This window comes from Acanthopagrus latus, chromosome 12 (assembly GCF_904848185.1).
Source record: "Acanthopagrus latus isolate v.2019 chromosome 12, fAcaLat1.1, whole genome shotgun sequence".
Lineage (NCBI taxonomy): Eukaryota > Metazoa > Chordata > Actinopteri > Spariformes > Sparidae > Acanthopagrus > Acanthopagrus latus.
Genome location: NC_051050.1, coordinates 11,947,284 through 12,006,428, shown reverse-complemented (window position 1 = coordinate 12,006,428; position 59,145 = coordinate 11,947,284). Strand labels below are relative to the sequence as shown.

Sequence of the window (59,145 nt, the reverse complement as noted above, 5' to 3'; positions counted from 1 at the left end):
CAGGGCCGTTGCAAAGAAAATCAAAAACCCATCAGACTTGTTTGTGGGAGACGATTGTATTGCTTAACAGGAAGGGTGGTATTCAGATTTGTGAGATTATGACTTATCAAAAGTACAGCTTTGCAAAGAAGTGGCTGTGAAAAACAAATACAATCAAGCAGCAGAAGCATCTTCTAGTTGTTTTTTGCAGGATGCTTGGCTCGACTATTGTTTCGTCGTGCTCAAAGTTCTTCATGGATTACAATTTTTAACACCCGTATGAGGAACCCTTTTAGAGGATTTGTAATAATCAGAATTTCTCAGAAGTAACCACGCAAACCACTCAATGAAACCGTCACTGCCTCTTCGTGAGGAAGCGCTGCTATTCATAAATGTGTTATTTTCACAATGAGTTAACTCAAACCCCCCTCGCATGGCAGGCAGTTTCTTACAGCAGGACCAACCTTCAGTGAAATGGCAGCGAGAACTTGATCAATAGTTAAACAATAACATCAAGAAGAAGCTTACGAGAGTAAAAGCTTTACTGAGGCATGGATGTAAAAATGCTAAAACACAGACCAGAGCTGCAAACAATCAATCGATTAATCAATTAATCAATCAAGAGGTCAACTACTGAATTAATCATCAATTTATCCCATAACCAGTAAATCGATCTAAATCATTTCTCCATACTCTCTTGTTTCTTTACTCCTCAGTGACAGTAAACCGAAAATCTTTGGGCTGTGGACAGAACAAGACATTTGAATCAGTCTTGTTGAAGTTTGGAAAACAGACCGATCGACTGTTTACACCATTTTGTGACATTTTATAGAGCAGACGACTCATCTAATAATCGTGAAAGTGATTGAGTAAAAGTCTTTGAGTATCTGATATTAAGTGAACTTAGGCATCAAAAGTTATTTTCTGGAGGTAAGTGTAATTAAGTACCAAATATACAAATAAAAGTAAAACATTACATAAATCTACACTTTGTCCAATTTGTCCGGTTTGGCTCATTATCCAATATTCAGTGTTTTCTAATTGTTGGAATCTGTGTTTTTTTGTTGTTGTTTTTGTTTAAGCAGATTGCCAATTAAACACATTCATTCAAAAATGCACTACTACAGCTCTGACTACTAGTAACCACAGTGTTCAAGTAAATGTAGTGGAGTAAAAGTATCTGCCTCCAAACTGTAGTTAAAGTATAGAGTAGCAAAAAAAAAAGTACAGTACAAGGACCTCAAAACTGTACTTAAGTACAATACTTGAGTAAATGTACTAAGTTACATTCCATTACTGTTTTTTACGTCACTGGTGTGACTGGCTGAGCTGTGCAACACGTTCACGCTGCTGCAGCTCCAACAGGCTTTCTTCTCTAATCTGGAACTTTCTCCGTTTCTCTGTTTGACTGGCTGTGACCCGCGAGCACATGTCTGAGGTGTCCTGAAGAGGCCACTTAAAAGGAACTAAAGACAAGATCTGAGACAACCGGGGGGGTTTCAACTAAACCCCCAGATACTCCCTTCACACATCTCCTCCTCACTGTACTGTGCTATTCAACACTGATCCCCCCCTCCTCCTCCTCCCTCCTCCCTCCCTTGGACACCCTGAGAGCTCTGTGCTCCGCTCTCCCTGAAGCCCTGCCTCAAGTCTACTATCCTTCTTGCTGGCTGTCTTTTGCATGACAATTATTCTCCCAAGTCCATGTCCCAGGACAATGCTTGTATAGCTGGGGTTTGATGTCTTTTAAGCTATTGACCACGTTCTTGTGGTCTCCCCAGATCCTGGACCTACACGGCTTGTAGAAGGGCAGATAACTCTTCTTATTAAAGTTAAAAGCTGACTTTCTCTTCAAGAAGTGTTCCCTGAATTCAACTCCTTCTAACAACCTGTGACCAAGGGCTTCCAAGAGATAAAATCAACTAAAGGATTTTTGTAAGATGCATTTATTTTTATCATATTGATTTTGTTGCAAAGATGACATCATTATTGAATTAAATTGTTCACCCCTCACTTTATTTTGAAGGGCAGCAAGGCCAGTAAAAAAGGTAACATTTGTTCTATGGGCTGCAAAAAGGGTAGAAATGATACTGACTGATACCAAGGCTGGGGCAGATACTCCAGATCTACTTGATAATTGCACCTGCAGACAACACCGCGGTCCTCAAACCAGTTCTGGACCTCCAGGCCTCATCAGACTGGATGCCGAGGTACTGGTCCTGAGTGAGGCCCGGGGCCCTGCAGACCGGAGTGAAACCTCTCCAGCCTGCTGTTTGTCTCAGAGGACGAGCGGAGGAAGGGGGGAGGAGGTGGGTGTGGGGCGGAATCAAAGGGTTGAGACTTATTGTTTCAATCTGAAAAGGAGCTAATGGTCGACCATCGCAACTCGGGATCTGAAATCCACGGGGTGCCCCGGGGCCAGCTCGTACAATGGCACCCCCTCTCCCTTCCCGCAGTGTTGTCTTCCTGCCGCAATCTGCGGCCAACGACTCGCGCTGGGGGAGCGCATCTGTACACCGCTCCGGCCATCCAGGCCATTCAATGGCCACCGATCAAGGGTGAAAGGGAGAGGTTCACCTGAATGCTGCTGCTCGTTTTATGTCCCAGCTCCCAGTTTAGCCAAAATCTCAAGAGTGTCCAGCCCCAAGGTTCGCCATGACAGCAACCTCTGACTAAACCCATCTCCACGACTGTGAAAGAAATGAATCTTTTGAAAGTTTTGAAAAAGTGCAACAAACATGGAACGCCTAATTTCCAATACAAAAGACAATTTCTAATGCAATTAAGATCGTCTAAGAAACAAATATTTATTTGGATAAACGACGGAGAAACTGGGACGTGGTCCTTCATGCGCAAATCCTCCAAAACAAGCTTTCACCACAAGCTTAACCCTTTTTCAACTCTGCCATCGTCTTTCTCATGTGTAGCCTCCATCCTTCCTGCATTCTTGCTTTCTAACTGTCGCTGTCTCTCAGTGTTTTCTATCACGACGCAGCCTTTTTTCCCTATCTGCAGTGTTTGTGTTTGTGACGAGCTGTCGCCTTCGTTCGTCTCCAAATCAAATGTGCTCCGATTAATTAGGCGATGTTAATTTGTTCTATCACAGCCATTCACACAGTGCCACTTTATTTTATTTAGTTTACATGTTAGTGGTCTGAACGAACTCGGCCTCAAAGGCGGGGATTTTAATATCAAAGCCATCTCCTTACGGGGGAATAATTTAAACAAACCGGGCATTATGATTAATGTATGAGGTGCGCAAGTTATAGTGTGAGGCTGCAATATGTATTTACAGGAGCGGCGGCCCGTGCCTGTTTAGCAATGTAAATATGCTCCTCCGGGTGGATCCAAACTGTTGGATATGCTGTTAGTTCTCCACGGTGGTGATTCTGGATCGCGCGTAATTTGTTTTCATTCAACTAGTTTTTTAAAAGAAGAAAAAAAAGCAGGGATCTGAGTAGTTCTAGGGGCCGAAATGGCTCAGAGTTGATGTCAGAACACGCCCACTACTTTGGTGAGGAATCAAGGTCATTCACAAATTCAACCATCAGCTGTGCGCAATTGTCTGCGCCAGCCAATGGGCGAGGAGAGAAGGCGATCCGCGACACCCGCAGCTGTGATTAGGAAAACCTGTGGAGCCGAGGCCGGACGGGGGCATTTGAGCTTGAAGGTGAGGGAGAGTGTTGGTGTTAACAGACTGGACTTCATGGAGTAGGCCGCAGGCGTATTTGGTGGTTATGTTGCACCAAAAGAACGGCAAGGCCTACGTTTTTGCGCAGTTCCCCTCAAAGCGGACCTTCCTCCGGAGAGCTTCCCTCCCATCCCTCTTTGGTTCGTGCGTAAACTTGAGACGGATGAGCAGCCCCAGCAGTCGCCACTAACTTTTTTTTTTTTCTTCTCTTGGACTTTTAAATCTCGGACCCCCCCGCTTGTCAGGCCTCACGGCACTCACACCGTTTGGAAGATGTCCGACAGATCGCAGAGTCCGGAGTGCCAGAGCCGGCCGTATGACTTCAGCCGGACCAACCTTTGCACCCAGAGTTTGGGCCACGACAGTCTGGGCAGCGCCGCGTCATTCCAGCTTCCTCACGGCGTCCTGCCAGACCCGAGCCTCTTCTACAACAAAACCGCGTACAGTGGCATCACGCCGGCATCCGCGCAGACCTTCTTCCCTTTCCCATCGGTCGCCTGTGACTACAGGGGCTCCGACGCGCAGGCTGGAGAGTTTGGGCAACCCAAGCACTGGTATCCCTTCGCTGCGCCCGAGTACACCGGCCAGGTACCCGGCGTAACAGCAGCGACCCAGCCCATCAACCTGAGCCCCCCTATAGCCGAGACCCGGGAGCAAATCAAGCTACCCGAAATAAAGACTGAGAAGGACACTGGCGATGACTACTCAACGGAGATCAAGATTCAGCAGTACCCGACTCCCCCGACCTCCGCCGCCATGCCCCACGGAGTCTTCTACCCCACGGCCTGGAACCCGTCCTTCTGGCCCGGGATCACCCACATCACCCCACCCGGCAGCAGCAACCAAAATCCCTCAACATCATCCGCGTCCTCGCCCTCCATGTCCCCATCGCCCCCAAGCAACGGCCTTCCGGGGAACGCGTTTTTCAGCGTGAACCCGAGCCAGGCTGCCCCCGGGCCGCAGACGCAGAACCCGGCCTCCTCCACGCGGAGCAGCGGGTCGTCCAGCGGCGGGTGCAGCGACTCCGAGGAGGTAAGAACAGCCACCGAATCAGGCCTCCACATTCAGAACCCAGCCAAGGAGACACGATGCAGCGTGGAGGGCCAATCTGAGGAACGTACTGAACGCCAGTTTCCATCTAAAAATGTGTATTTGCTGTGTTCAACAGGAGAACCTTTCCACAGAGGAACTGGAGCAGTTCGCCAAGGAACTAAAACACAAGCGCATAACCTTGGGTTTCACTCAAGCTGATGTTGGCCTTGCCCTGGGTAACCTTTATGGTAAGCTTGCATTCATCTTGCTTCAGAGTTCTTCTGGGTCCCATGACACCATATTCAAACCTGAGAAGCTGTCATTCTTGATTCAATAACTCCAACCTGGAAGATACTCCTTTTAAAGGTGTTAAGATGTTCTATGTGGACTTTTTGTTTTTTGTTTTGATCCATCACTTATTTTGATATTTGGTTGAGCAAGTCACAACTTTCTGATCTATTCTGTGCATTTCACAGCTTGGAGTAAAACAAACTCCTTGAATGTCGCTCTGTTGTTTCTGAAGTCAACCATCTTCCATTCATTACTGGTAGATGTTGAAGTCTTTTGTGGTTTTCTGTGCAGGTAAAATGTTCAGCCAGACAACCATCTGCCGCTTCGAGGCTCTGCAGCTGAGCTTCAAGAACATGTGCAAGCTGAAGCCCCTTCTCCAGAGATGGCTGAACGAGGCAGAGACGTCGGAAAATCCCCAGGACGTAAGTCTGCGACTCTTGACATCTGCCGACTAGTTTGCAAGACAACAGATGATCAGCAAGCTTTGCCGGATTGTTTGGTAGCAAACTTCCTGCTGAGCTGACTTGAACCAAGGCCTTCTGCTCTTCTGAAGTGGAACATGCCATCTAGTGGCCATGATCAAGCTGTTTAGTGCTCATAAATCACCCAGTTTGAGTCTTTACTTTGATTCTTGACCATCTATAATGGTATAGTGGTAGATTTTGGGATGTGTTACATCATGATGTGGCGTAAGTGTTGTCTTTTCCTGGTTTCAAAGGCTGCATTTAAGCAAACTGTATTTTTTCTGAACTCGCCTGACTTCTATTTGTTCCGATACTTGCCTTTACAACTGGTCATTACATCCACATTACTGATTGTTCTTTTGGTACCAATAGTGATATTGAGGCATCAGGTCAAAAATATTGTGACATTTGATTCATCGCCCAGTTTTAAGGTCAGGAAAGCGGATTCTGGTTTCAGACCTGTGATTGAGACTTGACAATCAAATATCTTTCTCCAGATTTGCCTTCCCTACTTTTCTGTGCTTTATAGAGGAGATTTGAAAGTATCACAACATTTATTGTGTATCTTATTTTAGCCTGATTGTGATCTAAAGCATGTGTCTGATTTCCACAGATGTACAAGATTGAGCGGGTATTTGTCGACACCAGAAAAAGAAAGAGGAGGACCAGTCTGGAGGGAGCCGTGCGCTCGGCTCTGGAGTCTTACTTTATCAAGTGCCCCAAGCCCAACACCCAGGAGATCACGCACATCTCAGATGACCTGGGTCTGGAGAGAGATGTAAGTACAAACTCTTGAATTGGTTCATTTTTTAAAAAAAAAGAATAGGTTGTCATGTTTTAAAAGACAAACACCATTCTTGACAGGTCGTGCGCGTTTGGTTCTGCAACCGGAGACAGAAAGGAAAGCGCCTGGCCCTCCCTCTAGACGAGGAGTGCGATGGCCAGTACTACGAGCAGAGCCCATCCCCGCTGAACATGGCCCCCTCTCCCATTCCCAGTCAGGGCTTCCCTGCTTCCGGGTATCCCAGCGCCCCTCCTCCTACACTCTACATGCCCCAGCTGCATCGGCCCGACGTCCTGAAACAGTCCCTGCACCCCGGACTGATTAGTCACCTGACTGGATAAACATGCTCAATTTACTCTCGGACAGAACCACAGATTGCCTCTCGGTCCAACCCCAGCTCAGGCTGAAGACGAGCCTCTGCGTCCAGGAACCAGATCGACCGATCACAGCAGTGCAAGGTTGGAAGTGTTGGAGCTGTTCTGGTTGCGACAGGGGGGAAATGGGTCAAAGTGGTTTCTTGTTCCTGTTTAGATGGTGAAATGTAATGAACTCCCAAGAGGGTTACATCCTCTTGCAACTTTTGACCTAAACAAAGAGGAACATGTAAACTGAATGTTGCTGAATGTGCCTTTTGTGTTCTTGGATAGTGCATAGTAAGTTATTCCATAGGCTTTAATAATTGCAGAGGTAGAACAATGTGCTGCTACAGTGTAAATAGTCCGTTTGTGAATGTGAGCAGGGTATTCCTTCCACTTACACTCAATCTTGGGGAGGTTTTCTGTGGCGCAGACGAGAAAAGATCTAGTCCATCAAGAGGGATCTCAGTGAGTTTCTTTTAAACAGAATTCATCGTCGTCAGTTTTGTCAATGTTTGTGCAATACTTCTGTATCCCATCTGGACAGAGCAGCTCATCATTAAGTCCAGGTGTATTTTTCAATTTTGGTATTGCACAAAGTTGCTTTTGTAATGTTGAATTTTTTTTAAATGTCCCATTTGTATACAGGACCCCAGATTTTTGCCCTGTGGTTGTTTGTCATTGACGTGTTTTTAGCAAATATTCTTATGTTCAGTGGGAGATGGTGAGATTCAAAGTATTTTGAGGGAGTGTGACGATTGATTTGTTACTCTTAGCTGCTAATTCTGCCAATTGCACGATGTCAGTGTTTTTCTTGGTGTCTCATGTGAATGATGGGGAGTTGTGCTTGACCTGATTTGGATCAATTATGCTGTCAAGTTGAGGCTACAACAGCCAAAAACGATGTCAATACCTCATTTTATTTTTTATGTAAAGGGTTTTTAGTGTTCATGAAATGTTGAATAACACTTGATACTAAAAGTTTGGGTGAAGAATTTCTCATCTGGTGGTGTCTCATTTTGACTCAAGTCTACTATATAGAGATGAAGACATTAAAGGGTAACTCCACTAATGATACATAATGTGTGCTTACAGGTCTTGGAAGTACTACTGCCTAAGTGGAAAAATGTAGGGTAAAACCTTTCTTAGCCCAAAAGGAGTTGCATTCTGGGTAATTTAGGTGCCAGGTTTTGAACAGCAACTTATACGTGTAGAACACGGCTCTCCTGTACACTGTTGGACAAATGTTTGAAGTGAATACAGCAGAACCAGAGATGCCACCTTTTCATTGCACTGATTTTATCAGATTACATGCAGCTTCATCTGGAGCCACAAATAGCATGATACTGCTTTTTTCACATATGTGAATACATATACAGTGACTCTCCCCAAGACCTGCAAACACACTTTTATGTGTAAAATTGGTGGATAGTGACTCCTCTACTACACCTTGTAAGAAATAGCAGTCCTTTTTTTTTTTTTTTTTTTTTTTTTTTAATATGACCCCGAAACAATGAGCGAGACTGTATGCATTGTCAGCAAAACACTGGAACAATACCAGCCATCAGTGTAAGCAGTCATATAATCTTGCCTTTTGAACAATTTTATTGAACTTTTCAATCAATGTGAGTGCAAATTTTAAACTATTAGACTCCAAGCAGTAGTTTTTAATGTGACACATTTCCTTAAAGGCGCAATATGTGAGAACCTCTGCAGAATGTTCAAGACTTCACTGCAGTTATCACCAAAATGTTGCAAGTGCACGAGTGTAAAGTTGTGACATCTCTGTGTGAAGTTGCTATGTTCAGTGAGCTAACCCGCTAGCTCCCAGCCCATTGGGGCGCAATACACCCATGCTGGTACACCGGCACCACCCACACCCCGGTGCTCTGAGTTCCTCGTCTGGACCACAAGCAGCGCAGCTAACTGAGCTCACTAGCTAACAGCAGCTGCAGCAGTCAGTGGTTAATCTGGTGACATTCTGCCTCCTATGTTGTGAGCATGAATTATATAAGTAGCCAGTTCTTACATATTGCACCATAACAGGTTGTTAATGGATGAAACTTGAAATTACTGGTATGCTGGCTAAACTAAATCTATCTCTATTAAGTAAAACTGACTTTTTATGTTGAAACATGTGTTGAGATATATGTGCAAACTTTTGAAGTTGCTTTGTTTTGCCAGTAAATTGTTATGCTGTCTAGTGGCAGGTTGACCTGCTATATTCTATTGCTTTTGATTTACAACCAGATGTGGTGGTTACAAACAACTTTTGCTCGTGAAAAGGAACCTTATCACGCTGACTCACTGCCTAGCCTCTGTTTTTAATACATTTGAGGAAGTTGATCTTTTTTCTAAGATCAGAAGTACAGTATATTTGTGGCTTTCCTGCAGTGAGACTCTAACAGTTCATCTAACTTCTTTAGCAAACAATTGTTTTTTTTTTATTGGTAAAGAACATGAACACAATTCACAATTTAACAGCCCAAGCTCTGCGATGATAGTCAGTAAACATTTTCAAAACCAAAAACGTTGCAAAGAAATTGACATCAAATCAAAAGTCTGCTATTGTATATCAAAACATAAAACAGAGTTCATAACTTTTGAATGGTGCAGCATTATGGAATTCTAAGAATGCTAACATTTATAGGATAGGCTATATTTTTAGACCATTGCTTCATTACATTCAGCACATCTGTTGTAGCAGGGTGGAGTTGCATCAGGCTCAGGCTTTCATCTCTTGCTGAAGTTTTCATGTTTTTCTGGAATCCTGTGCCTTTAGTTTAAAGGACAACATCATAAGAAAACATTTACCGTAGAACCAAAGGCAGCATTTCTTCTATTGCATCTTAGTTATCAGTAACTTTTGTGCTTTGACATGCAGTTAACTAATTTTACAGTAAAAGTTTTTGGGGCTGTTGAGTCATATAAGTGCTCTCAAAATAGACTGATATAAAGTGCTAGGGATTTTCGTCACTCAGTCATTAGTTAAAAGCATGACGGTTGTGCTGGTCATGTGCATTTACAGTATAAATGTCTTCCCAAAGTGTCCTTTGAGAAGGCTGAATCATTCTCAAGGATGTGATTATTTAGATTTTTTTCTATATTCAAATTTCTCTCCTCTTGAAAGGATTTTCACCTTTTTCTTTTTGTTCTTTTCCTTCTGTGTTTCAGGGTCTTTGTGCAGGTAAAAGATCTTGAAAGTTAAAAAGGCCAAAGTCCAAACCAACCCAAGCCCCTCTCCCACAGAAAACACTGCTTGTGAAACGCCTCTTCAATAGTCCCGCCTATAATTCTGTTACTCTGTGACATCATAGTACCTCACCATGTAAAAAAATATGCACAACTGAATGCCCAATGGCTAGTTTACCACTTAATTAAATTAGAGTCAATTAAGCACAGCCGCTTAGTTGTTTTTGATGGTGCTGGTTCATGCATGTGCAAACTGACCAATCAGAGCAAGTGTTTTTTTGGGGAGGGAGTGGCTTAAAGAGAAAAGAGGTAAAACAGAGCAGAATGAGATGGGCATGTAAACCCTTTCAAGTAGTTTCCCAAAATAAATGTTTGAACCTGAAAATGAGCATGATAAGTCCTGATGCAATAAAATGACGTCATAATGTGTTCCAACTTATCACAGTATGATAAAGTTGGATGAAATATCAGGGAAAAATGAACCACAACTATGCAAGCTTAAGTGTTATTGACCCATGCCTCTAGGTCTGTGTAAACTTTCTGCTGAGGTAAACTGTTGTACTGTGAGCAGATCTTACACAGTCTCTCTCTCCAGTCCGTGTACAACTTCACTTTCCACTGACGTTTCCAGGTGAAATATTCACTGTAGCGTTTCTTGTCCTCTGCCAGCTGTTGTAGATACTCGCCCAAGTCTTTTATGGATGCAAACTCGTCAACGTGGATGAAAGAATTAGGAGGAAGCACGGCTTTGTAATCACCTAATGGCGCTCCCATGACGACAGGAACTACCCCGCCTTGGTAAGCATTCCTCCACAGCTTCTCTGTGATGTAATCTTTGCTGAGTGAGTTCTCAAAAGCCAAATAGAAGTAGCAGCCAGAGATTGTAGGTAAGAGTGCTCTAGAGGGGAGGGGATTCTTTGTCCAGCGACCGTAAACTTTCACAGGAACTACGGCACTGAGCTCTTTGTACACTTGGCTTCTCTTGTGCTGGTTCCTGTAGTTGCTGACAACCCAACAGGCCAGAGAACTCTTATTCAGAGGGACATCGTCCACCAGATGTTCATCAGCTGCCTTTGATAGTATCTCACCATAAGGTATAGTGATATCGGCGTCCCTCCTGTAGGTTACAGTCATGTTGAAGATGTTTGCATACTTCCCCAAGTTTCCATTGTTGACAGGAGCCTCGAGGGACATCCAGGCCCACCTTTGGCCTTGCGGCCGTGGGAGGTCAAAGGGCAGCTTGTGGATGCCCTGAACCAGCTCTCTGTTGTGAAACACCACCACATCAGCTGAAGGGAACAAGGAGCGCTGGTCCACCAGTCTACAGCGAGGGATACGGTAGAGGTCCCAGCACACGTCACCCTGCAGGCTGAATGACCTGCCGAAGGGCCAGTACCAAAGCAGGATGGTCACATCTCTGCTGCTGCTCCTGTTAGAGAAGCTAGAGGGCTCTGTGGCCTGGAATCGTGTCTGCCATCCATTGAGAAGACACAGCGATAAAACACAGAGAAGGGAGATGACCAGACGTGTCTTCATTGAGCTGAGTACACTCTTTTTAGTGTTATGACACCCCTGTCACAAAAGGGAGTGAAGAAGTAGAATTATGAAGAAGTAGTGACAGTGTGGGATTTAGAGCCATCTCATGGTCTGGTTGAAGATTGTAACTGACTGAACATCGTTCCTCAAACCCGCTTCTAAAGTCATAATTTGGTTTATCTGTTCTGGGTTACTGTAGAAACATAGCACCGCAACGTGGGCATGACTGTATTTTTTAGAACTGGTAGCCTCAGGGTTAAAGCACTGCAGATTGTTGTTGTGTTGATGTTATTCCTCTACCTGTCTTCCCTCATCTCATGTCGTCTCTCTACTGTCAGCCAGAGGCATAGAATAACCCCTGGAAATGTTTGGGCAGGAATGAATGGTCAGCAGCAGTTTAATGTTTTATGGTAATGTGGGTATAGTTTGGAATGGTCCTTCAACAATAAATAACATCAACAGGTCATTATACTGCTGACATTTCAATTGGTAAAAAAAAACAAAAAAACATGCAGCCTTGCATCACACATGTCAACCATCATGTCTAAACAATACAATAAATCATTATATAGTTCTTAAAGATGGTTCATGGGGATTGAACCAATTTAGAATTTAGCACGACTTTGCAATGCCAGAAATTAAAGGTTAAATTCTGTTAAAACTCCTCAGCATTTGACATGATATGACTCAGGTTTTCTTTTTTTCATGGAGAATGACCTAAAGTCACATTTTAATGTGACACTAAAGAGATGACATTGCAAAAAGGATTCACGATTACATCATTCTATAATTATTCTTAATTGTTTGGTTGTGTTTAGTTTGGGGCCGTAACAGTATCCATACTCATTTTCTCTAAACTGTGAGGGAAAACAGTAGAAAGTCACCCATGAGACAAATATGGGCTTTATATTGATACATAAAAAAGAAAAACCCCACATGTTTTCATCTAAATTGTAAAAGTTCGTACAGGAGACACAGACAGCTAGAAAACAACCCGCGCTTACTTCATACTGATATTCGTAAACAGAAAAGATAAGACAACATTTCAAAGGGGGATTCTTAGGGTGTGGTGTTTGTTACAGTGATGCAGACGGATGACAACAGCATTTGCAGATTTGTCCTCTAGCATCTGTGCACAACATGAAACCTGCCTGTAAATGAACATCATCTCTAGTAACAGAGGTGAATTAACCAAACTATAGCAAAATTTCACTATGTCAGACTGTAATATCCCAAATTCCTGCACACTGAACATGACAAATGTAATAATAAACTCACCATCAGGTACTCCAACTCAGGCTGTGACACCCAGTCTGAAGAGTCTTCCACCAACGTCTCAGATCATACACCACGACATGTTTCTGCTCAACCAAGACGCAAGATAATTCTTATGAAACTTCCTTTTTTCTAGACGGACAAAAGGACATGAAAGCATGATTAATAAGACATATTTGCATCTATTAAATTAACATGTAATGATATAATAATAGAAAAAAGGTCCTATGTGGTTTCAATTGTCTCTCTTTCCTCGTGGAAGGGGATATGATTAAATGTAAAATAGTAAAGATGAACAGAAAACAGGATTGCGAAACAGACCCGAAACTACGAAGTTTCATTTTGCGTAACATAAGGAAATAGGCCTCAGAGTGACCCAGTACATACAAGAAACTGATGAAGACACTCAGAGAATGTGATAAACACGAAGGACAAAGAGCTGTGCAACAAAACCACAAGTAATTACGGCAAAAAAAGAAAGAGGAAAAGAAAAAAAGAAAACATAAGCACATATAGCAACAGAACAAGATGTCCCATTCAAATGAGAACTTCCTACTAGTTAGGGTTGTAAATAGCAAAAAAATTATAAAATAAAATCCTTGTATGCGTAAACTTACTAGGCTGATTCTGATTCTTTAGGATTTATTTGTATGAGATATTTTGTCTAAACTGATTTTGTTGTTTCGTTGTTTTTCCTCCCTTGAATCGAGGGTCTAAGAACGGGTTAAGGATGTCCCTCACTGCACCAATTTGTATTTTTGAGCTATATAGATTCAAAATTGATTTGATTTGATTCCATGAATTCACCCCTTGCATTGAAATGGATTTGTCCCCTCTATTCTCTAGTTAGCAGAACCAGGCTCCTAAATTGCAGAATATCACACCTCACAAAACAGAAGCACCACAGCTCAAACCACATCAATATATAGAAAGTATAAAATAAGACTTCACCAAACACACCTGTCACCTGATAACATAAAACACACCGCTGAAAAACCAAGAGCTGACTTTGTTTCCCTTGTTTTGACACCTCAGTCTTTACTTTAAAGTCATTTATTACGCGATGAGAAAATATAAGTTCTGGAGGACTGACATACGCCCATATAGTTTTTTCTTTTCTCTTTCACGCTAACACACACACATTCCTTTGTGATGCACCTGACGCACATCAAGACCACATACACAGAAACGGGTCTCCTCAGACCTGAAGGGGTCCTCCTTTGCATTTGGGGTCAAATGTCAACATATTCCAGATTTTAACTCATGCATTAAAATGAAATATATATAATATAAAAATAAGAAATTTCTTCCAAGGCTTTCCCCGATTACATCAGATTCATTCTCTATGTAGTTATTTTAAAGACTTTCAGTAAAGCTTTGATAAAAGTGAAATCGTCATGAGTTGACACAAGAGCCTCCAGATATGACGGATTCGATTAAAACATTTTATTTTCCAAGTGTGCCTCCGCAGTCGAAACTTCATCTCAACAGGATGTGGTGAAAGACTGGCACTGTGGTACTGTTCTGCTCCCTCCCCTGGCTGTTGTAGACCGTTACAAGGTGCCAAGGTCATGCAAATCTACTCTCAGCCCTGAATATATTCATTTGCTCACAGCAGACAAAGGGCAAAGTCTCCCCTTTGACATTGTTTGCACCTCTTGCAAGAGGTAAGATCAAACAACACATTGCAGGTCAGACCACATGTAAACAGAGATACTTGAAACAGATCTTTCTCCACTTACTTGATCACAAGTTGACTTCTTTGTTCTCCCCTCTCAGTCACCACAGATACCATTTATGGCCAGTGCTGGCTGGAACCTGAAGATGAGCTTGAAGAGCTTAAAAACCAGAAACTCAGCCCCATTTAAGGAAGCCGAGGTGTGGCTCTGTGAAAGAGTCTTGCATATGATTTGTGCTCAGCATCGTGTTAGATGCTCCCACCCCATCTTGTCCTTCCACGTCCTCTTCAATTACGGCTTTCTAGTCAATGTGATGCTGCTGCTCTTTCTGTCCTTGGCAGCACTCCGCGAGTACAACGGATCACAATCAAGAGGTGTCTGCTGCATGTGTGCACTGATGGGAAAAGAGGAAGCGCGGAGCATTTTGCGCAGAATTGAGATGGGGGTTACTCAAGGGTGATCACACAGCAGCGAGTCACTGGGTGTTGTTATGTTGCGGATAATTGCACAGAGGTGATTAATGGCTTCTATAGTTAGACAGAAATGCATGGTGGTTTTTAAGATGTTTGGGAGGAGGAAATTTGACTTGACTAGAAAGAGCTGCAGATGCACTTGATGTGCTCTCTTTTATTCTTTTAATGCTGTAAAATTGGACTTAATTGCACTAAAACAAACCCACCCATCAGAAAGCTGTTGTTTTGTCTATAGAACGAGAAAACACTGTGATCAATTTGTGCCAATCGGTGCAGAGGCAACAGCTTTGTACAATTCAATTACTAGTATAAATGTTGTAGGCGTGTGCAAAACCACAGTCGGATGTTGAAAATACATGTTTCTTTGCATTTAATTTTCCATTTGATGTTGTGGAAACGCTAAGCTTTTGGTCTGTTAATTTAGGTCAAGGCAAAAAATCATGGTTAGGAGAAGATCATGTTTCGTCAAAAATATTCTATTTTGCAGCCACTTACATGGCTACAAAATGTGATGTGCCATTAAAAAATATCCGGTGGTGTCCCGTTTACAAATGTTGAAAGGCCATCTCAAACTGCCAGATATGACACATATTGCAGAAATATTGATATGAAAAGAAAAAAGTAAGGTATCGGTGGTTTGCAGGAACTGTTTTGCTAGCAGAAAAATGAAATACATGACTCATCCCCAGTAAGTGGAAAACAAAATCATTTCCGAAAGATAAAAGACCCGTCATGAGTCATAAAGGACACCTCATTTGCTCTGTTACTGTTAAAGAAACTTCTTAAGTTGCTGTTCTTTTTTTTTTAATTCCGTAAAAACATCACTGTTGATGATGCATCATCTGTCTTTAACACTGTTCTTCCTCTTTCTCTGTATATTTTAGTCCATTGACATGTGGCTGTCCTGCTCTGTTGGTTTGCAGATCCTCTGACATCTTCTGAACACCTGGTATACAAAAAGACCACATGAGGGGAGTGTTGCACAGATTAAGTCTGACTGTACAGTCACACTGAAACTCTGTATCTGTTGTTGACAAGGCTGGATTAACTCTTCAAGTGTGGTTTGTTCAGGAATCTCCAATCTAAGGAAATGAATCTTTCTATGTACACTAAGCATCTTTGTCACGAAACCTTCCTGTGTGACAGATGAAGTGCTGACTGTTGTTGTCACTTACAAAACATATTTAATTATGACTAGGTGTCGGCAAAATGTGTGCACAAGGCTAAAATTTAGCCCAGTAGTCCCTTACTCGCGGGTCAAATGTACTAAAATATGACTGTCCAGGATTCAAACAAATGTTAATGCAGCCGAGTTCACAGGAGCTGAGGGGCTAGTCCCTTGGCCTGATGTTAACCTCCCCCCCACCCCGCTTTTTTTTTGTTTTCTACTGCCATGCTTATGTTTATTTTTATGGACTATTCTCAAATCTTTGCTTTTTTAAATATGAAAGATACAAAAAGATTTCCTCTTGATGTTTCTAAAATCCATTCAGGAAATCTTTTCTCTCTGAGATAAAAAAAAAAACAACAACAAAAAATTGACGTCACTTACTCTTGTCTTCATATTGCAGAGTCATTCGTTTGTTGTCTTGTTGTCTTGTTAAGCTCATTGCCTTTCATTTCACCTACATCCTGTGGTGTGCGTGTAACAAATAAAAAAGATTCTTCAATCATTTAAAACATGCTCTGATGTTATTTGAAGCTGCTCAAACAAAAGTGAAGTGCCATATTTCTTGTGTCACACAGTACAGCAAAACACATTTCATCATTTTGTGAACACTCTGTATTTGTTTCTGGATTTTTCTGGACAAACTGAGGTGGAGAAAAGCAACAGATGCCTGTCATGTCATCATGACTGTAAAGTGAGTGAGGAGGCCTCTTAGGACTGTGAGTGGCAGATTTTCATATTAGATCATCTGTTGGCTTTACTCACAAACAGTACAACAAAGAAACAGTTACCAGGGCTGTCAGAACACCTAGCATTAAACAATGAATTCAATTACCACGATTAACCTTGTACAATATGTCACTGCAATTTGTGGATTCCACATCACAGAGTCATGGATGACTGACAATCACACCCTCGTGTTGCCTCTCATGCGCTCTCGCCCATGAAGAGCAACAGATCTGTCTGGCTTCATCTCACTGCTCTCTACTCGCAGCTTCCTCTCTTTTATTATGTCAGCTTACTTCCCCGGGGGGTGTTTCTCCCTCCTCTCTCCAATTATATAAACCTCGGTGAAACCTAAGTGAATACCTGCTGCATGAGAGCGCTTTCTGGCCACCATGAATGCTGATCGACAACTTGCGGTTGGCTGGCGGATGAGACAAAACAAACACATCGAACTGAGAGGAGGACACCAAAATACAATGACGTCATTGACACGATACAGAGAGACAAAGGTGGATCTGTTTTCTCATTAAGCTACAGAGATATATCCACCACAAACACCAGCATGTCTACAAATTTATTCTGGATACTTTAATTTGAAGATCTTTCTGACATGAGTAGGTCAAAAGTATGTGGACACACACTCTTTCTGATTTTTTTTTTGTTTGTTTTTTTGTTAGGCCTCTTTGCTCCAGCTGAGGAAGATCTTACTGGTATCATCGCACAATGTGAAAAAATTGTGATTCCAACACACCCATATATAAGGACATGGATTTCAGAGTTTGCCGTGAAAAACAACAACAACAACAGGAAGTTCTTTAATTGACAGACTTCCTGTACAATGTGTCGCTCTGCCTGTCATGCTGGGGTTAAGAATATTAACATTTGCATAAACCTATTTATATAATCATGTCACTGGAGACATCTGCTGAGCCAAATCAAACCTTCCGGCGGGGGCCCAGCCTGGGCAGCCTTGCCTTAGCTTTGGAAAAATATCTCTGCAGGCAGTTTCAAAAAAATCATTTATAAAGCTGTAAATCATATGAGTGGAGGCTTTATAGCAGCTTATGACTATGCCCTGAATGAGACATTTCCACAATTACATACGGAATATTTGAAATGCTCTGATGTCTAATTACTTTTATGTAGAGTACAAAGTCATTAAATTAAGTAATTGAAGGAAATACATTTGGTCTTGTAAGGGTCAGCAGAACAAAATGTTTGCATATTATTTATGTGCAAACCATGGATATGTTTAAATCTGCCATATGTATGAAGTCAACATGTCTGCAATACCTGCCATCATGTTCACATAACTTGTATATGAGCCAACTGTCATGTTGTTGTCATGAGGTGAAGGGAATGGTGGATGCAGTGACAACTAACCCTAACCGCAAAATTGGAGCCACAACCACAGGTGACATCGAGCTGTGACAGAACTAGGGAAACCCCGAACATGAATTTAACCTAATCCTAACCAGATGAATTATGCACCTGAACCTAACCACAACATGCGCACGGGATTGTCACAACATGAAAAATGTAAAACTGCTTCTTATATAATAAACTACGCTGTACAAATTCTCTGGCTCTATTTTTTTTTTTATTTGTCTCTAAGCTGATCATTGTGCGACATCAGCTTTTTCAGCAATCAAAAACTACCTGCACTTCACTATATAAATAAACTCTTAACCACAGGAAACACGCTTCACCATCTGGAGACATGGCAACCTAATACTGCACCTGCACATACGCTGAACATGTATCGGTTGGTAGTAGGAAAGAGACTGACACAGAGCGCACACAAGGGCAGTGAGACAGATCCAGAATTGCTGGTCTGACTGGTAAGGCCGGAGGGGGTGTGGGCTGCCTCTCAGGGCTCGAGGTGTGGTGACAGACGAACCAAAAAAACACAGGCAGAGCGGAGAAGAGAAAAGAGGCAGCAGAGGCAGAGGTGAGGCACTGGAGTTTTCAAAGAGTGAAGAAAAAGCAGTGTTCTTGCATCAGGTGCTGACTGTGACTACCAGTGTGAGTATAGGCATTAGATACCGGTTTCAGTTGTGTGAGTCAAAGACTGAGATCGTAATCACAGACTTCTGGAAAATCTCTGACTTGTCTTTGCACTGACTGCGACAGAATCGAACCATTTTGTGGATCCAGCCGAGACAGGTGGACACTGCAAGGCAGAGAGAAAGAAACAGAGATGGCTGAGGGCCCGAAGATTGAACTCTTCGTCAAGGTGGGTCTCTATAACAATTGTGATCTGTTGTGTTAAAAAAAATCCACACTCCAGATGTGTATAACACAGGAGAAATGCAGGATATTTTAAAAACGATAGCTCATAGTGTGTGTAATCATTCCCAACCAATCAAAAGATTATTTTTTGTTATTGCCGCAGCAAACACACCCAACATTCAGTTAGCTTGCAGTTATTTCAACTAATATATAACTAAATCAGTAGTTTCCTATTTTAATCTTATCTGGCCACCTCCAAGTGTGGTTTTTTTTTAGTATTTTGAGCAATTTCTGATTGGTCTCAGTGTAGACAGCAACAGAAACTGAATATAGGCCTGTCCAGTTCGAAAACCTGTGCCCTGCCCTTTAAAAAATGCCACACACCAGTAACTCTATGTAATCAAGATGTAGCAGAAAATATACGATACAGCAAGAGGCACCAAACAGTATTTAAGCGTGGGTGTAAAGTAGTGGAGCAACCGTCCATTGAAATTCCTCAGTGGTTTTGACTGTCGGAGCAGAGCAGGCTTGACAAGAATACCTGCACAGGTATTCATGGATTAACCACATATATTACTGATGCCAGAGTCAGCATCAACAGTATACCATTTCGAGGGCTTTTTTTTGGCCTATTTTGTTTTTTAATGTTTTAATATAGGAATGAAAAGAGTCTGTGTTTATAAGCTAATGTCTGTTTGTCTTTCAGGCTAGCGGTGATGCTGAGAGTGTGGGCAACTGCCCTTTCTGTCAGAGAATCTTCATGATTCTTTGGTTAAAGGGGGCCAACTTCACCGTCAACACTGTAGACATGAAGAGGTGAGAGCACAATTTGTTTCTTTTTCCACTGAGTTAATGGTCTTGTCTTTGAGACTGACAGTGGTTATAAGAGGCAGGTCCTAAAAGTTCAATGGCCCAAAGGCTCCTTTCTCGCACAGAAAACAGCTCCTGAAACACCTCATCGGTAATCTCGCCTAATTCAAACTGGAAACATGGAGAGCGGTGCTGGCTCAGCAATGTGTGAGCTGACCAATCAAAACAGACGGGGTATTCAGTGGGGGGGCAACCTTAAAGAGACAGCAACTAAGTGTCTCAGACAGAACTGATGTGTCTTTTGAGCACTAAAGCACATAAACCTATTCTAGTAGTAACCCAAAATGAAATTATGAGCTTCAAAATGAGCATAATATGCCTCCTTTAACATGAGCTACTTACGGTTTAATGTGATGAAATACCCTTTCAGATATGGTGGCAGAAAAACTAAACATTTCAGTATTTGAACTATATTTCATTAGTGTTCAGTTGCCATTAGAAACTATTTGGAAAAGAACAGGAACCTTAAAAAAATATCTTGGCAATAGAGCTATAAAAGGCATTAGGAAGTGTTTGGACTCAAAGCAACTGCTACTCATTATGCCTTATTGGTTATTCTTGGTCAGGTATCTGTTCACATGTGTATTAAATTTGTTTTCTGCTTCATTTGCAGACTAACTACATTAGATCTAAAGTCCAGATATAGCCACACTGTTTCACTGAGGCTGGTAATAATCTGTAGCTTACACTCATATAACTATTACTCTGTCAACATCCACATGCCAGCATGCTGTTTAGACAATACAATGCTGACCATGTTTACTGGTCATAACTCTTAATTTATGTAACATTTGCTAGTAAGCACTAAACCATCTGTCTACACACCAAATGAACAAATAAACTCCATAGTTCTGATATAAAAGATGCTGTAGCATATCTACGCTCAGCTCTTTATAAGCTGCCATTTTTGTTTTCAGACAAACACGCAAATCATGCTCGAATGCAGTCATATAAGATGCAGGCGGACAGTGCAGAGAAGTCACAATGAAAACGGTGTGAGTTCATAACACTGAGCCTTGTCGCTCCTTGTAGGGCACCTGATGTGTTGAAGGATTTGGCTCCGGGCTCTCAGCCTCCCTTCCTCCTCTACAACAAGGAAGTCAGAACAGACACGAACAAGATTGAGGAGTTCCTGGAGGAGGCCCTCGCCCCACCGGAGTAAGTAGAGGGCATCCCACAGACACTTAAAGACACAGGCTGAATGTTAAATATAGTATTTCCGTCAAGCATTTTTCATATTTCACTTTTTTATGCCAACAATGGCAGCTATCCCAAATTGTGCTGTCGATACAAAGAGTCCAACGGTGCTGGGGAAGACATCTTTCGACGGTTCTCAGCATACATAAAGAATCCCAATCCTGGACTGAATGACAGTAAGGGAGCTAAATTGTACATTTCCTACTGAATTGAGAGTCCTTTCTGTTCTATATGTCGCGACACGATGGAGCCTGTCACACCTTTTTGTCTTTCAGTGCTGGAGAAGAATTTTCTTCATACACTGGTGAAGCTGGACAGATACCTATTGACGCCTCTTCCTCACGAGCTGGACCAGAACCCGAATATCACGGAGTCCACGCGCCGCTACCTGGATGGCGACACCCTCACCTTGGCAGACTGCAACTTGCTTCCCAAACTCAACATTGTCAAGGTGAGCAGAGTTCAGAATACTCGGTGTAGTTTCTGCTCATTATGGGTCAGGTATTCTGGTTCTGGTGTCTCTTTGCCAATAAAGCAATCTTAATACCCCTCTCCCCCCCAGGTGGTGTGTAAGAAGTATCGTGACTTTGCCATCCCTCCACAGCTGAAAGGCCTGACTCGTTACCTGGATAATGCCTACAAACAAGATGAGTTTCGTTACACCTGCCCACAAGACCTAGAGGTCCTGTATGCCTACGAGTGTGTGGCGAAGTACCTGAACAAGCAGAGTAGGAGATGAAGCAGCAAAATGCTTGAAAACCATAGCCTACGTGACTGTCTTTGGTCAAAACAATATATGTCTGTCTGGATAATGAACTTTTTTGCAATGTCATGTTAAAAAAGGAAAGTATGGTTGTTTACATGAATTGGATTCGTATATTCCAAAAATTGCCAACTGTCACTTCAAAGCTGCTTAAAAGTTGTATTTGTTGACACTGTATATAATGTATTGTATGCTGTGGTTGTACTGCTTGGTTTTCGTACTCAGCCGCTGCAATAGTGAGAAAAAGCACTGTAAATCTCAGATAATATCTATATTGTGTCACGTAGGGCCCGCACGTATTGTGTCTGAGCATTTAGTTGATTGCAATTTATTAATCACATTCTGACAAAAAATCAGATGCATCTTTAAATCAAATATCATTTTTATGTGTTCAGAAAGTTATTGTTGTGAATATATGTATTAAAAAAAAAACAAATGGAGTTTGCTGTGGATAAGTCAGACTTTAAAATGGTGAAGGTACCTTTATTTTAGGGACTTGTTTCTCTTAAAATTGGTCGACACCACTTTAAATCACTTTTCCCAGTCTGTCCTCGTAACTGTACAGGTATGTATCCAAGGAGAGACTCAGACAGTCATGTTTAACTTTGACATACATTTAATTTAACAGGAGGAAGATGGAAAATATTTTGATATTAAATGCTATGTGAAAACATTTTGCTGGTGTTGATTGTATGAATTTTGGGTGAGCTTGTACTGGTCTGTATGATTAAAGGGAAAATAAGAACATGTAGAGTTGTAGTTGTAGCTGTAGTTTTACTTCACAACCATTCAGTTCGTCCTATTAAAAGGTTTGACATCAGTAAGCATCATCAGTGATTAAAATTTATTTTCATTGATTATAAGACAGTTTTCGTCATGACCTAATAAACTTGTTCATTTGCTTAGTACAAGAACTGTGACTCGCTACCATCATCTCCATGTTTGACTCATTATCATAATCATTACCCCTGTTAGTCTTTTTTTTATTTTTTTTTTATCAGGTATACCCATATAACACTTTTATTGGATTATCATCACTGAAGCCTTAAAGATATCAGCTATTAAATGGTACCTGGTCAAGGTGACAGTAACTTCTACTAATTTTACATAATGTTTTTTTTATTTTAATTAACTGTAAAACAATTCATCATGGTTTCTAATATCTCAATCAACAACGTTACTATTAAAGTAAAAGTAATAAGTACAATATTTGCCTAAAATTTAGTATAAGTATAAAGTAGCATAAAATAGAGATATCAAGTGGTGGGCGATGCCTTCCTTTTGAGCTGTCAACAGGAAGACTAGGAGTGTTTGCTCCGTTCCTGATTGGACAGGGCTCTGAACGGTACCAAGGCAACAGAACCTATCAAAATCTCTATTGGTGGACAAAGATACGTGGGCGGGGCTAAGCAAGTGACAGCACAGAGAAAACTTTGTTAGCTACCTGCTAACTCCATCGTCTGTTTGGAAATGTTACGAGCTTGAAGCAACACCGCGGAAACCCCCGAAAAGTAAGGCTGCTGTTTTCTGTACAAAGAGAATGTATTAATGCTTGGATGTGAAGTTGACTTTGGCCGTAACTAATAGCAAGGCGGGTAACGTCAGACAGTCAGCTGCTAGCTAGTGTTGTTTTAGCTAACCTCAAGCTATAGCTAACGCTGAGGCTATTAAACAGCAACTTGAAGTCATTGTCAGCAGCCAGTTGCTTTGTTGCAATTACATTAGTTTGTCGTTTCCTTGTTAACACCAAGTCAGCTGATGAGGATGAGTAGCGAAAGATGCTGATATTTCACAAATCCACCTTCCCCTTTTCATAGTTTCCCTTTCTCCCAACAACTGGTGAGCCCTCTACGAAAAAATGTAAGCTCCTCGCATATACCGCTAGTTAACTGTCTCTGTAGCGATATCAGCCAAATGACACCACCTGGTTCACAGTCATAGCGTTTATCAGCATTCTTGCTTTACAGGATGAATTGCAAAGGAGACGATGATGGAGAGTCCTGCAAACTGGCCGATGCAGTAAGCGTCGCTATTTCTCTTAAAACATGTCTAAGCAGCTGGCACATCAGAGTTGACTTTATTTTGAAGCCGACAGTTTCATGGGCAGTCAGTAGGTATCTGTGCTAACCTAACTTGTGTTTTTAGGTTCTGATGAACAGCAAAAGTCGCATCAGTGAGCGAGTGCAACAGTTTGTGGAGGACAGGATGCAGACCACCATGGTACGACATTTAAATTCATTTCAACAAGCAAGGAGAGCACTGCCCCGCTTACAGTGTAATTGGATGGGTAAAACTGGTTTTGGGCTCCTTTTTGTTCCATTTTCCACTGATGAAAATAGTGCATTAAATCCGCCCCTCCAGCCTCGATTACTATGATTGAGACCAATAGGTCACTGAGTTTACTACACTCATCTCCACACATGATAACTGATGACTGTCAAAACCAAGTTTCCTTTTATTTTATTATCACTATGTTTAAACTTCTTGGTAAATGTCAGTAAAAAATTTTTTTAAAAAAAATCACATATTTAATTCTTATTTGTTCCTTAAATTATTTCTCAAGCCTACACAATTTGTTAAAATCAACCTGCAGTGAGCAGCTCCTTTGTTTCTTTAATCTCTTTGCAGTATAAACACACCTCATACTTAACCTGCTTAGAAATAGTGTGTGGGATTTAACTGGGACACAACTTTGGACTTTGAAGGATAATGTTACTAAACAGGCAGCAATATAGTCTGCAGCTACACTGCGATGCCTTCTCACCTTACATACTATAGTTGTAATGCTACTGTCTGTCATCTAGCTCACAGGTGTACTGATTGGAGCTGCAGTCGCTGTCTCTCTGATTGGGATTGTGGTGCTCTTCCTTTACAGGAGATTCAAGCTTTCCCGTAAGTTCTCCATCCTCAAATTCATTCTTGTTTTCATTCAAGCTTACTTCAGAATGTGGTCTTAACATGGCCTTATGTGCATTTTGGATACTTTGTTTCTCTGACAAGGTGAACAGCAGCCTGGTGTGCCTCACTATCGCTTCAGGAAAAGAGATAAAGTGCTCTTCTATGGAAGGAAAATAATGCGAAAGGTTTTCTCTTTTTCTCTCACAATCATATGCATTTTAATTTGCAGTTTACAGTTTACACATTTTTTTACAGTCTGATCATTTTATCTGAATAATATAAATTAGGTAAATGAAAATGAATGTCAGTCTGCTTGATAATATTAATCATTTAATCAAGCAATTTCAAAACACTTTTTCTTCTCCACCTGTCTCCATTAATTGTGTCTACATTTGTGTCTATACAGAAAATATTTATAAGATAACAAATTTTAAACCTTGAAATCTTGAAAATGTTTTTGTTTCTAAGGTCCAGACGCTGTCTTCCATTCCTCCTCCCACCTCTACCTCAGTATCAAAGCAACCACAGCGTATACGGAAAAGAACCAAAGTTCTAAGCATAGCTCGCAAGTATGCTCCATTAAAACATTTTTTAATTCTGTGTGCAAGTTATACAGTTCATCGGATTTGTTTTGAACCTGGTTGAGAATCTTGATTACAGGAATTTGTAGACTATTTTCTATTTTGCTCCTGTCAACAGAATCCTTAGGATCCGTAAAGATCCTCCCACCCTGCAGCCCAAGGAACCTCCGCCCTCCCTGCTGGAGGCTGACCTAACAGAATTTGATGTGCAGAGTTCAAACCTGCCCTCTGAGGTCCTTTATATGCTGAAGAATGTCAGGTAGATAGATATCCAACTTTTACATCCCCCGTTGTTTCTCCCATTTTTTTCATGATGCGTGTGTTCTGCAACTTGTTCTAGGGTCTTGGGTCATTTTGACAAGCCCCTGTTTCTAGAGCTGTGCCGCCACATGGTGTTGATTGAGCTGCAGGAAGGTGAAGGCCTGTTCAGGCCAGGAGATGATGACGATAGCATCTACGTGGTCCAAGATGGACAACTCGAGCTCTGTATCCAGGAGAATGTACGTAGATTGCATGTTGATTTTCAGTTAATCATCTTTTTGGAAAAAACCCTCAACTTGGTTTTGTCTTATAGTGGTTCTTGTTTATAGAGGACTGAAACCAAGATCAAAAATTCCATTAAATGCACCGAAAATAATAGAAATTATGTATAAATTATTCTACTTATTTACTTTCCCAATTTTGTTAGATTTTATTTATTAATTTTCTGATTTATTGAGTTATTTTTGTACGGCCACAACAACATAAAAAAATGACATCAACCGGTGTCAGACTCACCGAAGGGATTTGTAGCGGCTTCGACCAGGACTCTGATCTAGATCATATTTTATTGAGAAAATGTTTTGTGGTTTTCCCTCAGATGTTCCTCAGGTGGGGCTGCACAGTGGCCCAGTGGCTAGCACTGCTGCCTCACAGCTAGAAGATCGCCGGTTCGCGTCCCGGTTGGGATGCCTGGGATGCCTGGGATCTTTCTGTGTGGAGTTTGTATGTTCTCCCTGTTCTCCCGGGTACTCCGGCTTCCTTGGTGCAGGATGAAGCGATAAAAACGGGCTGGCCTCGCGAAAGTGTCCGCAAGCACGAAGTGTTTACAAGCAAAAAAAAACAATCCTGTTGCTGGAAAAAGGCATAACATCAACCAATCACAAAATTATGTTATAAATTACGTGATTTGGTTGCTGAGGGACGGGGACAGAGACACAGACAGCGATAGAGATGGCGAGTTGTGAGAGTTGAGAGATTTGTGACATTTAGCGTGTTTGGAGTGTGTAATTAGTGTGTCATAGTGTTTAGTGTAGTGTGTTTAGTGTGTTGTGTAGTCTTTTTTTGTTTTATGAGTCAAAACAATGAGGAGACTTCTGAATGTGGAACAGGCAGGAGAGCTGAGAAGCCCTGAGTTTGAGGCATTGCCTGCATTTAAATGTAAACAGTTACTTATAACTTTGTAAATTTCAAAAACGTATGCACAATTTTAGCAAACAACAATTTGTATTTGCATTCTAAGTAATAAAATTGGTTCATTAAACATATTTGTGGTTTTCACAATCAAAAATCTAAAAAATCTTTTTTCTACTCGGATTTTATGATTTTTTTGTGATTTTAGGTCCATTGTGTTAATACAGTGTATCAAAATGAAAAAATAATTGTAGATTCACACATGTGAGGTTGTGCTGAAAATAATGACACCAAACAAGGCAAGGTAAATAATTTTTAAGGTGAAATATAATGGTAAAATCAAAAATAGTCAAAAACGGCCAATTATACCCTGGACTCCTACGGGTTAATGTAGTTTTTAGTTTCAGTCCTCCATAACAGTGCACTTTGACATTTTATGATGAATCAACCCTTCATATCAAACACAATCATTTGATTCATTGTTAGTTTACAAATATATCAAACAGAAACACAAAATTGTGTCTACACTGATAAACAATGTTAATATCAAGACATCAAGTTTTATTGCTACATGATCCCAACTCTGGAACAGGACATCAGTGATGGCACCTTGGCTCATTAATGCTTGTGAAACTTCATTTTAATAAAATGGGAAGCACGGGCCTATACACACTTCTAAACAGAAGAGGGCAGCATTGCAACATTAATCTTGATGCAGTCTGCTGAGGAAGAATAATCATGGCCTTCCAAACCCTTCTATGTCTTTAAATGTGTTTTCTTGTCTGCTGCTGGTTTTTGGCAGTATGTACAATCTTTGAGTGTGATTCCAAAGTTGACTTCACAGTTGAGGTTGAATGAAGACTGCTGGTGGCTTCATTTCTTCTATTCGTGTTTTCCTGTTTTTTAGGATGGCACAGAACCAGTGGTGAAGGACGTGCACCCAGGGGACAGTGTCCACAGTCTGCTCAGTATTCTGGACATCATCACTGTGAGCTTTTATTTCTTCTCCATCTGCACATCAGGCTAGCTCTGCTTTTGTCCTCATTTGCCCTTTGATCTGTTTTTGTCTCATTTCTCTGTCTGCTCTCCATTGTTCCACACAATCCTGGCTCGTACAGAAGCATTTTTTTGTTAAGCTCAATTTGTTTATCCATTAACCTCATATCCCTGTGTGTCAAGTGATTACTAATTTGTTATTTTGTCAAGTGGCATGTTCTGTTTTGTTTAAATTTCCTGTGCTGCCACACTCACACTGTTTTGTTTGTTATTCTGTTCAAGTTAAACTTCTTCACTTTAAGTTGCATATTTTAGGGTTTCTATAATGGTGAGGAGGAATGCATCTGCATCTTGAGTTTCATGATTCATGAAAATCTTTTTTCATCACTAATGTTGCTTTTATTCAGAAGATTATTGAGAGTGACTTTAAACACTGTAATATCATCAAGAAATCAAAGCTTAGAATAACAATTTATTTAATAAAATCATGATGCCTTGAAGAAATGTACATGTATAAACATGTATATGAAGTTTTAGTGACTACTGACTACTCCTCTGTCTTTGCTCTGTCCTTTCTAACTGTTTCTTCCGGTCTTTGCCAGGGTTATCCAGCTCCATATAAGACTGTACTGGCACGGGCTGCAACTCGCTCCACCATCTTACGTTTACCTGCATCAGCCTTTGAGTCTGTGTTTAAGAAATACCCAGAGACACTTGTTCGTGTCATCCAGGTAACAGACTGTCTCTCAGTAAATATACAGTATGTAGTGTTCCATTGTCTGGAACACCTCATTATGAAAGAAAATGTAATCATTTTTTATCTAATTTGGGTGTAACCACAATCTGATGTAGAATATGTTTTGCTCTGTTTACCTCGGTGTTTGTTTTTGTGTGTGTTGCAGATAATCATGGTGCGCCTCCAAAGAGTCACCTTCTTGGCGTTACATAACTATCTGGGCCTAACCACTGAGCTCTTCAATCCGGTAGGAGGGAAATTAATTAGCGCACGCATATTTGTGTGTGTGCTTACACACTCATGCAGAGCACTGCTGGTGATGCACTTGTACACAAACAAGGAGAAAAAGGCACATACACACTCGGTCTCACACATGCAAGCTAATTTCACACAACATTAAGCACAGTATCATAACTCGCTCCTTCATATACTTCAGTGAAAATGAGTAAAAAGGATTTTCAGTCCCTCCACAGAAGAGAGGGAGGGCAGTAACCTTTAACCTCTGCCTTTATAACAACTGGAATAACATTTCTGAATGTTTTAACGATATTTGTATTGATTGTTGTAGTCGTGATAAGTCTCTAAATGATCCCAGCTAACAAGTAACTCCAATACTTCACTGTTATTTCTACTTTCTGGAGTTTATCATTTTTGCACAGCCCATCTAACTAATGTGTTCATTTTCCTGAGCTTCAAAACTATAATGAATAAAACATTTTCATCACTAATTGAACGTTGTTTTCTTGCCTCACTGACAGGAGAGTCAGGCGGTGCCCTTGTCCAATATAAACAGTGTGATGGGAGAGGTGAATTCTGGGAAGACGCCTCGTCGTTTGCACTTCCAGGACGAGTTACCCGCTGGGACCACGGAAAGCCCCACAGAGACAGGTCACTCACTCACATACATTATTCTAAACACACACAAGTATAAGATGGTACCCTGTGTTTTGTTGAGACTGATCCAGTTCTGGCGCTTCACTTTACAATAAACAGATGGCATGAAGGACAGCCCTCCGAATAGCTACAGGAAGCAGCGATCCATCTCGATGCCCACCGACTGTGCAGGTGGGTCTTGGACATAAGCGATCACCAAATGGCATATGTCTGTATTAATTTCCTGCACAGACTTATCGCAGTCACTGATCTGAAAGCAAGGACACACACATAGAGACCCGGACACAGACATGCCTAAAACTCATTATCCTCCTCTTTTTGTCCCGAGTTGCAGGTAATGACCTGAACATGGCTTGTGAACGAGCTCGAGTCACTATAGATGAGGCTCCATCCAGTCCTGTCACTCATAGAGTAAGACCCTCCTGCCATATCACCTCTTATGCAACACCATATCCCAGTTTCCAATGCACCTTCTGCTTCTATTCTCGTCTTGCTCTTCCTCCTCAGTCACCCTCTTATATTTGTCTTTTTAGCCCAGTCAGAAGAAGAGTGTGACTATGCAGCACACGCCCTCTGAAGTGTTTCACTACACAGACTGCGGGGGGCACTCTGATGCCATCAGTCTCAGCAAGAGCAGCACAATCCTCCAGGCTGCTAAGAGAGACCTGCTGGGAATCATCCAGCTGCAGGTGAGGGGTTCATCACAGAAAATTAGCATCGGCTAGCGTAAATTATTTTAGGGGTTACGTCATCTTTCAAAACAAATACTAATATTGCACTAATATTGTGCAACATGGGAAAATTCTGTTGCCTGTTTCTTTCAGAGAGCTTGGTGTCTTGATTTGATAATATAAATAAGCAGTTATATTGAATAATTTTTAGTCAAGTCTATTTTTATTTCTGTTGCAGGATCCCAGTCTACTTGAGGGCAGAGTGACCCTCCATCAAGTCAAAGCTGGTTCTGTGGTGGCTCGTCAAGGAGACCAGGTGAAAAACAAGCTACAAATCAGTTACAATATTCTGTCTGTCTCTTGACACTGAAGATTTAATGGAGAGGTGCTTGTTTTCACTCGTCTTTTTCAAGCCATGGAGGGGTGCAGAGGCACGACTAGGTTCACTGGTAGAGCACTTTAGTCATTTATGTGTTAAATGTGCTCTGTGGTGGCTTCCAAGAGCACCTTAACTGCATTCTATTTATTGTACTTTAGCAGACAAGTTTTGTTTGACTGCTGCTCCTGTCCTCCAAGTGATAGTTTGTTTCATAGGATGGGGACAGTATCATCATCCAATCAAAGTAAAGCATTTTAGCAACTACCATGACTGCTTACTCTACCTGTATGTGTCTATAGGATCTGTTGTTTCTATGCTTTCTGTTCGCTGTCTTTGTGAGCAGCCACGCAATGCTTTCTGTTAGCATAGTGTTGTGTTTCAAGAGACAATGTTAAAGTTGAGATCTAGGCTATTTTATGCAAATCAGGGATGTCCAGGGCGACATGCCCCGTCTGGAAACTGCTAAAAACTATAAAGACAGATTTGGCAGATGCTGGGCTTATTACATGCTGAAAATGTCCTCAGAATTACATTTCTGCAAACTATTTTATCTTTATATATGGAGCATTTCCAAAAGAGCCGCCATGTTAGTCCGGTTTTAAATCCTAGAGCAGACAGTCAATGAGTGGTCCATGAGCCAGTGTTGGTTGTTGGAGAGTAAGTGTTGGTTGTTGGAGGGTGTAGCCCTATGTTGGTCAAGCATGCAAAGTTAAACTAATGCTGCTATGATAACTGTGATATTCATGTCCACTAGCAAGCCTGTATCTTAGAATTCATATTCAGACTGTCAAATGTGTACCCTTCTTTTCTTCTTTTGGTGCTTCAGGAGGTGAGCATCCAGTTTGTGATTTCCGGCCTCCTCCACGTTTACCAGAGGATGATTGACCGAGAAGAAGAGACACGTCTGTTTTTGACGCACCCCGGAGAGCTTGTCGGTCAACTCGCTGTCCTTACCGGAGAGCCCCTCATATTCACTGTCCGTGCCCAGCGAGACTGCAGCTTCCTCTCCATTTCCAAAACCCACTTCTATGAGTCAGTCACATGGACACACATGAACAAACCTATAAATGTAGAAATATGCACTTAAATCATACTGTGTAGTGTTTTGCACTGCCTTAGAAAGACAGTAAAGATACAGTGGAGCTTGATGGCTTTGTATCCAAACTGTAGATATAAAAGATATACAATCTGTAAAACCTTAACCTAACCTAACCCTAACTGTTTATGCAGATTATTATGATTTGTTACATTTAGCATTAATAATGTTTTTTTTGTCCATTCCTCAGGATAATGCGCGTGGAGCCAAAGGTTGTGCTGAATGTGGCTCACACAGTGGTGAAGAGGATGTCGACTTTCGTCCGACAGATTGATTTTGCTCTCGACTGGATGGCTGTGGAAGCTGGCAGGGCGGTCTACAGGTACTGATAACCATCATTAAACAAGGCCAGCTTTACTGAATTCATGTCAACAATGGAGGCAACTTCATTCTTAAATTTGCTTCTGGTTCACAAGCTTATTGCTTATTTGCATGAGTTGAAGTTATTTGTATATTTTTCAGGCAGGGAGAGAAGTCAGACAGTACTTTTATTGTTCTGAGTGGCCGACTGCGCTCTGTCATCATGAAGGAGGATGGCAAGAAGGAGCTGATAGGAGAGTACGGACGTGGGGACCTGATTGGAGTGGTAAGGATCATCATGGTTGGGGAAAAAGACAGATGGTGGATAGAATGGTGAAAACTCTGAATGTGTGAACTGTCAAAATTGTTTTCACTTCTGGTATCCTCATAAATATTAATGACAGCACACCAGGATAAACCGTAATGAGTTTTTCTTTAAATTATGTCTTCAATATGCAGAAGGAAAACAGTTTCAGTCATTAACAGTAGTTAGTCATCACATTCACAGCATATTCGCTGTCAGTATGTATGATTGAGGAAACAGTGGCTTCCAGAATGCATGAAGACCAGTATCACTGCCAGTAAATAAATCTCAACCAAGACCTTTTTATGAATATTTAGAGAGAAAAGGTAACTAACCTTCACTGCAGCCAAGCTGAAATTGGCGAAACGCTTCGTCTTTATGATATTAATGCACTATATCCAAACAACAAACTTGTCTATTAAACCCATCCATTTTTACACTTTACTGTCACAGTTCACATGTACTCCTATTAATTTATGCATACATACATCATGACAGACACTTCGTCTTAGACTCTTTTTGAGAAAACTTCAAACACACAAGAAATTTATATTCAGTTATATCAATACATTTACCGGCAATATGGAAAGTGTTTGCATACATTTGTTGTGTTGTCCTTCGTGGATTAACATGTAAAAAGGGATATCTAATGCCAGGAAGTTTATTTTTCTTCCCCATTTTGATCAACAACGTAAAGCAAAGTCACTTTGTTACACTTCACCCACTTTTCCTATTGGGCTGTTTTCTGCCACCATGCTTCTAATAATACCCAGGTTGATGGATGCTATGGTTACTGTTACCTGGAGGAGGGAAGCTGTTGGTGACGGTGGGAATAAAATTGTTACAGTTCACATTCAGAGACATATTTAGTGTGTCTCTGTTGACGTCAGCTCAGAAGGAGAGATCTTATTTATATTAAATTCATGGAAATAACAATAGAAAAAAGTAAAGTTGGGTACATAGTTTTTTTTAAGTAAATCCTGAAGTGATAATGTGAATATTTATTTGGCAGTACATTACGTTATTTGTTGTATTGTTCAGAAATGATTAAACATGTTTGCTTTTACTTTTTAATGACCTTTGTGTTTGCCAACATAGTAAAATAGTGTGCTTTGTCCTTTTTGTCCTTTCTGTGCAGGTGGAGGCTCTGACCCATCAGAACAGAGCCACCACAGTGCACGCTGTACGAGACTCTGAGCTGGCCAAGTTACCAGAGGGGGCTCTCAGCTCCATCAAAAGGAAGTTCCCACAGGTAGGGTGAAGAGATGTCAAAACACAATTAGTTATTTGTGGACTCACAGCGTGTGTGTTGTGATTTTCAAAAGACAGTTTTAAAATACTAAGTTGATTTAATGTGGCCGCTGATAATGAGTGTTAAAATGATTGATCAGATGGACATAAAATGGGTAAAGGGTTCCAAAAATGATTTGCCTTTCTCTTTTACGCTCAACCATGAGGTCAGAAGATGAGGTACAGACTGCAACAAGCCAGTTTTTCATCCAAACTTTGAAGTTGACAGAAAATATAAAAAAAGCCAAATAACAAGATGGCATGTGGTATAACATTACAATAACAGCAGCAATATCTCATTTATTTTAACATGTGGATGATGAAAAAACATTTGGAAAATGAAGTGACTACTACTGACAGAAACAAATTCCTTGTGTTGATATTCCTAACATATCATGCTTGGGTCGAGATGAAAAGGAAACAGAATTGTGCTGTCTCTCCATCTCTGCTGTCTTGACAAACACTCCCGAGATGCTGTTGCCTCAAGTGTCCGTGCAGAGAAGTTGCACTGCCGCGATAAGCCATTTCCAATTTGCACAGCTCTGTCTAAAATACTCCCACACTTCAGTTGATTGTGAGCAGAGTTTTTTAGCTGCAGCTTGTCCTCAGCTGTAAGGCCGGTTCATACGTGTGTTGAATCCACACTTTTCGCTTCATAGGGAGACCATGACCCAAAATCTACCATAATCAATGTCACTTACCTCCATGAGGCACCCGAGCCCTACTCATAAGTAACACAGAGCCCCTTTTTAAAATGTTTGTGCTTCTCAGGTTGTTACCAGGTTGATCCACCTACTGGGACAGAAGATCCTCCAGCAGGTCAACGGTCCTCTGACAGGTATGTGCAGCATCCCCCTGCTGTTCATGGCTGCCTCATTTGTGTTGGTGTTTATCTCCATTCACTGTGAAAAAATGATATTTCCTAATATGTATGCATGTCTCCAGCTCGCAGTTTGGCTCTCCACACCTCTGGCAGTAAGTGGGATGCAGGGAACCAAGCGTCTAACCTCTCCACTGTGACAGTCCTGCCTGTATCGGAAGAGGTACCTCTCACTACCTTCACCATGGAGCTGCAGCATGCACTCATGGCAATAGGTAAGACAAAAAAATACATATGTATGTAGATGTCTAGATCCTGTTTAAAATCTGGCTACCGTACTGCTACTACTTACGCACAATCTAGCCTAGTTGTGTGTACAATACTTCTGACAAGTGCATTTAAGGCAGTCAGAGGCACACTGTCCTAGCATGTGTGAGTGTGTGGTTTATTGTAATATTTTGATTGAGAACTCCTAACCCCATCCAGAACTGTCAAGGAAGCTACGTTAAGTTCTGCGCCGTGACATATCGACTGTAATCGCTGTGTCTCTTTTACATGCAGGTCCCACTCTTCTGCTGACCAGTGATATCATTAAACAGCGACTTGGAGCTGCAGCACTAGACAGGTTTGTTTTGTGGCAGCTTGAGAATTTGCGCTACTGCCCCCCAAATAAAATTCAATTGTCTTGAGCTTCTCGTCTGTCATTCTACCAGTTGGGCTGTTAAAATTTTTTAGTTTGGGCTTTCCGTGTTTCTGACTCACTCATCAAATTCGGTTCAAGTATGCTGTCTTGGCGCAACAGAGGAAATGGATCTACTGTGTGCTGCCAGCTAGACAATGCCGCCTGTCATTAATGGACTCCTCTCCTCCTCAGTGTCCATGAATACCGTCTGTCCAGCTGGCTGGGCCAACAGGAAGACATCCATCGCATAGTTCTTTACCAGACCGACTACACACTGACCCCGTGGACTCAGCGGTGCATCCGTCAGGCCGACTGCATCATAATCGTAGGACTGGGCGAGCAGGATCCTGCTGTTGGGGAGGTGAGAGTAGAAACAGTTGCCAAGAGTGAAGGTATCCAGTTTTTGTTGATGGGTTTACAATCAATTTACAATTATGTGAAACAAAGCAAATCTTCCATCACCGTGTGATACATCCACTCCAGTTTATTTTGGCATTTTTACATTTCATATTTTCAGAATCACTTACCGACTATATTGATTAGCCACACCGCTTGCCAAATATTTTTGGACAAATAAATTAATTTTGTGCTCCGTCTTTGGGCTGGGTTAATGGTCCATGTTACAGCTGACCAGTTCTGATTAAACTGTTAGGATTTCTCCTCAGAGAAATCACCACCCCAATTATTATTAACTGAGCTCTGGAGGTGTGTCACCAGGCAGAGGTCTTGGTAAAGTCTGATTTGATGCTGATCGTTATGCTCTTGATACATGGCTACACCAAGTGCTTTAACCAACTTAATGGTCGCAGCGGCTGCGAAAGGTTTGTATTTTACCCTTGGGCATGCAGGAGAAATGAGCAAAGGGTGGATGGATGTTGTGAAAGAGGGGGTGAGTGAGAGAGGAAGCGTTCGCACAGCTGATGGAAGGAAAGATAATTGCTTTCAAAGGGGAAAAATGAGCACCGAGAAAAGTAAGATATGTATCCCCGTTTAACAGGCGATGGTGGGAGAAATGGATCAATATTTGCACAGAGTGAGTCATTGCTCTGGGTTGATTTTATCTTTGAGGGCACACACACAATACACATAATGGTGTATTTAAAAAAAATGGTCCCTGATTTGACCCCGAAGACAAACCTGAAGTTATTCCCAAACACAACCAAGAAACTGCAATCACACTCCTGTACACATGCTGAATCTGTGCTCACTTAAACCTTGTGTACTCTCCACTTGTCACAAGTTTGCAGTATTTTTCTGGGCAAGTGCTCAAAAATCTGCGCAGGCATCAACAGGAGCTACTCTGTAGAAAGAGAGGGTGTATAAAATGTTCAGACACATCTGTGTTTGATGGCTTCCCTCTAGCTGGAGCGTATGTTGGAAGGAAGTGCAGTGCGTGCCCAGAAACAGCTGGTGCTGCTGCACAGAGAAGATGGCCCCCCACCCAAAGGAACTGTGGATTGGCTCAACATGCGCAGCTGGATCTCCAGACACCTCCACCTCTCTTGTCCCAGAAGGGTCTTCTCAAAGAGGAGCCTGCCCAAACTGGTAGGACTGGGAAACACAACTGGAGTGTCAGTTTATTCTAATCTCTCATCTGCAGATCGAGGCATGTCCCTTTATCCCCTTCAGGCTGTTCCCTCTTATTTCCCCTCTTTCATTTTGTATTTCCTCATAATGTTTAATTTCTCATCCACTCATGTTTTTATCCTCCTCATTCTACTACCATTACAGTCATTTACCCCTCTTTTATTTCCAGTTGGAGCTGTATCAGCGTGTGTTTGAGAAGCCAGCAGACCGCCACTCAGACTTCTCCCGCTTGGCTCGTGTCCTCACGGGCAATGCTATTGCCATTATCCTGGGAGGAGGAGGGGCCAGGTAACGCCACCCCAGTGTCTTCACCCCAAACTGTTATTCTTAAATTCACGTTATAATGTGTTGTAATCTAGGACCTGAATATGATAAAATTATGCCAAAATATTGTAGTGTTTTTGGTTAAAAGCTCCATGATATGCTAATTTTCAGGTTCATACTTTTACATTTGGTGTTTTCTTGAAAATGTTAACATGCTTTGATGTTAAAAATCATTATTTTTGTAGTACTGTTCATTACTGCAGCGCCTCAATGTCGTCTTTCTCTGAATACTCCATTTTAGTCTGTCTCTTTAAAGGCCCCCCACACACAGCCCAGACCAATGGCCAACTGCTTATATCCGACCACTCCATTGCCTCTTGTCCACCCGTTCGGCAGAAAAGTTGCATTAAACATACCACTTCGATGGCTGCCAAATCCACAGTAGCGTGTACGTTCAGCGCTTGTGCAAGATGCAGTAGGTCTCCTTAACACTGGGTGGCGTTAGTCTTAGATTTGTTCCCAAACTCGTCTCCCCTAATGCTTCAGATGGCCAGTGGTTGCCACAGTGTGTTTCAGGCTTAACTTCCCCTTCCCAAAAAGCTCAGTCTGCTCTGACTGGCCAGCTGTCACATGCCAGAGCAGGCACCATCCACTGTATTTTCCGCCTCAGCTCTGTCTCTGTTTTTTTCAATCATGGCTGTGTGGGGGATATGGCTACGGGCTGTCACTGTATAGTTGACACCACAACGACACAGCAGTCCTGACCGTATTTACACAGCTCTTAGACCTGCTTTATGATAAAAAAAAAAAAGACATTAGAATCTCTCTTTTATACAATACGTAACCTTTTTACATTTCTCTCTATCTTCCAATGTTTACTTACCACCTCTTGTTCAGGGGCTGCTCCCAGGTGGGGATAATGCGGGCTATCTGTGAGGCTGGCATCCCAGTGGACCTAATTGGTGGCACCTCCATTGGTTCCCTGATGGGAGCACTATATGCTGAGGACCGTAGCTACAGCCGAATGAGAGTGAGGGCCAGAGAATGGGCAATGGTGAGAAACAAAACATGTTGTTAACCCACTGCATTGAAAAGACAAATTCATGTCCCATGTCCCCACTATTATAACTCAGTTTCTGGTGTCTTGGGTTGCGTTTTTTCTTTCATTAGACATGGGACAATATAAAGGTGGCAGGAAATAAATATAGAGGGATGGGGGTGGTGATAAAATTGAAATTAGCATTCATTATTATTATGTTTGAAACCATTTTTGACACTTGTGACAGGGTCCAAAATTCATTCGGGATGATTTAGTAGAAAAACATTTTTCTGTTTTGTGGAAGAGAAGCTTCCATTTCAGCAGCTCCTCTTCCACTTTAAGCGGTTCCAATTTTCTGCTTGTGAGTCTGTCCTTGTGAAGGTGACTCTTTAATAGCACTTTCTGAAATTTCAAGTTGAGGCCCCCATTCTAATTTTGACAGAATTAACCATCAAAAGTAATGGGTTAGATTTGCTGATACAGGCCTGGATGGTTTGCACATTAAGAACCTTTTTATATCCTGTGTCACAGATAAAATGTGTTCGCCATAATGGCTAATTTGACACGCTTGGTCAGATATGCAGGCCGGACATGTGTTATGTGTCCAGCCAAGGGTTAGAATTTTTTTTTTTTTTTTAGGGGCACAAAGGCCACTGAGTAAAATTCAGTGATTTACCTTTCAGATAGATACCGTAACATCCTAATTTAAGACATGGATTATGTATTAAGAAATTGTTTTTAATACCAATATCAAGTTAATGTTACATTAGAAAACAGTTTTTTTTTAACTAGGGTTAGGGTTAGGTGATTTTGGTGACACTACACTGAATTTTACTGAAGTTATTGAATATTTCTCCCAATGGAAATTCCCCAAAATTTTGACAAAGCACATTTTTTCCAAACAAACAGTTGTAGAATAACCAGCAAGAGACCATTGATGTGCAGAGTGATTTTGGTGACACTACACTGCATAATAGTGAAGTTACTGAATATTTTTTATAGTATCTCTTTTCGGTGTTGCACTTTGTATACGGTCCCTGCGCCTTCGTCTCACTGATGGCTTAACATAGAGACCAATGTTAATGTCCAACCCAGAGGAACGCTTGTTTTGATGAAAATATGGTTGTAGCTTGCTGTCTACCTTACTGCGGTAGGAAGGACTCATCGTTTGTGTTTTAACAATGTTTTGCTTATGAGTTATTGATCAGGGAATTTCAAATATATTTAAGACTTTACCGAACTAAATCCTACCACATAAGTCAGTTATTAATAGGACCAGCCAAAACAAGATAAAACTTAGATTTTGAGAGATGTATTCTGCTTTGTAGTGGAGAAAATAACTTATTTTCCTCTTCATAACTGCAAGATCCATTCAACCGTTTTCTTCTCTGGCTTTCTCTGCAGGAAATGACTTCAGTGTTTAAGAAGGTTCTGGATTTGACGTACCCAGTCACCTCCATGTTCTCCGGTGCTGCTTTCAACTCCAGCATCAGCAACGTCTTTAAGAGCAAGCAGATTGAAGTGAGTGAGATGAGGTTGCTGAACCTTTTAGTGACCCAGGTGTTAAGAAGAGCACATACATGACAATCAATTCAGTTTAGCAGAAGATCATCCAGAATTAACTTCCTTTCTGATGTGAGCCTATGTTATGTTTCGATGTAACTTTTTGTGTATGCAGGACCTTTGGATCCCATATTTCAATATCACGACTGATATCACTGCCTCGGCTATGAGAGTACACACTGATGGTAAGATTATTCAAATTTTTTTCCCCGAAACGAAATAATCATTTTGTCTGTTGTTGCCATAGTTGATCATTTTCACCAAAAGTTCCTTTGATAGGCTTTAGCGTGTAAATTACCCGAGAATGTTGACAATTTTTATTGCTTTGTCAATAAATCAAATACTGAATTTATGAGAATTTGGGACTTAATCACAAAAGTAACATTTAGATTAAAATGCTTTTGGGGCATGTAAATGCATCTTATCACTATTATCATCCATGTAAACAGTTCGCGTTGACTCTCTAATCGAATAAAAACCTCTGAGGTTGAAGAGATAAGTCAGTTTTTGGCTTAGGTTGGTTGGCTGCAATTACTAAGTACATACAGCTTGTTATTCATAAAACTTAAAAGAGTTTTCTGTTTGCTGTTTGAGGTTCTCTGTGGCGGTATGTTCGTGCCAGCATGTCTCTGTCTGGGTATCTGCCTCCACTCTGTGACCCCAAAGATGGACACCTGCTGATGGACGGAGGCTACATCAACAACTTGCCAGGTCTGCTACGCAGAGTCTTCAGTTTTAATACTATGGCATTCTTACTCTCAGTGCAATTCGTCTCTATTTTACCATGATGGTTATCTCAAAGCTCTCTTCTCTGTTCCCACCTTTTGTTTTCCATCTCCTCCTCCTCTCCCAGCTGATGTGGCGCGCTCCATGGGGGCCAAAGTGGTGATAGCTATTGACGTGGGCAGCCGGGATGAAACCAACCTCACTAATTACGGTGACTCGCTCTCCGGCTGGTGGCTGCTATGGAAACGCCTCAACCCCCTAGCGGAGAAAGTAAAGGTAATGGATTGATTAAAAATAAAGGCACAACAGAGTGTGCGAGGATACGTTTAAGTAAATGAGTCCTATGAATAACAATTAGGATATTTTTGGAGGCGTTTCTTACTTAAGTGCGTTCATTAATTTCTATACTTGTGGTCTCAGGTGTTGAACATGGCAGAGATTCAGACTCGGCTGGCCTACGTGTGCTGCGTTAGGCAGCTGGAGTCTGTGAAGAACAGTGACTACTGCGAGTACATCAGACCTCCGATCGACAGATACCGGACTCTGGAGTTTGGCAAGTTTGATGAGATTGCTGTAAGTTTGAGAATGTTGTTGTTGTCCCTTTGATTCTGATGTTGTTGTAATTTTCTGGTGTGTCTTAAAAAGCTGCAGAGAAAAGGATTATTGATGCGTGAGCTTATCTGTGTATAATGCAGGAAGTGGGATACCAGCATGGAAAGACTGTGTTTGACGTGTGGAGTCGCAGCGGAGTGGTGGAGAAAATGCTGAAAGACAGACACCAGGAGGAGTTCCGCAACACCCAAGGCAAGAACAATGTAAGTAAGGGGGAGGGGGAAACGTATGGGGAGGCTGTAGGATAAATGACAAGAACGCCATTGGGAAGCGTTCAGTGCAGAGCAACAACAGAGTCTGGGTCTAGTCCTCCTGAAGATTCTCATCACAAAACTGATGCATTTAGTTTATAACTCCAAAAATCATGCACTCATGGTTTAACCAAAACTGACCTTCAGTACTGGTTTCTGTCTTATCTCTGCAGCCTCTCTGATTTTGGATATAGCACTTGCCAGATTGTGATTTCAATAATATTTTTGAATATAACCTTTAATAAAATTATGTATTTCTCTGGGTTTGAAAAGTTTTGGAAACATTTGGGTTACGTACACAATTTGTCAAAATATATAACAACAGTCTAATGGTTTTTAGACATTTTAATGCGGGAATGTAACATAAATCCTTAATCGACCAAATGGGTAAACTGCACTGATCGCATTTTCTCTCAGTTGTTATTGTTTGTACAATCTATCCTCGCTGTCAGCTGTGTTTTCTCCTCATGTTTAAGGCCTTGGGCTGCACTGCTGTTAAAGCAATAACATTAAAAATATCAGTTTGTTCTTAAAGTACAGAGAAACAAATTTACCGAACACTGGATTTTTTCCCCCAGCAATGTCAAAGAAAGACAAAGGACCAATGAAACGAGGGAGGAGACAGAATGATGAAGAAAGATGAGATATTTACCTCCCGTCTGTGCAGCAACACAAGGAGGATGAAAGTGAAAAAAAAGCAGGGTTGATACTGAAAGGAGTTGCTACAATAGAACCAAAGCAACAAACTAACAGATAAACCTGAACAGTTTTGCAGAGATGGGCAGAGCTACAGCCAGACAGGCAGATTTGAAACTGTAATGCTTATAAATAAATCTATAAAACAATGGACATCCCACAGAGGCAGTTAATGAGCGCCTTTCTATTTTTAGGCGCGACTGTAGGGTGCAACTCTCTGGGGAAATAATGTAATTCTTCCCATCATGGACCTGGGATTTTTATTTACAACAGTAGTATTGCATTCAGAAACTGTGGGGGGCGCTAACTCACACAAAAATGACAATTTCTACTTAATTTTGCTTTAATATTTAGAATAACCATTTAACAGTTGCAAGGTCAACTCATTAATGTTGTCAAAAGTATTGATACTTTAGTACCTTTTTGATACCTTATAGATATATATTTAAAACAATATCTGTTTTTGATAGTATCAAACCTACCAAAGCTGTGAAAAAAACAACATGACATTGACATACAACCTGTCTGTTCTCGGCTAACAGCAGAAAACAGCAGAAATATATGCATCAATATGTTTATACTTTCAAGAGCGTTACCTGTGAATTATTTTTTCTTGTTCCACTTGTGTCCAGTGTTTTTTGTTTTTTTTAAAAATTGTATTGTATTGTATTGTATTGTGTGTCTTCCAGGTGGTTACGTGTCCCAACGCTTCCTTCACTGACCTGGCAGAAATTGTGTCCCGCATCGAGCCCGTTAAACCTGTACTGGTGGATGGTAAAGCTACGACACACACTCCAACATACTCACATGCAGGTTTGAACATACTGATGGAACAGAGGAGCTGTGCAAATTTAATATTAGAAGCAGTTTCCATATTTTATTCAGAAACTTAATATAGCAACCAGTGTTTTTCACAGATATCGCCATCTTTCTCCTTCTTCCTCTCTATTTATAACCTGTTTGTCATCCATCACTTATCGAACTGCCCTGTTTGACTTCTCACAGTGTTGCACAGTTTTGCCTTTCTGACTCATTCACCTGCACACCCACACTCATTTGCCACCTCTTCCCTCTTCCCTACACGCCACAAGTTCAAATGTATTCACCCACTATGTGCTTTTTTCCTTCCTGTCCTCCGCTCCTTCCCTCCATCAGAGGAGTCGGACTATCACACTGATTATGAAGAGGAGGCACTGGAGAGCGCTCTGTCTGACATGGAGCTTTACAATCGCTATGGAGAGCACACTGAAGGGGAGGAGACTGGTGACACGGTGCGAACTACTGGTGTGGGTGGACAGTGTGGGGCTTTCTCTATTAAGTGAAGCCCATCGGTAGCTATAGCAGTCTTGTTGGACACATCACACATCACTTTTTCTTAAAAATCGCCTTTGGGAAAGTCAAAAGTGTCTTGTTGGCTAATGCACAGAAGGAGAAATGGGTTCATCTTGGAGCCCGGCCAATTCATGCTTTAAAAGTCATCAATAATCCCATGAAATATATTTTAAGATATTTGGATGACACTGAAGGGCGACCTAGTGAAATTACACCGAAATGTGTTAGTCCAAGTAAAAAGCCAAGGGCCTGAGAGCATCGGAGAGCAATGACTTTGAGTCGACATTAAGGGGAATTCCCGCAGTCAGGCCGCGATTTGATTAACCCTTGTATAATAATGTCCAAATTAGGCCTGTCCCCAAAAAAAAGAGAAAAAGAAAGACATGGGCACATATTCTAGTCCATTAAAGGAGCAAACTAAACTAAAAAATGTTGAGAAATGAAAAACTCTTCCTTCTATTTATATTTTTCTTCTAAAAATACAACCACACAGCTTCTGAAATCTAAAGTGAATTTTCTCTCTTTAACTGATTTAGGATGAGCTTAATTGCACCAAAATCCAATTTTATTCAAACTGGACATGAGCTAACTAAACTCGCCAGAACAGCCTTGGTTCGTCTTTCCACAATAATCTCTGGTTTGGTCAAAACGTATCCCTCAATTCACAGAGTAAGATAGGAAAATGATCTGGTGCTTTTCACCTGCTACACACACTTGTCAGAGATGCTGTAAATCACCTCCATACTGTATCCCCTGTTGGCAAATTGATCTCCGGTAGTCTTGGAGCCTGTGTTCAGTCTTAATACGCTGTCCTGCCGAGCTGGGCCCTGTCTCCAATGGTGACTCCTCCTTTGATCTGTGGTCCCAGTCCAGACAAACTGTGGAGCCACTGGCTCCACAGCTAACAGTTACTCTGGTTAAATGCTGCCCTCTATTTTGTTTGGAGCTACCTTTGAATTCTGGCCATAATCTACAAATTACACATAGCTGCAGCTATCGAATATTTTTAGAAGCAAGAACTCAACTGATTATCCCATCAATTTATCGAGTAATCTAATAAAAATAATTTTGCACCATTAAACAGTACCAAGTAATGCATAATGAAAATGACAGGCCTGTTAAATAGACCAAGCAATTGCCCTTTATTACTGAAAAAAAACAAAACAAAACAGGTATTTATTCCAACTATTCCTAACAGTGGGCGTAAGAGTGTGCATGTGTGTGTTAGAGAGAGTGAGAGAGACAAGATGAGTAAGTGTGTGTGTGTGTGTGTGTGTGTGTGTGTGTGTGTGTGTGTTGGGGGGGGTTATTTGGTGTAGGCTGTTACTTTCTTGCAGTTTAACACAAATTAGTTTCCACATCTTAACATGGTATCTAGTCATACTGACATCAGGCTACAGCCTCTACAAATACCATACGTTCTAACTAGCGATGGTAGGCTACGTTAAATTAGCTAACGTCAATGTGTAAAAACTATTAAACCTAGATAACTAAACTTTTACTAAGAAAAGAATTTTATTAATATTGTGATTGGTTGTCAAAAGAGGTTAACTCATACAGAGTGGTCCTCAGCTTGACTCAAAGCAAACGCGTTAGTTTGTTATTAACTGAGGCTTTATAAAATAACTGAAAGGGAACAAAATGAAATTGCCAGTAGAAAGCAGATGCATTAGATGGGGGTGTATCAACAGTATCATTTCAGTCAGTAGGAGTCTATTATACATTTCCAACCACTGTTGATTTCTAATTTGATTAGATCCATGGAATGTTATTCTGATGAAATGTGATTTGAACTCCTCGTCTCTTCACTGATAAATAACCACTCTTCTGATTCTCAGGATGAAGAGCTGGAAGCGAGACGTACACGCCACATTACCTCACCCACCGGCAGCCACCCTCATTCCGCCACCGTCTCTGACAGTTCACCGGACTTGCCGTCAAATGAGAATTCCTTTTTCAAACAGTCCATTAAGTGATGACAGGTGTAATGAACTCTGCCCCAAAACAGGTCATCACTATTTAACCCCACCTGTCTTTGCCACATTTTACCCTCCCACTTGACTCAAAAACCTGTCCCCTGCCCCCCCGAGACTGTCTGCATGACAATGATTACCATTTTGCCCTCTGTGACCTGGCCTCCTTAGCTGTGTGGCTGACATAACAAATGGGCGGTGCCTTCAAAAAGAAACTAAACAGACAGCTTGTGTCACATTTAAATTCAGCTGCAAATCCTTTGTGATCCTATTATACAAGGGCAGCTGAGAGCCTAACCATTTCTCATATTGAGATAGTCAAGATTACGCTACATGATTCACATCCATCCAGTGGAAGATGGAAGGCAGGAGAAGTGAGGAGATACTATTTCCATGAAATATTTATTACATTGCTGCAGGTAAAAAGTCTTGGTTGATTACACAATGACAGACTCAGATTTGAGGAGTTTACACAAGATTTGAGATGGTTATAGAGTCAGTTTATCTATGTTATATAATTACTATTTTCACACTTCTGTGTTATCTTAGAAACTTAGTTTGATATATGAGTTTTGACTTATCCATCTCTGAGATTTGTGCTTCACACCACATTAAAAATAGCACATGAAAAAAAGATTGTGTCCAAAGAAGATTAAATGGATAAAAAAGAAAAAACACATTTATTCACAAAATGATTTAATATTTTTTGTGCTTATTAACACTTCTTCAGGCCAACTGAAAAACCTTCAAGAGGCCAAAAAGGCAAAAACAGTTTGGTTGACCTGCTCACATCTGCTCTCATCAGTAATGCTGGAACCTCTGATGTCATGAGTTTAACTTAAGGGGCCAGAAGCCAAACATGTTGATTAACACTGCCCTGAATCCAGTCCAGTGCTGTCTCTGATGAGGAATATGCCGAATGTAGTTTTCACGTTTTCAGCGTTCATCTCACTTGTGTTTGGAGCAGCCGAAACCTCAGAAATGGATATGTTGAAACTGGTTTATAAACCGTAAATTCAAAACTATGCATTGCTAGATACCAGGAGAACCAAGTAGGACAAACACACTCAGTGCCCACTTATCAGCTACACCTGTCCAATACAACAGCTCTGCCATAACATACATCCATCTTTTATAAGGCTCTGAATGTTCAGCTTTTGGTAACATTGCTAGAAAATTGTAAATTCAAATGACATTTTCACTATTGAGGTCAAAGTTAAGGGTAGTTTTGTAATGAACCGCATTATGTTGAGGGGTGTTTCTAATGTTAGATTCTCTCTGAATATACATGAGGGCTGTGTGATAAGACAATATACTGGATAATGTGTGGTCATAGAAAAATATCTTTTTGTTTCATAATATTTGCGTATATTTAAATCACCCCTTACTGAAATATTGTATTTAATGTGACATAAAACAGGAGTCATGGTAAACTGATTATAGGCATCATAAAATTGACTTGGCAGAACTATTGTATTTGATGTATTAGATTGTACCTAATAAAGAGGACACTGGGTGTGCTCATGTTAATTACACTCAGTGTAATGTAGTGAACCTCACCAACACAAGACTAATTTAAAACCAGAAAGAGAGCGAAAACAAGCAGCCCGACTGCGTGTCCATTGCTGTCGGCACAGTTTTGTCGTAGCCAACGTGCCAGAGACATGGAGGGAAGTAATGATCGCAATCCACTTCAAAGCACCAGTTTCCCCCTAAGCCCGTGAGACAGCCCCCTCCCTCAATCTGTTTTCTGGCTTGAATCTATCAGACGCAGACTGAGCAGCGGACAGTGTGGCTCTGTCAGCTGAACTCAGAAGCTCCACTCATCTCAGTACAGTTGATGCACAGGGGCCACTTGGAGGAGCAGGGCAGATCTTCACAGGAACATGTTGTTACACAAGTCAAGATGTGCTTTTGTGGCCGGCCATTAAGATGACCAAATTTTTGTCGCATATATTGTAGTCAACAAATGTAATATATTTTCCTATTCAAGCCAGGAATGTATACAACTTCTGCCCTAAATGATTTTTAACAAGGACAATCACTCCAGACATACAATGCACGATTAAAACCTATTTAGCCATGTTTAATGTACAACACTATAACATTTGTATAGGTATCTTGATCTGAATTACAACTAGGGCTGTGACAAACGATTCTTTTGTTATCGATTAGTGTGATGATTATTGTTTGCAATTAACAGATTAATCGTTTAGTCTATATAATGTATGAAAATTATAGTAACATTTCCAAGGCAACATCTTTAAATTGTGCTTTTGGTCTAGCATCCAAAGACATTCCATTTAGAAGGTGCAGCATGTAAGAACTGAATACCTGTCAAATTTATACTTAAAACAAATAAGAGGCAGCATATCGCCACAATAACTGCCAAATGCTGCTAACTGTAACTACTGTTAGCTAGTTAGCTCAGTCCGCTGTGCAGCTCGCCGTCCAGACTGTGAACTCGGGGAGTGTCTGGAAAGACCGGAAGAGCATGCTCATTTCTCTGCAACAAAATACACAGATACCATTATGTCATAACTGTTATTTTTTTGAAGGTCTAGTGATACATTATACACATTTTTGAGTGTTTTCAACTAAAATTTTTACATATTGCACCTTTTTAATATAATTCCAGAAAAAAAGTGAAAAATAGTAAATAATAATAAAAAAGTAGTATAAAGCCTTTTGTGGCTCCAGAGGAAGCAGAATGTCATCTGATAAATTGTCTCCAGTGAAAATTGTGAAAAACACTCAACTGGTCTACACTGCACCCAAATAACACTTGGACCAATGGACAGTTAAAAAATAAATAAACATCATCGATACAGCAGAACTAGAGATATTACCTGCCTTCTTCTTCTTTTTCAAAACCTAGTGACTACATTACCCACGATGCAACTTAGTCACTGAGTGACATCACTGGAAGAAATGGATCAGATTTCCTCTGAAACCACAAACGTGAACTACCTAAACTACTTTTTTACTCCCCAAGACTTGTAAACACACTTGGTGGAGTTGCCCTTTAAATGAGTAAGCCCTAATAGCAGCCTTACCAGAGAAACCAAACAAAACTGCATGACAGACATGTTTAGAACCGTAACCAAGATATATGCAGATATAACGCTGTAACATATCATCTAACATTAAATACCAATATGCCTTTAAGCAACTGGTAACAGCCGTCCAATTAATCATTCACACTCTCATCGATGCTTCCAACTTTTTCTGTCACCCTGTGAGCCTCCCTGTATGAAGCTGCGATCTTAGCTAATACTGGTGCTCTACTGCCTGCAGCCTTACATGTGTAGAGAGCAGAAGAAACCCTGTGATAAACACTATGTGGATCCCATATGGTGCTGGTTAAATGGAGTCTGGACTCAAAAATGTGTGAGCATGGCGGAGATGGCAACAGCATTTGCTGTTAACCAATGCTCTAACGGTGTTTGCACTTCTTTTATTTTATTACTTTGTATTTTTGGGTGGTTTCCAGAAACTGAGCACAATGAATTGATGTCGTCTGGCAGAATGAATGTTTCTACTTTATTAACTGTGACATGCTAATGGATGAAATGCTTATGTAATATGTGGAACTTTGCCATAAACCTAATGCAACAAGCCTTAGATGACCCATATGAAAAAACAACCACTCGTGCCCTCATTCGGCTCGCGCCAGAGTACGTAACAACTGAAGTTTACCAGTAAGCCTGTACTGTTACATAACTTACTCGTCTATATTTGTCATTTGATGAATATTGTTTTTGATAATCAGTTATTACTAATAAACCACTACTGCTTGTGTAGCTTGTGTCATTTTTTTCACTTTTCAACTTGCCATCTAGATTTGTAGTTCTCTGTAGAAAGGAAAGTAGGTTCCCAGAGATCAAGCAGCTAAAACAGCTAATTTCTACCTTTGGGTGGCTGAAACCACAAACTTTTGCTCAACGAATGACACTGCTGCCAAGTACCCGATCAGTAATCTATTAACCAACCCATTGTTTCTCCAGTATTAACCTTTGTAGTTTTCTGACAGAGAAGTGACAGCTCTCAGCAGAGACGACAGATTCAGAGGGAAGTTTTACTTCTGTTGTACAAAACACGTAAATCTACTCAGTGCTGTTGCCTGCAGCCTTCTCTGAATGAGGTCATGTCCCCTGAGTAATTAAGTCATCATTAAGAAAATGAATAAAACATCAACCAATAAGCAGTCATTCCTCTGGGTGGCTTGATTTTTAAATACCCCTCAGTGGGAGAACCCTGGAGTCAGTGGGTATACGTGAAGCAAATTTTTCGACAAAAGTGGACAAGCAAAAGAGAGCGGTAGACAAGCGGTTTATGCTGTCACCTCACAGTGCATTTTGAGACTCTTGACTGCCCTTTTATCAAACCTATTCTACTTCTAAATGGTTGTCTTTGTTGGTTGTGATGGTAAGGTTTATGTCACGGTCACACACACACACGAATGACCGTTGCCCGCAGTTGCTGAATGTGGTCTGTGCTCGAGGTGAAGCACACACGACTCAGTTTGGGGCTTGGGTGCGGACAGTAACCTCTTTAACTTTTAAGACCTTTAAATGCACAGGAACGTAAAACACTGGGAGGAGAAGGAAAGCCTTCATTGGCCTGGAGTTGCACAGGAGTGACCGAGCGCATAGAATATCAGGGAAAGCCAATAAAAAGGCAGAGCGGGGCAGGCCTTATTAAGGAAACTCAACTCTGATCCCCAGAGGCCATGAGTAGGAATACGTAATATCCGATGGATGGACGCAACCAGTGTAAGATGAGTAGATGGTGTTTTTTCAGGGATTGAAGAAACCGTGTATGTGTTACACTGAGCTCGAGGGAGAGCGCTCTGGAAAAACAGATTATCATAAATGCTACCAACACCTGTGGGCTTGTTTACTGCACAAACAGGCTCGCATACAGACACAGAGCGATGCATCACACATACCAACGGATGATTAATCTCACCTTATTGACGGGTCCCGTAATGAGCTTTTTCAATCTCCCTCCCTCCCTGGGGAACGCAGGCTTGCATCAGCTAATTAATGAGCACACGGGGGGAATTTAGGTCAGGAGAAGGGCCGGCAGAGGAGAACAAGAGGGGAATAAAAGTGGCAGTGGCCTCGATCGATACATCACCGGGATGGAAAGTGGAGGGCCTAAAAAAATATGGGGTGAATGATTTCATGCCTCCAGGGTGTTGGGAGTCTTTTGACTGAAAGGCGACGTTGATGGTGAACAGGAGATGCCACAGTGGCGGTGTGTTGGCGGACAGTGACCCCCCCCGCTCAGGGCTGAATTACTGCGACAGGCAGCAGGAGATTTGGACCGCCATTTATGCTTAAATGAGGGAAGGGGAAGGGGGAGACAAGAGGAAGTCTCTGGCCTCAAACAGACGGACAGTTTGATTTATAGAGGTCATATGTAACGATCCACAGCCACATACATACATGCACTCCATCTCTCGCTTTCCATCCTCACAGCACTGCTCCCCCGTCTTCATCTCTCTCTCTCATTCTTCTTCCCCTGCCTGCAGGCTTTTGGAAAAAAAAATGGGGACAAAAAGGACTTAACCAGGTAAGTGGGTCACACTTTTTCTGTTGCCGTAGTGAAAAGCACCTCTGTGACGCATGAGAGCAAAAATAGAGTGTCAACACGCATCAAGGTCCCCTTTTAAAAAATGTCTAACCTAAAATGGAGATTGCTCAAATCCACACCTTTTACTTCAGAGTCAATCCATGAAGGCGAGGAGTTGGGTCATCGTCTTGCAGCTTTCCGACTGACAGAAAGTTTACATTTCAGTCAATCTTTAGATCCATTGTTAACAATAAATCGACTTGATTTTGGTGAGGTTACCAGCACGACTTTAGAAACAGCAATGCCAGTCCGTCGGTTTATGTCCAGACTGAAATATTGACACATTTTATGCATTGCCATGCATCGCATTTGTTGTTCAAACATTCCAGGGCTGCGACTAATGATTCTTTTCCGTATTGATTAATCGGTCCATTATTTCCACAGTTTAAACGATCACTTAATGATTTAAATGCCGATACGGTGAACATACTCATCATGCTTTTCCCAGAACCCAAGCTGACCTCATCAAATCGCTTCTTTCGTCCGACCGACACGCCAAAACCCAAAGACTCCTCAGCAAATCCTCACATTTAAGAGGCAGCCACCAGCACGTGCTTTGACATTTTTGCTTTAAAAATGGAGCTGACCTGAGGAACAATATTTCGAAGAGGAGAAGCATTAGAATTTTTCCATCTGAAAGTAAAGTAGAAGGCTGCTTTTTTTTCGGAGATGGACACAGTCCCAACAAAATGCTGAGGCCTCTCAGGTGAGATCATTCCACTGCAGGATCTCATCTCCACTCACCCTCGTGTTTCAGAGCTCTGTCAGTCTGCAGCTTCCACCTGTGTAAACCTGATGTCCATTACATCAGACAAATGCCTTGTTCCAGGACAGAAGAACTCCAACGTACACACGGTATATGTTCAGATTTTTAATCTTTCCTCAGCTTTTTTTCCTCTTTTCTTTTTGGCTGATTTTGTTGTGGTCGATGTCGCTTCTTTCGAAAGTCAGGCTACATGTTCAGATTTGAAGACCCCCCCCTCTCCAAAAAATCAATAATTCATAAATCTTCCTCTTACCTGTAGTGCCATTTATCCATCTAGACTATTTCGGTATGATTTGCAGGGTTTTGGGGAAATATCGTCCGTAGAGATGTCTGCCTTCTTGCCAATATAATGGAACAGAATTGCACTCAGCTTGCGGTGCTCGAAGCACTCAAAGACCCACACACACACAGAGAAAGAAGAAAAATGTGTATTTGAGAAACTCAACAGCGAAGCCCGTTTCCAGAAATCATGACTCACTCAAGATAATCCACGGATGTCGTTGTGAGCGGTTTCATGTAGGAACTGTTTTCTTTGTGTATCAGCGTACAGAAAGAATCGTGGACGAGAGGCTGACTGACTAGGCCAACATCTCCTCCACGAGTAGATGCACGTTTGCTTTGGTCCGCTGACATGATGCAGCTGGATCCAAAGACAATAGTTCCTACGTGGAACTCTGCTCGCAACAAGGTCTGTGGATCGTCTTGACTAACCGGGTCATGATTTCTGGAAAGAGACGTCGCTGTTGTGTTTCTCAAATGTTTTGTTTTTGGGACCACAAGCAGAGTGCCCTTTAGTTCCGTTATACTAGAAAGAGGGCAGACGATCGATATCTCCAAAACTCTGTGACGACTGTAAGCAGGAGCAAATCAAGAGATTTCACAGTGTGCAGAAGTAGAATAAAGCTTGAATCTTTCTGCAAATGCAAAGCGATGGCACACGGAGCCAGAGGTTAAAACACAGTAATGCGCGTTGGTTACTTGAGATTTGGCTGTATCCTGCAATTTTTCCAACAGCTTGAATCATCAGCTATACACTTATTTGGGTCCAGTGATTTAAGTTTGTCTGCTATCTCCTGATACTTTTCTCTTTTTCCATCTGTCTCGGTGTGAGTCAGTTGATCACTGCCGCGGGCCTGCGCAGGATGGAGCGATAAGAGGAACACGAGATTGTCTGTTGCACCAGTACAGACACTATCAGCATGAGGCTGCTTTGCTGTATTTCTCGTTTGCGTGGCCACAGGGGTGATGATTCATATTTCACTTTTACATAACACACACACTTTACCCCTCAGACATAAAGGAGATGCTTAAACATTTCCATTTAATGTGATGGATCGCTGTTAATGTTAACGCCACCCCCCGTATACTGCGGCACTCGTGTGCATAGCAGGATTTCAATCTCCGCACAACCGAGCCGCTCTCATGTACAGAACACCACTTCAACACGTTAACATCACCGGGAAAAGCAGTCAAAATTACTCCCACACACGCTACTAAAACACTCGCAGGCAACTATCGCTAATTACCTCGTTTCCAACGACAAAATGCAGAAATGTGAAATGACACATTCCTGCCTGTATACAGTTTACACACCGGACCTTTAAATTAGCAGATCGCTTCACTGAAACAAACTTGCGACAATTAATCAGCTATTTATGTAGCGTTAAAGTGGAAAAGAAGTAAGCGAGAGCTAAAAATATCATCATAACCTCAACTGGCATCCTATGTGGCTCTGGATAGGACGTGAATATGGCTGCAGATCTGTGCGTGTGGGAGTGCAGGCCCTGCGTAAGTTGTTAACAGACACGCGGCATCAGAGGTCAGGATGAAAAACAAAGATGGAGTCAGAGATGCCGGCTGATCTACCATGAGGTCTGGGCAGAGCTGCAGCTTCCCGCAGCTCTCTGCCAGGCTAATAATACCTCGCTAACACTGCTGATTGGGAACACGAGGTGAGAGCACCTCGTCGTCCAAGTACGTCATCGGGGTTGCAGCTGCTAAAAGAAGAATAACTTTTCCCCCTGAGATAGAAGCAGGGTCATGAGTTTGAATACGCAACACACAAAGACTCCCACGCACTCGCTAGAAGCTGAAAAGAGCCATTTTGGGACTCGGTGATGTGAAGAATGTATTTTTACAGCAGCCCTCTTGAGCAGGTGCTGGTCAGACATGTTTTCAGATAAATGAAAGATAAATATAAAATGGGTCTGATTATTTTTAGTGTCGTGGCTCACAGCCGCGCAGGTGGAAATGCAGTTTTTGGAATGATCTTATGCTGATGTGCTCCCGGTTTGCGATACGTATGTACGCAGGGAATCTAACAAGGTGTTGTCATTTCACAGCTTTCTGATTGACCAGCAGCTGAAAAGATGATGAATAGTGAACACTGTATTTTTACGTTCCTTGTAATCCTGTTGGGGATTTATTCCAAACTGAAGGAACACTGAACCAGCGTGGCTACCACAGCATCCTGCAGCGACATGACATCAGATCCTGTTTCGTTTAGTAGGACCATCATTTATTTTTCATCAGGACAATGAACCCAAACACACCTCCAGGCTGTGTAAGGGCTGTCTGACCAAGAAGGAGAGTGATGGAGTGCTGCGCCAGATGACCTAGCCTCCACAGTCACCTGACCTAAACCCAGTCGAGATGGTTTGGGATGAGACAGACTGCAGAGTGAAGACAAAAGGGCCAAAACAAGCGCTCAGCATCTTTGGGAACTCCTTCAAAGACTGTTGGAAAACCATTTCAGGTGATGGCCCCATGAAGCTCGTCAAGAGAATGCCAAGAGTGTGCAAAGCAGTAATCAAAGCAAAGAGTGGCTATTTTGAAGAACATAAAATATAAAACATGTTTAGAGTTATTTGACACGTTTTTGGTTGCTACTTAATTCCATATATGTGTGCAAGTTTTGGTATAACAATGGTCAAAGAAGACGAGACTCTCATGGGGAAACGTGGGGGGGAGGTGCAGCAAACACGCCACCTGTGTTTGAAGCCGTCAGCCTGTGAGACGTCAGACTTCATAAAACAAGATGAGTGTCGCGATGTCAAGAAAATCCTCACTCATCACGGAAAGATGCACATCGGCGGAGAGGAGTGAGAAAACTTATTGAATGAAAAAAAAAGGATATCTGAAAATAAACAGGACCTTCAATGCAAAAAAACAAACAAAAACCCTGAAATGCATTCTGGCTTTATTAAATTCTATAAGAAAAGCTACCGAAGCATTTTTTCCATTAGATGCTGACGTCTCACTTCTTCTACTGTATGATTTGGTGGCAATTTTAAAAGGGAATTGTTCCATCAGGAAGACACACGGGCAGAAATACTACATCCCAAACTCAAAACGCCAGTGATTATCCACGCTTTTCTACATACCATGCTTCATAGTGATGAACGACCGCATGTTCCCTAGAGGAACACTCTAAACACTCATTTTTCTCAGCGCTGTCAACAACTTGTACTGTAGCATTGTCCTTCTCCTTGAAACTTGTGTGTTGGTGTGTGTGTATCAGTGTCAGGGTTGAAGGGAGTGCACTGTCTGTCAGCACCAGGGTCTCCCATAGCTCAGCCCCCCACCCCCCCGCCCATCCCCAGCTTCCAGATGGCCGCTCATTTATCACCTCACGTCTGTTCGATTCTGTGCTGGACGGGCTGTCAGCACCAGGCCCCCTTCCCTCCATGTTTCATCTCTGAACGTAGTCCTCGCTGGATTTCACTCTCCTAACCTCTCTGCTGTCCACTGGGGGAAAACATCTCCCCGTTCAGCCACCTTTGATCTCGCTGATGGCTTCATTCATGTAGTTTACCTCGTTAGCCTCATTACAGAGAAATGCCCTCACCGCCTGTCCTATATTATCCTGTCTTCTTACTACAGAAGCACCCTGTACTATCATGGCTGTGTAACTAGTTTTCTCAGATGTTGTATCTTATCTAAGTGTTAACTCCATTCTTCACTCGGCAATTGTCCTGTTCTGCCTGTATCCATGATGACAGCTGTGTCACTTCAGCTAGCTAGCTTTCTATAATGGCCAGCTAAAGATGGTTGTTGACTTTTAGCTTTGATAAATCTGAAGCATTAATCTTGTAAGTGGAAAGGAGGAAATATACCCATAAATGCATGGGGGATTTTAAAGCTAGCAGGCTACCATCAGTGTTAGCTACTCCAACAGGCTACCATCAGTGTTAGCTACTCCAACAGGCTACCATCAGTGTTAGCTACTCCAACAGGCTACCATCAGTGTTGGCTTCTCCAACTGGCTAACATCTGTGTTAGCTTCTCAAACAGTTACACTTCAAGTAGTCTTACAAATCATAATGTTTATGACTTAATGTTGTTCCTCATCATCAACATTGTCATACAGAACTACTGATGCTAACATTTTTGAATTTAGGGCAGGGTCTATGCCATCCTTAATTAGGTTTAGTAGGTCTACTAACTTGGGAAATTCTTCAGTGAATACTATGTTTTTTTCCTTAAATGCAGTTAGGAAACATGTCTCTGTAACATCAAAGATCTTACATGTCATCCTAAAGTTACAGATAGATTTAGCACTTTAAAAAGGGGTCTGTAATGAGGCCCCCCGGTCCCAACTCTCCACCTGCTCCACGTCTCATCTGTACCTGTCTGCCTCTCGTCCGTTTCCATCCGTCTGACTGCCCATGCCCACCTCTGACTTTTGTTACTGTTGCAGGGAAACGTCTCTTCCCTACAGTAGGTCGTCTACCCTCTCATTGTTTGCCAACCCTTGGAGATCTGAGGCGTTCTGGCAGGGCTGCCCTCAGAGGCATTAGGCCACAGTGAGTGAGAAACCAAGTCAGAAAGAATTGACCTTTTCTCGGCCGAGCAGCGAGGCAGAGCAGAGAGCTGGGAAGCAAAGGGGTTTAATCAGATCAATGTGCCCTTTGTCATCTCGCTGTCTGCCCTGTCAGTCTGTGTATCTGTCTGCCCATTTGTTGACTGTTTGTTCCTCGGTATCTATTTCTGTGTGCCATCCATCTATCTGTCCAACGATCCGTCTGCCTCTTTTTCCATCTGCCTGATCTGTTTTGCCTGTGATCCTACAGGTGTCTGAACATTAAAGACGGATCATTTGCGAATGAATCAACGACTCTTTAACGCAAATGAACTGACCGGATTCCACGTTTCACATCTCTCTTGTTTGTTCTTTCGCAGACCAGACGCTGTGTAGTTCACTGTTTAGTTATCAGAGTGGTGAGGAGGACTGAGAGCCAGCCAATAGTATGCTGAGTATAGGACACTGTCGTCGAATTTTAGCCAATGAGAAACAGGAAAGCATTGCAACCGTTTCCATGACAAAAAAACCCCAAAAACCAAACATTTAATTTCGTTCTTAGCTAATCGTTCTCGTTCAGTCAGTCAGTCACCCTTGGCTTACCTTCAATTAATGTCAATTTAACGTCAAGGTGAACATACACATTATCCACTGCTGTGTTGTCTAAAAGTACACAGTCATGAAGTTGAAGCTATGTATTTGCCTTGAACTACAGTGTTATGTTGATTGTTAGTATGATTGTTTGAGATCGAGGAGCTGAGAACTGCATTACATGATCCATCGCTAAATGACATTGTGCCGGAAACGCAACTGAACCAACGAACCAACGATACGAATGATTTTTCCTGCCGAACTGACTGAAGGGAACTGAATCTCAGTATCAAACGATGAAATCCACCTCTGCTGAACACTCAAGCCTCAGGACATTTATTCACTCTACATGAGCGCCCGACCAGTACTGGATATGTGAGGTACATGAACACAAACTGTGTGCTGTTATGGAGGCTCTTTATTCATAATTAAATTTAGAATTCCTTGTTATTCATCAGCTGACATGAGCTGACGAGCATTTTGAATAAGCATTAATTAACAAGACTAAGGGTCAACAGCAACATTAGCAGCTCCATAAGACTGTAATTAGGTACGTATAGAATGCTCACTGTAAAGTAATGAAAACACATTAATTTCAGGTGATTAAACACTGAAAACATAATTATTAACATTACATTACGTTTTTTAATGGATGCTTGATGTTCCTAAATCCCACAAGCTCCCACCTTTAAAATCACAAATGTCAGCTTCGGGAGGAAAAGTCTTGATGATGCACCAGATCCTGGAACTATGATGTCGAAGCAAATTTTGAACGAATCCAATTAGTGTCACGGTCCTGAGTTTTAGTTTTAGGATTTCCTGTTTTATGCCGAAAATGTATCCCCACGTGTCGTGTGTTACTTTCCCCTTCCTGTCTTTGTCTTTTCCCCACCTTTTTCCTGTGTACACCTGAGTTTCTTCTGTTGACTAGACACTAGTCTGTCCTTTTGTCAGTTGGCTTTTGTTCCCGGTGTCACTATGTTCGCTCCTCGTGTTTCCTGCCCTCATGTGTTTTTACATCCTGCTTGTGTTCCCCGAGCTTCATCCTGGTTTATTGTTGCATTTTTGCTTTTAGTTTTTAGCTTTTGGAATAACCTGAGTCTGTCTTTGACTATAGCCTGTTCATCATTAAAGCTTGCTTTTTATTTTTCTCCCTTGCTTTTTATTTTTCTCTGTGCGTATTGCCTCACAATGTAGCTGTAATGCTGAAGTAGCTCAGAGGATAAGGGAAAACTCAGATCTGCAGGTGGCGCTTAAAGAAATATCAGGGGATCGCCAAAGCCAGTAGGATTCGTCCTCACTGGACTGTGAACGTGTGAAATATCTCAACAACTAATTTGCGGACCTACATCGCAGTGCGGGACGAACCAACTGATCGACGTCATCCTAACAGCGATTCTACTGGCATCACATCAGTGTTTTCAAGGTTTATGTTTTATATGAGGTGAAACATGTTACGGTCTGTGCATCAGACATTTAATGGAGTACGCTGATGGTCTCTTTTTACCCTTAAAGTATGAGTCATTTGGTTCGATAACAGCAGGACACAGCATTGCTTTATCATTTCATTTGTGATCATTTGCCATCTCACAGTGCTGAAGAAATGGATTCAGTTATGCAAGAGGTGCTGCTATCCCGTAGCATACACTGTTCTTTTCCATCTGCATGTCATTTCACACATCACAGTCTGTATGTTCCTCTGTTCCAGTCTACTTGTGTCCCTGTTAGTTTAACGATCTCCGCTCTACTCCCGGTTTTCTTCACATTTGTCGGGACACGGACCAGCTCACAGTCTCTCCGGCTGCCTCTCCCTCCGCCTGCTGTGGTGGAGCTGCAGCACAGGGCAGAGAGACACTTCCAGCACTTTAGCTCCGCATTCAGCTTCATCGCGATGTCCCAGGAGCTACAGTAAATCACTAACGTCCCTGCAAAGGACACATTGTTCCTGGTGGATGTTGGTATGCACCAACAGAGTCCACAGGATAAGCAGCAGTGTGTTTAAGAGTGTGAGAAGGAGATCTATTGTCGGCTCATGTCTGGTGACATCATTCAGCTCCCTGTTTTTACAACCGTAGCATTTCTCTCTCTCTCTCTCTTTCACGTACACACCAGAAGTGAATGAATCCGGCAAGGACACGTCGGTATGGGCACAGAGGGACAAACAGGCCTCCATAATTCATCATTCAGCCTCTGGGAGGACAGCCAGTGCTGGCTTCAGTCTTTCATTCATCTGCAGTGTAACGCCGCTGTAGTGGAAGCCCCATTCACTCCAGGCAAAATCTTAAATATACCCAGCGGACACCCTTCAAATTTGTTTACATCCGAAATACCTGCTAACTCTGCAGGAGTTACAGCCGAGTGAGACACACAGGGGTGAGCTTGGGATCCCACAACCGCAATTAACACACTCGCGCTGCTGTAGTCATAAATATTGACAGAATAAAGCGTCCTTTTTTTTTTTTTTTTTTACAGCGATTGCTTTCCCATTCCACATCATATTCACAGCTTGGCAATCGCAACCCTAACCTTCATGTACTCCCCCCCCCTTTATTTTTCT

At 41.7% G+C, this 59,145-nt stretch overlaps 4 protein-coding genes and 1 long non-coding RNA gene across 8 annotated transcripts; 3 read left to right on the top strand and 2 right to left on the bottom strand.

The window, feature by feature from the left end:
- The first annotated feature begins 3,577 nt into the window (after window positions 1–3,577).
- pou5f3 (POU domain, class 5, transcription factor 3) lies at window positions 3,578–7,597 on the top strand. Its single transcript, XM_037117322.1, has 5 exons — window positions 3,578–4,702; window positions 4,839–4,950; window positions 5,285–5,415; window positions 6,071–6,235; window positions 6,322–7,597. Exons 1-5 carry the CDS (start codon window positions 3,944–3,946, stop codon window positions 6,580–6,582), a joined length of 1,428 nt encoding a protein of 475 aa, XP_036973217.1. The 5' UTR covers window positions 3,578–3,943; the 3' UTR covers window positions 6,583–7,597.
- A 1,418-nt stretch (window positions 7,598–9,015) lies between these two features.
- Window positions 9,016–14,478, bottom strand: LOC119030024 (fucosyltransferase 7 (alpha (1,3) fucosyltransferase)). Its single transcript, XM_037117323.1, has 3 exons — window positions 14,343–14,478; window positions 12,604–12,732; window positions 9,016–11,361 (listed from the first exon to the last, which is right to left on the bottom strand). The coding sequence occupies exons 2-3, from the start codon at window positions 12,604–12,606 to the stop codon at window positions 10,288–10,290; spliced, it is 1,077 nt and encodes a 358-aa protein (XP_036973218.1). The 5' UTR covers window positions 12,607–12,732; window positions 14,343–14,478; the 3' UTR covers window positions 9,016–10,287.
- Window positions 14,479–18,461: 3,983 nt separating this feature from the next.
- On the top strand, window positions 18,462–22,587 carry clic3 (chloride intracellular channel 3). 2 transcript variants are annotated; one of them, XM_037117421.1, is made up of 7 exons: window positions 18,462–18,597; window positions 18,780–18,882; window positions 19,585–19,694; window positions 20,781–20,906; window positions 21,015–21,121; window positions 21,221–21,396; window positions 21,508–22,587. In XM_037117421.1, the coding sequence occupies exons 2-7, from the start codon at window positions 18,847–18,849 to the stop codon at window positions 21,682–21,684; spliced, it is 732 nt and encodes a 243-aa protein (XP_036973316.1). In that variant the 5' UTR covers window positions 18,462–18,597; window positions 18,780–18,846; the 3' UTR covers window positions 21,685–22,587. The 2 variants fall into 2 exon arrangements, with proteins under 2 accessions (XP_036973316.1, XP_036973315.1); XM_037117420.1 differs by having other exon boundaries at window positions 18,496–18,671.
- Window positions 22,588–23,105: 518 nt separating this feature from the next.
- Window positions 23,106–48,593, top strand: pnpla7a (patatin-like phospholipase domain containing 7a). Of its 3 annotated transcripts, XM_037117060.1 has the most exons (37): window positions 23,106–23,219; window positions 23,526–23,568; window positions 23,676–23,727; window positions 23,854–23,928; window positions 24,513–24,600; window positions 24,709–24,791; window positions 25,075–25,175; window positions 25,306–25,446; window positions 25,528–25,687; window positions 27,487–27,567; window positions 28,178–28,306; window positions 28,478–28,558; window positions 29,070–29,199; window positions 29,305–29,376; window positions 29,540–29,616; window positions 29,739–29,894; window positions 30,115–30,192; window positions 31,082–31,287; window positions 31,542–31,673; window positions 31,814–31,937; window positions 33,094–33,207; window positions 34,017–34,083; window positions 34,191–34,340; window positions 34,627–34,690; window positions 34,940–35,108; window positions 36,110–36,292; window positions 36,504–36,622; window positions 37,496–37,652; window positions 39,042–39,158; window positions 39,316–39,385; window positions 39,795–39,911; window positions 40,054–40,202; window positions 40,347–40,499; window positions 40,622–40,741; window positions 42,175–42,259; window positions 42,641–42,756; window positions 44,656–48,593. In XM_037117060.1, coding segments are annotated over exons 2-37 (4,056 nt in total). In that variant the 5' UTR covers window positions 23,106–23,219; window positions 23,526–23,566; the 3' UTR covers window positions 44,794–48,593. The 3 variants fall into 3 exon arrangements, with proteins under 3 accessions (XP_036972955.1, XP_036972957.1, XP_036972956.1); XM_037117062.1 differs by lacking the exon at window positions 42,641–42,756 and having other exon boundaries at window positions 44,656–44,791; XM_037117061.1 differs by lacking the exon at window positions 23,526–23,568 and having other exon boundaries at window positions 23,123–23,219.
- Window positions 36,630–40,154, bottom strand: LOC119029885. Its single transcript, XR_005078119.1, has 4 exons — window positions 40,022–40,154; window positions 39,084–39,136; window positions 37,482–37,612; window positions 36,630–37,388 (listed from the first exon to the last, which is right to left on the bottom strand). It is a non-coding gene; the product is annotated as an uncharacterized LOC119029885 (long non-coding RNA).
- Window positions 48,594–59,145: the final 10,552 nt, after the last annotated feature.

Coding starts and splice junctions, on each gene's coding strand:
- pou5f3 (XM_037117322.1), top strand. CDS start 3,944: ATGTCCGACAGATCGCAGAGTCCGGAGTGCCAGAGCCGGCCGTATGAC. Junction 4,703..4,838: donor GGTGCAGCGACTCCGAGGAG/GTAAGAACAGCC, acceptor TGTGTTCAACAG/GAGAACCTTTCCACAGAGGA. Junction 5,416..6,070: donor CGTCGGAAAATCCCCAGGAC/GTAAGTCTGCGA, acceptor TGATTTCCACAG/ATGTACAAGATTGAGCGGGT.
- clic3 (XM_037117421.1), top strand. CDS start 18,847: ATGGCTGAGGGCCCGAAGATTGAACTCTTCGTCAAG. Junction 18,883..19,584: donor AGATTGAACTCTTCGTCAAG/GTGGGTCTCTAT, acceptor TTTGTCTTTCAG/GCTAGCGGTGATGCTGAGAG. Junction 21,397..21,507: donor CCAAACTCAACATTGTCAAG/GTGAGCAGAGTT, acceptor TCTCCCCCCCAG/GTGGTGTGTAAGAAGTATCG.
- pnpla7a (XM_037117060.1), top strand. Junction 28,307..28,477: donor CACTTGTTCGTGTCATCCAG/GTAACAGACTGT, acceptor TGTGTGTTGCAG/ATAATCATGGTGCGCCTCCA. Junction 30,193..31,081: donor TGGCTCGTCAAGGAGACCAG/GTGAAAAACAAG, acceptor TTGGTGCTTCAG/GAGGTGAGCATCCAGTTTGT.